At 34.4% G+C, this 72,089-nt stretch overlaps 4 protein-coding genes across 4 annotated transcripts; 1 reads left to right on the forward strand and 3 right to left on the reverse strand.

Annotated features, from left to right (window-relative positions):
* Positions 1 to 16,263: 16,263 nt before the first annotated feature.
* On the reverse strand, positions 16,264 to 17,985 carry LOC131637616 (probable sugar phosphate/phosphate translocator At1g12500). Its single transcript, XM_058908224.1, has one exon. The coding sequence runs from the start codon at positions 17,699 to 17,701 to the stop codon at positions 16,637 to 16,639; it is 1,065 nt and encodes a 354-aa protein (XP_058764207.1). The 5' UTR covers positions 17,702 to 17,985; the 3' UTR covers positions 16,264 to 16,636.
* A 6,968-nt stretch (positions 17,986 to 24,953) lies between these two features.
* On the forward strand, positions 24,954 to 30,419 carry LOC131637628 (nudix hydrolase 14, chloroplastic). The gene is made up of 7 exons (XM_058908239.1): positions 24,954 to 25,201; positions 25,297 to 25,402; positions 25,855 to 25,932; positions 26,519 to 26,611; positions 29,407 to 29,499; positions 29,669 to 29,767; positions 30,051 to 30,419. Exons 1-7 carry the CDS (start codon positions 24,990 to 24,992, stop codon positions 30,285 to 30,287), a joined length of 918 nt encoding a protein of 305 aa, XP_058764222.1. The 5' UTR covers positions 24,954 to 24,989; the 3' UTR covers positions 30,288 to 30,419.
* Positions 30,420 to 31,241: 822 nt separating this feature from the next.
* Positions 31,242 to 35,629, reverse strand: LOC131637621 (copper chaperone for superoxide dismutase, chloroplastic/cytosolic). The gene is made up of 5 exons (XM_058908230.1): positions 35,259 to 35,629; positions 35,093 to 35,165; positions 34,879 to 35,013; positions 33,024 to 33,247; positions 31,242 to 31,605 (listed from the first exon to the last, which is right to left on the reverse strand). The coding sequence occupies exons 1-5, from the start codon at positions 35,499 to 35,501 to the stop codon at positions 31,342 to 31,344; spliced, it is 939 nt and encodes a 312-aa protein (XP_058764213.1). The 5' UTR covers positions 35,502 to 35,629; the 3' UTR covers positions 31,242 to 31,341.
* A 30,676-nt stretch (positions 35,630 to 66,305) lies between these two features.
* Positions 66,306 to 68,357, reverse strand: LOC131605953 (non-specific lipid transfer protein GPI-anchored 7-like). Its single transcript, XM_058878242.1, has 3 exons — positions 67,876 to 68,357; positions 66,821 to 66,865; positions 66,306 to 66,632 (listed from the first exon to the last, which is right to left on the reverse strand). The coding sequence occupies exons 1-3, from the start codon at positions 68,195 to 68,197 to the stop codon at positions 66,532 to 66,534; spliced, it is 468 nt and encodes a 155-aa protein (XP_058734225.1). The 5' UTR covers positions 68,198 to 68,357; the 3' UTR covers positions 66,306 to 66,531.
* Between the last annotated feature and the right edge of the window lie 3,732 nt (positions 68,358 to 72,089).

Here is a 72,089-nt window from a genome sequence, read left to right on the forward strand (position 1 = left end):
AATTTTAATCATAGATCTTAAAATCAAAATGCTTACCGATTGAATAGATTTGAGGACTTTTGAATGTAGTAGAGCAAGTAGATGGAGCCTTTGATGTAGCTTGGAAGTGGTTTGGAGAAAAATCTCTTTGGGGTTGAGTTTGGAAGAAGATTAGGGTAAATGTATTGGGGGAGGGGGGCTGTTTTGCTTAATCTGCAAAACGCGCAGTATTTCGGAAATGAACTTCCGAAATGCTGTTTTCGGAAATAAACTTCCGAAATAAGACAATTTTTTCAAAAAAAAAAGGCGCTTTCGGAGATGCATCTCCGAAAACACCTTTTTCTTACATTTCGGAAATGCATTTCCGAAGTCAGGGGTAGTTTGAGTTTTTCACCAGAGATGGACTAGAAGGTTGGGAGGTAGCCAAAGAAATTTCCTAGTCATAATCATCAATCAAGGTGGTGATATAATAAAGTTTTGTATTTTTAGTTAAAGTTCTATCATGTTCGCATGTATCATAAAGTTTTAAATTTAAAGGTTCAAATTTGTATGACAACTTGTTTATGTGAGTATTTTGTTTTTTTAGCTTGACTATAAAAATAACATTTTTCTAACTCCCTATTAGTTAAATTTAAAATTAATCATGAATTGTTCAATTTTGTTATTATTCGTTTATTTACATGACATAATCTAGCATGCTAGATAGCGAAGTCACACAGCATATAAATTGAAATTTCACTTTTATTCATATCAACGTTAAGTTTAACCATGTCATCGGTGGTATACTTTTTTCCAAAAAAAAATACAATTTTTAGTAATGGTGTACAAGTTTCCCTATAACTTAAGTAAGCTCAACCTTTTTTTTTTTTATAGAAAACAATCTCATTCATTAGATGAAAAAGAGAGAGTACAAACATAAAGAAATAAAATGTGTTAGGGCATTTCCCATCAACACATTGACAACATCACTAATAATTAAGACTAACAAGCTATGGACATTACAAAGCTTTGAGAGAATAGAAACCAAAAGGAAGGTACCAAACCAAAACTTTAATCCAATCAACCAAGCAAAGTTCTTCCACAAGAGACATGTGAGTTTTGGAACTCCAATCTTTAAATCTATCCAACTACGGATCATATCTTTAGCTTTGACACTAGCTTTATCACGCTCAAATCGATTATTCGGGTTCACAATATTGATTAATCTCACCACTTGTGAATGAAACAATTGTTGACTGAAAAGAGGAGTTTGATTTACCACATCCCTAGTAAGATTCTTACTCCAAAACACATTTCCTCCATCCAAGCTTCTTTGAGGCATTTCATCAAATACCTTGAGCACAAACTTAAAACAACCTAAATCTAATAATAACACACCCAACAAAACAAACCAATCAAGAAAAAATAGAACACACAACAAAACAAGTACAATAAAATAAACTATTACATGAAAATACACACATAAAATCCGGGCTTCCTTATCTTCCGGCGGTGGCGGCTCCGGTGGGGTCGTTTTCCATGTCGATACCACTCTAGGCCATTGGTTGGTGGAGGTGATTTTAGAGTTGCAAACAGTTGATGGTTGATGGTGAAGAGGAGGAGGAGCTTGATGGAGGTTGGAGGAAGAAGCATGTATGGATCTAACATGAGTGAGGGTTTCAAAGGAATGAAAAGAGAGGAGGGAAAACTTACAATGGGAGAGAAACCTCTATTGAAGAGGAGATGACCACCATAATGGTGGTGAATAACTTCCATGAAAGAGGAGAAACCCCTACAAGAGGGGAGGTGACACCCATCAAAAGAGGGAAATATAGAAAACCCTAAGTTTAGAGAGAAGGGAGAGCTTCTCTCTCTAACTTTTTTAGTAAGCTCAACCTTATTCAAGAGAAAATTTGAAATAAGATTATTCCAAATTTTTGGATTATGCATGATATCTTTGAGTAATAAGGTCTTTGAAGAGGTGAACTTGAATTCTACGTCTCCAGTTACAACAATATTAGTGGTGTGAGCATGTTTGTCAATGATAACGACAACTTGAAAGTTTACGTAAAAATTCATACCTTCAGTGTTAATTTTATGTGTTATCTTCTAAATTTTGTGGGATGGGTCTCCACAGATTTTTTTTTTTTATAAGTTATCTAGTACTTGAGAGGTAGTGGATGACAACATGTTTTTTTGCACCAGCTTCCTTCTTGTCATATTTCTTTTAGAGCTTCCCAAATATATTTGGTTGTTTTGTAAGCACTCTAATAATCATATAAATCATTAGTTAAACCATTCATAATATATTTTTGTAGATATAATTTGTTTCACACCATAAGAATTATTTTTATCTATTTTATCATTTTCAGTTGGATCAGTTGCTTCGTCCATGAATGGTGTGTCCTTAGTCAAGACACTGCACACATTTTTCATTGTTAAGGAAATATCATATTTTATTGCAAACGCTTGAAATGACTTCCATAAAAAATTTTGTTGTTTTTGATATATATATGGCTAAATACCCTTTTTGGTCCCTTAAGTATACCTCGGGGTCCATTCTGGTCCCTTATCTTTAAAAAGTTCCAAAGTGATCTTTAATTGTTCAAAAAGGTCCACGTTAGTCCTTTCCGTCCATTTTTTCAAACGGCGTCAGTTTTTGCTTGGGTGGCATCTGACGTGGCATGTGACTTGGCACCATTTATCTTCAAGGTTATTAAAATTCTGAAAAACATTCCAAAAAATTTGTGTAAGGCCAGGATTCGAACCCCATTCATTGGATTTACAAACAATAATGACTTACCATTAAACCATTATACAATTGATGTTCATAAATTCAATTATACTAATAATATAAAATGAACTAATTAACATCATCAAGGTTTTCCCCAATTGGATTTCCAGCGCTAATTTTTATTCAGAGAAATTTCTTCATGTCTTTGAAATTTTCCCCAAGGTAGAAACCGAATACAGTGGACACCATCAAGATTTCCCCCAAAATCAAATTTGATTTCCTCTTTTTTCTTCATGTCTTTGAAATTTCTTGATACATGTGTGTTGCTATGCTTATACTGATCCTTTCCCCCATGCCAATTGACACCTATTTTGAGGATTAGGGTTCGGATTTTCGTCATGTTCATACCAATTTTTTCTTCGTTTTGAATTCTTAAATTAACTGTTTCTCGGCCATTTTCGTTTGTGTGGTGGTATTGTTTATGCTTACGAAGACAACATAGAGAGAATATTGAAACGGAAATGGATTGATAGAAGATGTTGTTGGTTACCGTCTATTGTCGAAGAAGAAGGTAAGCGAATCTGGAAAACGGTTGAGCGAAGAAGGTGAAAAGCAAATCTGGAAAATGGTGAACAAAGAAGAAGGTGAGAGTGAAAATCTGGATTATGAAAGTTATTGGTTAGATTGAATTTATGAGATATATTTTGATATTTGAATTCTAGGTTTTGTGACATATGAATGAATTCTGGGTTAGATGAATTCTGGGTTTTGTGATAGATGAATGAATTCTGGGTTTGATGAATTCTGGGTTAGAATGAATGGAATGTATTTAAAATAAGATTCGATAATATCTTATGGTCATGAATATCAAAACAAAAAAATGAAATGCATTTAATTAAATTAGAAGAGCCAATGACAATACAGTATCATTATCTCCCAATATTATTTATAGCTCATTGCAATATTATTTTTCTGGGTTTGTTTTACAAGCTTTAACAATGGAGTTTGTTTTGCTCATAGCTCATTTGATAACAATTTAACTGAATATGATTAGTACAAATGATTTGAAATAATAAACATCAACTGTGAAAAGGTTTAGTGGTAAGTTGTAATTGTTTGCAAACCTAATGACTTGGATTCGAATCCTGGCTAAAACAAAATTTTTGGAATGTTTTTTCATAATTTTAATAACCTTGAAGAATGGATGCCAAGTCACGTGCCACACGTATGACCAAGTGCCACATAAGATGCCACCCAAGCAAAAACTGACGCCGTTTGAAAAAAATAGACGGAAAGGACTAACGTGCACCTTTTTGAACAATTAAAGGACCACTTTGGAACTTTTTATAGATAAGGGACCAGAATGGACCCCGAGGTATACTTAAGGGACTAAAAAGGGTATTTAGCCTATATATATATATATATATATAAGGATAAAAATCCCCCCGAAGGACGCTCAAACTGTCTTAGGATAGGCGAGGTGACATGTCGCCCATGCAAGAAACTCCTTAGCCACCCATTTACCGGGATGGGCTCCCATTTATTGATTATGTTGTCTACTCCCTGGATGACTTGTCTGACTCGTGAGAATATGAGAAGTGATATGTCTTAGTACACAATGGCGCAAAGAGGGAGTCAAAGGGGGATTGATCTTGTTCTTTTGAATATTGAGGAATTCACTGTCCATTTACCATATTATTGAGAGTGGTTATTCTCTTTGAGCTTAAGGCCCAGGCCCAGTGATTTCTTATACCTCAATCCTGAGGTTGAAAATGGACCAATTTCAGGACAAAAAATACCACATACAGAGCTTTTCACCTCCCTGCGTGAGCTAGCTCTAACCTCATAACAACCTTCAAAACTTCTAACCCTACACAACAAGGGATTGTCTCGCATTGTACTTTTAGCAAGTACAACTTTTTAGAAGTTTTGAAAAATCTTTAAAATTGTATACCACTAATAGAAAAAAAACTTGTCAAGTCGATTAAAAACTACTCCCTTCGGCCTTATTTATAAGCAAAGATTCCTTTTTTAAGTTCATTGAATACTGAATGTATCTGGTCTGCATAGTAGACCAGATACATTCATTACTCAATGAACCTAAAAATAGAATATTTGCTTATAAATAAGGCCGGAGTAGTACTTCTTAAGATGGTCTTGAGCCTGACCTAAGAGTTTTTGACATCAAAAGTTTTGACTTCTTAAGTCGGATTTGGAAATGACTTAAGAAAAATTTATTATGTCTATTAAATAGTGTATGACTTATACAGTTTCTCATTGCACTGTATGAACCGTTCTATTATATAGATAGTATGGGATTAATACATGAAGTGATGGAGATGAATAGATCTTTGGCGATAGAGAATACTCTTCTGCCTCCCATTCCACCCTCTATACTAGATAGTTTTAGAAAGGCGTCAAAAATGGATCTGAAAAAATAATGACGTCATAAAACAAGAACAAATCAGTCGAAAAATAAATCAGACTAGAAGCATCAAACCTCGGAGGTCCACAGTAAGAAATCCCATGACTGATGGGAGGAGAAGTTTGTAGACTAATTTAAGCCTCCTGGTACTGAATCCACCAAGAGGGACAAATGTAATTATGTTTCCCATAAAGAACATCAATATAAAAAGTCTAAGCCAACATAAGGTCGTTGATAAAATGAACATTAGTGGGAATAAGAACGTGCTCCGCTCTACAACAGCTCCTTCTGCTTATTCTCTTCAACGGGCCCTCCTAAACATATGTCCTCGTATTATCAAGGTGTTAACCTGAAATTTTGGACTCATCTGGTTAGCCTAAGATTTTCGACTCAAGCATATTCGACAGGAGTAGAGATGTGAGATAAGCATACAGGTTAAGTGCAGGTAGCTAAATCATGTTTTCAACACCAAGATTGCATGGATTTGACAATAAGCAGATTAATTTTTGACATGGACAATTGGGGAACCTAAAGATTTCTTTTGAAATAAGTAATGGTTTTGCAGTATTTCAAAAACGAAAGACACATGGAAGCAAAGCAAAGGACAAAAGGCCACATAATAATGTATGTGTCGGATGCTGGAAAGTTGACTGTTGTTGACAATTATCGATGTACGTTGTATATAAGCAAAGTTTCTCTATGTGACGGGAGTTCACATTTTTCATTGTTGCTCTCTATTGAATTCAAACATTCAAGTTATAAAGACACTGAATTTGTGAGAAATATATGAGTTTGCGTCTCATTCTTATTTCAAGTTTATTTTATTCTATTGTTATATCACTTTATTTTGTTTATTCTATACTTGCACTCATCTTTCTTGAATCTTTACACTAAAAAACATTCCAACACTTTCACCCTTTTATCAAACTTTTTTCATAAATTGTCTTTAGAATTTTTTCGAGTTTAATCCCTGAAGGGAACTAAAGTTTGTGATTTAATTACTAAAAATACCAATAAACACAAGGAAGTTCAATCTTTCTTTCTTGAAGAGAACTACAACTATCTTGCAAATTTACCCTCAGGCAGGAAATGATTGCAGAAATAACATATCATGTGCATCGGGGTACCGCCTTGTTGTCCATTGGAGCCGTTGACCGAGGGGGAGGCCTTGGCTCTAAGTAATCCAATGTGGGAGAAAGAACTCCCACAAAAAAGAAGAACACATATGTTCTCATAGAGGGAAACAACCTTCTGGAGCAATTAGCCTCCTTGTAAAAGAAACTAGTTTCCTTCCAAAAGGACGTAGAGAAGCACGATGCCCCATTCGATCTTTATGCTAATGTGACTCTTCTAGAGGGGTCGTTGGAAAAAAAGGATAAAACTCTTGGGGAGGTTCAATCTTCTTTAGCTAAGGCTAAGAAAGACTTAACTGATGCTCATGGCCCTCTTGCTTCCTCAACTAAGATGATGAATACAGAAGATACCCTGAAGAAAGAGAAAGACAATTGCGCCAAATAGGCAAAAGCTTACGAGGAACATCTCACAAAGTTGTAGATGGAACTTGTAGAGTTTGTTGAACTTTGCAAAAACATCATGCATGCTTCCTTCCACATGGAGGTGTTGTATCTTGGAGCAAAGATTCCTTAGGATCAATTGGATATAGATAAAGAAATTGTGGAGGGGTAGCTGGTTACTTATGAGGATTATATACTATTGTATTTGTAATAACATAAGTTATAAGCAAAACACTAACAATGTGTGCTAAATACAAATTGTAGAATTTCTCCCCAAACATATCAATTTCATCCAAAAATCCATAATTCATAGAACATGAAAAGCATTACTCAAGACTTAGCTAAAATTAGAGCTTAATAAGGAAATTCCACCTTAGATTTTGTGTTTGATTTGAAGTCAAAATAAAATTCTCCAATGGGAAGGATGAGTTCAAAGACCTTCTTCAATTGGATGATCAAAGCTCCATTCTTCCATTTACATGCAATTGTTGCAGCTCTTCTCCCCTTTCCTTTCAATATTCCCCCTTTAATCTTGTGACAAGATGATGGTGGTTAGAAGAAAGTTCATTTGAAGTAAAGATTTTTTCAAGGGAGGGTTTTACATTGCATTTACAAAATTATTGAATTGATGAAAACTTCATTGGTTTTTCTCCTTGCCTTTCCAATAATTGTGTAGTATCGTTCCACACCTAAGAAAAATCATACTTCTATTCTTCTTTTTCAAAAAGTTTAATTGAGAAAGAGAGTAGGAATTGGATTTTTAGCCAAGGGAGTAGTACTAGCAAATAGGGAGTGGGAACCCCGTCATCGGAGAATGAGAGAAAGTGAGACTGAGAGAGAGGAAGGTGAGGTGGGGGAAGGGTGGATGGAGGTGGGGGGACGGAGATCTCGTGTTAGTGTAAGGCGGTGGGATCATGCAGGGAAACGCCATTCCGATACTTCTCGACGTTCAACATCTTTTTTTGTTACGTCGTTCCCTGATAGAGTGAAGGCAAGAGATTTGTTTGAGGTGTTTAATGGCTATGGGGATGTTGATGAGGTGATTGTACCGGGGAGAAGAGACAAGCGGGGCAATAGATTCGGGTTCGTTCGGTTTTTCGACGTCTTGGATGCTGAGTCCTTGGCCAGAAAGCTAGACAATATTTTCTTTGATTCTCTGAAGCTTTTTGTTAACCTTCCTCGGTTTGGTAGAAGCAAGAAGGAGAGGCAAGCAGGGTATGCTAATCCCATTCTGTCGGAGACAACTTTGTTGAAGAGAGGAGATGTGGGGTCTCGTGCTGGTAACTGCTATAAACCTAGAGCTTCTGGTCGGTCCTATGTGGCGGTGGTGAAAAATGCTTTTGATGCAACAAAATCCGCTATCCCTTGCTTGGACTTCTTGTTCGAAGATTCAGGGGCTCTTCAGAGATTCAACAAGGCGTTTATTGGGAAGGTTCGTGAGGTTGGAATGACTTATAATATCCAGGATTCCTTTGACATGGAAGGCTTCTTTGGGGTTAAAGTAACAGCGTTGGGAGCGAACCTTTGTCTCCTTGAAAACAGGGTGGAAGGCGCGGTGGAGAGTTTATTGGCTGATGAGAATGCTTGGGTGATGAAATGGTTTTCATAGGTGAAACGGTGGGACAAAAAGACGATTGATGGGGAGAGAGTTACCTGGGTTAGGCTCTTCGGTCTTCCTTGTTTTGCTTGGAATAACTCCTTCTATGAGTTCATCGCTAAACCGGTGGGAGCCTTCATTCGAGCTGATGAGGCTACGTCATCCCAATCTCGAATGGATGTAGCCAGATTTCTGATAAGGACCACTTGTGAGGCAGGGATTGATGAGGTGTTCTCTGTGAATATTAATGGTGTTTTGACAAGGTTGAAACTCGTAGAAGACTCCCAAGGTCCTCTGCGTATTTTACCTTCATGTAGGGAGGATGACGCTGGCTCTTCACCGGAGGTGTTCTCCGATGAGGAGGAGTCACTCGGTGAACCAGAGGTGGAAGGCGTGGATCTCAAGAAGGCAACTAGGTCAACGCGTGCAGCCCGCGTAGGCACCAATCTGACGGTTGATCATAGGTGCAAGACTCCAAATAACACCTTTTTAGAAGCTGCTTCTACTGGCGGCAAAAAAGCTCTTTCTACTTCTCCTAGTTTGGAAGTGAGTCAGGTGAAAGAGACTCCTCCTATGGCTCAGTTTTCGGTGTTGGTTAAAGCTGGTGGGGATTTGCAAAACCGTGAAGTGGGCCCTGTTGATTTAAAAACTTCCTCTTTATCCCTTCCTTTAAATCACGTGGCTCCTTCTTTAGTGGGCCCTTCCAGAATTGCAACCTCTTCCATTGTGGTCCGTTTTGACTCAGCCCTTTTGGGCCTTTCTCACCCAGATTTTCGGACTGCTTCTAGACCCGCTTTTGATTCAGACGGTGCTGAACCAATTAACCCAGCAATCACTCAGGGGCTTGAAATCTCCTCTTTTCATCAGACACCTACAGAGGCGATAGATCCCCAATCTTTTGCAAGGGAACCTCACCTTGCGATTGTGCAACCAGGCGATGATGTGAATGACGTGGAGCCGCATCTCACGAGTTTCGATTCCCTTTCAGGTAAGGGCTTCTCTCCTACTCCTATTGCTGTTCGCAACTCTTTTCTTCCTCTGAGAAAATCTGGAAAGGTTGGGAATTGTACTAAGAAGAAGGGATGTATTGTGAGGGGGTCTTTTGGGGAAACTTCTGATTCTGTTGATTCAAACTTTGGTGATATCCCGGATGTTGATGTGGCAAGGGGCAATCGTAGATACAGAGATAAGGAGAGGGAGTCGGTAGCGACAAAATTATGGGAGAAAGCTGTTGGTTTTGGGGTGCAAGGTGGTGGCTCAAACCTGGTTATGATTGAAGCTATGAGAGAATTAGAGAGTCGTGATAGAGAAACAGAAGGTCAGAAGGAGGTGATGTCAAAAGGTGTCTCATGAATATAGTTTCCTTTAATATTCGAGGGGCGGGTACTTTGCTGAAGAGGAGGTCGTTTGCTCTGTTACGTCGGAGGGAGAATTTTCAGTTTTGCCTTATTCAAGAAACTAAACTTTCTCAGGTGTCGGATTCTGTGGTTTTCGAGTTGTGGGGGGGCACGGATGTAGAATGGTCTTATAAAGGGTCTTGCGGAAGTTCAGGAGGGATTATTTTGTTATGGCAGTCCGGCCTTTTCTCTTCGTGTTTCAGCTTTGAAGGTGAAGGGTTTGTGGGTGTCAGTGGTTATTGGAAAGAGCAATTGATTTATTTTGTTAGCATTTACTCTTCTTGTTCTTTTTCTCTGAAGAGACGGTTTTGGCGAGATTTAGAGGGCTGTAAGTCGAGGTTCCCGGTGGGTGAATGGCTAGTTGGTGGTGACTTCAATGCCATTCGGGCCGTGTCCGAACGGATGAGCAGTGGAGGAGTGATTAATAATCGGGAAATGGAGGAGTTTAACAATTTTATTGGTAATTTGGATTTGATTGAACCTCCTTTTCTTGGGAAGAATTTTACTTGGTTTAGCCCGGATGGTAAGGTGTTAAGTCGTTTGGATAGATTTCTCATATCTGAGAAGTTGATGGAGGAATGGAAGGTCGGAGGTCAAGTGGTAGGTATGAGAGGTTTGTCGGATCATTGTCCTATTTGGCTCAAAGCCGATGTGTCAAATTGGGGGCCGAAACCTTTTAAGTTTTTCTCTTGTTGGACTAAACATGAAGGTTTCTTAGAGTTTGTGGAAAAAAGTTGGTTAGACTTGACGGTTCAAGGGAAGGCGATTTATTCTTTTAAAGAGAAGTTGAAATTGCTAAGAGGAGCTCTTAGAAAGTGGAATGCGGAGGTGTTTGGTTTCTTAGATCTTGAAGTGGAGGATGCCATTAAAGAGGAGGATTTTTTGGATACTTTAGCGGCGGAAGGGAGTGTGTTGGATTTGGAGGGATTAACGGCCAACCGTTCTTTGGCCAATTCAAAAGTGTGGGAATTATCGCGGATTAAGGAGGGTTTGCTAAGACAAAAAGCGAGAGCGTTGTGGCTTCAGGAGGGGGATTTCAACACAAAATTCTTTCATAGGGTGATAAAGCAAAGGGTGAGAAGAAACTCTATATTGGGCTTGAACTCTTCAAATGGGTGGATTGAGGATGTTGACTTGGTGAAGGAGGAGATAGCGGTTCATTTTAAGAGGAGATTCACAGAACCTTGTCAAGTTAGACCTAACTTGAATGGTATTTCTTTTAACTCGTTATCGATGGAGGAGGCCAATTCTTTAGAAAAGCCTTTCTCAGAGGAGGAGGTGAAGGAGGTCATTTGGAGTTGTGACGGTGACAAGAGTCCGGGTCCAGATGGTTTTACTATGGGTTTTTACAAGTCTTGTTGGCCTTTCCTTAAGAAAGAGATTTTGGACTTTGTAAATGAATTCTATACCTTTGCTAGGCTTCCTAAAGCGGTCACGGCTTCCTTCTTGGCGTTGATCCCTAAGATTGATCATCCTTTTTCATTGGATGACTTCCGTCCGATTTGTCTCGTGGGAAGTATGTATAGAATTTTGTCTAAGCTTTTGGCTTCTCGGTTGAAACTGGTTATTCATAAGCTTGTTTCATCAAATCAATCCGCTTTCGTTCCTAATAGAAACATGTTGGATGGTGTGCTCACTTTAAATGAGTTGATGGATTATTCTAAGCGCTTTAAGAAGAAGTGTATGATGGTTAAGGTGGACTTCGAAAAAGCTTACGATTGTGTTTCGTGGGACTTTCTTAGTTACTTATTGCGAAGAATGGGGTTTGGGGCTAAGTGGCAAAGTTGGATTCGTGCTCTTATTTTTGCTAACACAATGTCTATTCTTGTTAATGGTAGCCCAACTCGGGATTTTGTGGTCTCCCGAGGCCTTAGGCAAGGTTGTCCGCTTTCTCCGTTTCTCTTTCTATTGGTAGCGGAAGGTCTTACGAGAATGGTTAAGAAGGCTTCGTCGTTGGGAGAATTTAGGGGTTTCCCTTTAGATTCTCACAATTCTTTAGAAATTCTCCAGTTCGCGGATGATACTGTTTTAATTGGAGAAGATTCGTGGATAAATCTTTGGACTTTTAAGGCTATTCTTCGGGGTTTTGAGCTAGTTTCGGGATTACGTGTAAATTTGTTTAAGAGTAAGCTTTTTGGCATTAATCTCGAGCCCGACTTTCTTCAAGCAGCCTCTTCTTTCCTTAATTGTGAGCTTGGTTCCTCCTCTTTTGTGTTTCTTGGCATTCCGATTGGTGTTAATCCGAGGAGGTGTGCGGTTTGGCGTCCCATTGTTTCTAGGATGAGGAGGAGATTAGAAGGGTGGCACCATAAACATTTATCTTTTGGTGGGAGAGTTGTGCTTTTGAATTCCATTCTTTCGAGCATTCCTATTTTTTTCTTTTCCTTCTATAAGGCACCGGCGGCTATCATAAAAGAGCTTGTTTCTATCCAACGCCGTTTTCTATGGGGGGGAAGGGAAGATAAAAAGAAGATTAATTGGATTAGTTGGGAGGTGGTGTGTCGTCCGAAAAAAGAAGGCGGTTTAGGGGTGAAACATTGTGGCTTATTCAATTTGGCCCTATTGAGTAAATGGAAGTGGCGCATCTTGAATGACGAATCTTCTTTATGGACTAACTTTCTTTCTTGTAGGTACGGCGATATCAAAAGGGCAATGCTTTCTCCGCCCACTTTTTCTTCTAGAAGCAAAGTCTCTCTTTGGTGGAGGGATCTTTGCTCCATTGGTGTTGGCTCGGTTTCTCCGCCCATTTCAAGCTCTTGGTTCAAGTCCTCAATTTCTTGCAAACTTGGAACCGGTCTTTGGTTTGAATTTTGGAATGATTGTTGGGTGGGCAACACCCCTCTAAGAGAAGTGTGTCCGGTTATTTTTAGTGCTATTGAAGATACAACGACAAAAGTGGCGGATCATGGGGTTTGGCAAGATGAAACATGGAGTTGGAATTTTTCTTCGTTACATTCTTCTAACGGGGCAGCCATAGCGCAATTATCATCCTTGATAAATTTGCTTCTTCCGATTCAGCCCTCTCTTTCGGCTTTGGATGGCTATGTTTGGTGGCGCAATCCGTCGGGTTTTTCGGTAAGTAATGCATATGATACTATTCTTACGGATTTACCTTCATCTTCTTCGTTGAACAACACTAGTATGGTTGCGTTTGAGTGTCTTTGGAAAACAAAGGTTCCTAGTAGTATTCTTTTTTTTGGTTGGAGGATTATTTGGAATAGGTTGCCGACTAAGACGAATTTGTTTAAACGCGGGGTTTTACTCGATTCCAACATGTTGTTTTGTCCCTTTTGTCGGAGGGTTGATGAAGATTTAGACCACATATTTCTTTTGTGTTCTTTTTCTAGAATTTGGTGGTCGAAGTTATATCGGTGGCTTAGGATTTTGGAAGGCGATGAGAAAACATCTCTTATTGATCAATTTTGTTGGATGGATGATATTTGCAAGACATATTTCTCTCTTGACTTGGGTTGGTTCTTTTGTTTATCACTTTGTTGGATTATTTGGAAGTGTAGGAATGATGTTATTTTCAACAATTTAGATGCTTCTCATTTTGATGGGTTTAGTTTGTTCAAATCCTTAGCTTGGGATTGGTTTAAAGCCTTTCATAAAGGTACTTGTAATTTATCTAGGGATGATTGGTCTTTAGATCCAAGACCTTTTTTCACTTGAGCGTTGTTGGTCATTGTTGGTAGGTGTCGCGGTCTTTTTTGGCCGTTTTTTTTTCTTGTAATTGGGTTTAGCACCCCTAGTGCTCTTGAAATATACCTTTGGCTTATAAAAAAAAAAAAAAAAAAGGAATTGGATGCTTGATTCTTTACTTGAAAGATGGAAAGATGAATCTTCCTAGTTTGCAAGTGGAGAATGTGTTTGAGAGATTTTTCTGGCTCACATACGTCAATGGAAATCTTTGACATTGAAAAAGTCAGATTGGTACAATGAGGTTTGCAAAATCCTATTTTTGAGTAAATGACGCTTGCAATTAGTGGCTTCCATTTAGAGATTTAAGTCCAATTTCAGATACAAGAGAAAGTCCATCTATTTATTCTGAATGGATTAATGCTCGTATTTACTGTCTATTGGAATAGATTTCCAAATTTTACCTGGGCGAGTATGAAGAGTATGTTACCATTGTTCACTTGTTTTATTCAATTAGACTTTGATAAACGAATAGTTAGGTGTAAGTACGTGCCCCAAAGAATATCAAACATTAAACTGTTTCTTACGATTCACCACAGCTCAATTGATTTGTGTTATACAGAATTAGAAACTAAATCGCATCAAATCTCTCTAACAAACAGTCCGAATCTTCTCAGAAAATGAAAACTTCAAAATGACGCCTTAGTGCTAGATTTTTGGTTTTCACCCAAAGTTATACTTAGAAGAATTTAGTTATCTCAATCAAGAGATAACTAAAATCTAGTTATGAATTGTTTCTACATCACAGATCAAACTCGATTACTAGCCAGATTCATCCTTATAGATATACTAGAAACCTCTTGAGTAATGCTAGACAATGTCAGAGAAACAAACAAGTTTAATAAATGCTTATAAAAAAACAAGTTGAATAAATTGACAATGTACTCCTTTGTTTATTTATTTTTGGTAAGAAGTCACCATGGGCAGCAGTCAATCAAAACTGTAGTGATAGCACTAGACACCTAACATTGTCCAAGCACACAAGTCTAGTTCTAAAACAACTAATGACAGTTTATTAAGACGCACCAAACTTCTATAGCTTTCAAACAGCGAAGTTTTAAACAGCTATATTGATAAAGATACAATACAATCCAGCAACCCATTTGACACAGATAGCTTACTAGCATCCAGTTTTCAAGAGATTGAGCCAAAAGCATGGACAGGGATGGTGTTGAAGTATGAACTACCTTGAGGGTGAAAACTGCATAGTATATCATCAACAATACATTGCCATTGCAGTCTTTGCAGAGAAGTTACTGTTATACTAAGTTAGCAGCCACCGATTGATGTTTCACAGTAAATGTAATCGGACCAGAAATTGATTCAATTGATTAAAATCTAGCTGTCAATGCCATATTAAATTAAAAATGAATTAAACAAGCCCCAAACGGAATGAATATGAGAATCATATTGTTGTCACCTATGAAGCACGGACACTTCTAAGAGACGGCGTGTCGCGGTGTCCGACACGCGTCAGTGTCCAACACTTCTATGACACCCATACGACACGTCTCGAAAAAGTCAAACAAGTGTCGGAAGGGTCAGAGAAGTGTCTCCCAAAAAAATAGACTTTTTTATTGTTTCAACACTCTTTAAATCGGTGTCGTACACTCGTGTGACATTCAAATAACACGTGTCGAATAATTTAGACAACTTTTAAAAAAAAAAAAGTAGTTTTCATTATACCTTACACATCTTTTGGACATGTATCAAAACAATATTATCAATGAAAAATTAAAGATATTAATTTTCATTAGAATTTTTTTAACTCTTTTAATAATAGATAGATAAGTGAAAGCTTAAATATTATACTACATGTAGCGGTGTCGGTGTCGGTGTCGGTGTCCTATGTTATTGATATAATCGGTATTGGAGTGTTCATGTCGTGTCGTGGTGTCCGTGTCGGAGTCTGTGCTTCATAGATTGTCATTGCCACCATATTACAATGAGTTAAATACTAAAAGTGATATACATATATATATTCATTCATCTTAGGAACCACCAATTATACTTTCATAGGAACTAAATTGATACCAACTTAATTTATTCAGAACTGAGCAATATGCAACTTAACTGTAATAAACTTAATTTATTCAGAACTGAGCAATATGCAACTTAACTGTAATAAAAATGAATACCCTCAAGGAATGTAAATCAGTGTTATCAATGATGGATAATAAATTGTGGCGACCAGCCAAAAACTTGCTATAAAAATACAGCATTGTAGACTATGGCAGAAGCATGGTAGATATAATTTGTATTGCTGCCTATGGCTGCTGGCCCATATTACCCACCACATGGTTCTGTTATCTCAGCGTTTTAATAACAACGCTGCATTAAATTAATTTCTGTAAAATCAAATGCCTTCACAAGTATCGTTGAAATGTTACCTTCCAAAAGTTTCTTAGAATGATCATTTGTGAGTAGCAAAATATTTATTAGCAAGTGTCTGCACTAAACAAGCAATTTAGTAGCGACACATTTCGGGTACTCTGTTCCTCCTCAAAACTATCAATTTAAAAATAGTAATACTCCATATATTTTTGAAATTGAAACTGAATTCGTGAAAGAGAATCACAATTAAAAAAGAAAAAGAAAAAGTTGGAAGCTTGAATTTAGTAATCATTTCATTAATTGCAATTAAATGCAGACCAATAGTACAAAAAGAAAATACAATTCAATATAGCCAAGTAAAAGCAAACACACAAACTGCATGTTTGAATGCTAAAATGATGTCTGCCCAATTGTAACCTCAAAATCATGGTTTTTCATGTCAACGCGGCTGCAACACGACAATAATTGAGATTTGAGACTAAAACAATTATTTGTCTGCAACTTTATGCAATACCAAATATTGCAACTCGACCGCAATTGGAAAACTAATCACGAGTAAATAATTCTAAGCACCAAAATGAATCAAAATAAAAACCTTCCACGAGTGAAATAATGGACGATGTGATTAATAAAATGAAAGTGAAGGAGAATTTTCCTCCCTCACCAAATACACAAATGTAGCCTTTTCCCCCTATGAATCATTTATGTATGTTGCAAAAGAGCAACAAATGTTTTTATAAAGTTACACAGCATCAATAGCAAAACAAACATAACTAAGTAACCCTTTCCCTTTATCCACTTCTTCCTATACAGTCCAATTGCTGTGATAACTTGATCAAATCCAATTCCACAGAAATACAATTCAATCAACATTAAAATTTTGCCAACAATTAACAACAAAACAAAGCAAGTAAGAAGTACCCGTTCGCGCCTCGATGAAAATCCAAAAAATGTGAATCCATCGCCACATCACCAACATCAATGAGATGCACCTTTGGATCTCTTCTTTGCTTCACTGTAAAACACAACCCCCATAACAGTAACCCCAAACCCAGTCATCCCCATGACAGTAACAGGATTCCTGAATATCAAAACAGAAACCACAGCAGCCACCGCGGCTTTAGCATTCCCCAAAACTTGCAGCGTCAAAGCACTCGTATGTTTCGTAACAAGAAAATTAGTCAAATTAACCAAATAAGCAACAGTAGCATTCCCAGCCAACAAAAACACAATAAAAGGATCACTCCTCGCTTTCTCAAGCGTTATCACAAACACATTGCCTTCAATATATAAACTAAACGGTAACAGAATCATCGCAGCCAAAGGAGCCATATAAAGAAGCAAATTCATAGAATGAAGCTTCTCCGAATCAGAAGTCAATATAATCCCTTGAACAACACTCTTCAAAGCACGCCCAGCAGTTGAACCGACACAAACCAAAAACCCAAACAAATGAAACAACGGTTCGCTATTCGTCGAAATAACAATCCCTAACACAACCGGCAACAAAGCAAGATAAACCTCAGCGGTTTCTTTTTTACATGTAATCAAAAAAGCGAAAATCGCAGTGAAAAACGGCGTCGTTGCACCGATTGCTTGATTAAACGAAATAGGAATATATTTGAGTGAGGTATTTCCACAAACAACTGAGAAGCAGAAAATAGCGCTGAGCGCGAGGATCTTGAGGAACTGTTTCTTGGAATGGATTTGCTGAAACGGAACGATTTGGAGAAGATTAATGGCGGCGTAGGAATAAGCGGCGCAGGATAGCATGTGGAGCATTGTGAGAAAGATAGGGTAACGGTAACCGTAGAAGCTGAGGAGGTACTTGTTGAGAAGAAGAACACCGATGTTGGAGAAGTACCAAGACGCGATAATGAAACATGTTGTTAGAAAATTGTTGGATCCGATTACGTTGTTGTTGTTGTTTCTTTGATCACTTGGTGGTGTTGCTGGTATGTCTAGAAGTTGGTCGTTAGAGTCTAGTGAGAGTAATCTTGGATTGCTCATTCTTCTTGTCGTCCATGTTTGTGCCTCCACCATTGCCAATGAAGAAGTTGTTGTTGTTGTTGTTGTTGATTTTGGTGTTTTTGTTATAAGTGTGATAACAATAGCATGTGTATTGATTTGTTTTGCTTTGGTTTTGTTTTGGTTTGGTCAGATCTGAACTGAAACTGAAAAGGAGTTCAGATTGGTGAGGAAGTGAATGGGGGTGGTGATAGTGATGAGTGGATTGATGCTGATGATCGAACGGTTGGAATTGAGATTTGGGGTTAAGGGGGATTTTGAGCCGTTGGATGAGAATGGGACAATTGGGGGAATATAAAAACAATTGGTGGACCATGTTTTTGTTTTTGTTGGAGTTTCACATGGTATGGTTAGGTTAGGGTTGAGTGTCGGTGATGAGTGGGATACTACCTATTAATGCTGGGATTTGATTTTTTTTGTTTTTGTTTTTGTTTGTACTATTGATTAACTGTTTTATTTTACTCCGAATCAAATCTAATTGTTCGCTTGATTTTGTGTTTATTTCTGTATAAATTTTGATAAAATTGGAAACTTGTTACTCTATATATGGAACTACTTTTCTACTATACTCGTATACCTTAACATAACTGTCTTCAAAACTTTTATATAGAGTATTAATTACTTTTTAAATATTAGTTTTGTAGGCCAAATTACAATAAAAAACTTTTTGAAAAACTATTATTGTAATTATTTATTTTAATACTCAGTGAAATTTATATAAAATCTTATAAAGAGTAGACTTAGATCCTCTCCTTATTTTTTTTCTCTCTCCTTCCTCTCTATCTTTCTCTTAATCTCACTCTCACTCATCAATGTCATCATTAAAAAACAACATATAATTAAGAAATAGAATAAAATTAAGAGAGATAGAGAGGATTAGGGATGTTACCGGTCCGGTCCGGTCCGAATATTTGCTATCCCGAGAATCGGACCGAAATAGTAATCGGGTAAATTTGAACTGTACCGAAACAGTAATGGACCATTTTTTTGGACCGAAACTGAACTATTACTTTGGGTATCCGACAAAAGTGTCCAATAAATATTCAATATAGTATCCATTTTTGGTATCGGATAAAAAAAATATCCATTCTCGAGCCGATTAACATTTCGGCGGTTCATTGATCAGGTTTTACCGGTCCGATTCTCGGATCCAGAGGTCCCAAAACAGCCTAGAAAGAATAGAGAGAGAGAGAGAGAAAGAGAAAAAAATGAAGGAGAGAATGTATAAACTATAAAGGATGGATGAAGTAGTGCTTTTTAAAAAAGAGTTTAGACTTTTTTTGGATCAGGATCTCTACAGCTTTATCTCTACTGCTTCTGTTCAGTACTAATTGCATCCATTAGATCCTAATCTACATGTACTAATATGCTGATTCATCATTTTTTAAATGCATATCAATCATTGGATTTGGAGCAGCACTAAAAATTGAAGAGAGGCAACAGGAGAGGATCCATTCTGCTCTTTTTTGAACAAAGATAAAAAAAAGTTATAATAACCTCTAAACTTGGAAAAGATGTACCAATAATACTATTTCTTTTTCTATTTGAGTAATTTTCAGTAGCGTTAGAGGTCATTGGATAGCTTTTTATAGTATTTCATTTGTCTTTAATTTTTTTTTGAAATATTAATATTTGGTTTGTAAGCGATTAATTTAAGAAGATTAATTCCACCGTTTATTAGTAGGGGTGTTTAAAATTAAACCAACCTAATAAAAAATCGCAAACCAAACTAAATCGAAATCGCAAAAAACAGTATTTGGTTCGAATTAGTTTGGATAATTTTTTAACAAAACCGCACGGTTCGGTTCAGTTTGCGGTTCGTATTTTGTAAACCAAACCGAATCAAACTGCATTATGTTACAACCTAAATTTTACTTAACTCGCATCCAACCCAAACTTAAACCTATTATACATTAATCTTATGATTACAAACAATTTTCTCATCCTTACATATATAATTTCAGTCCCGATCTTCTCAAATCTCTAATAACGTTATCGCATCTTCTTTGCCGCATACATCTTCCATCTTCTTCTATAATCTCTACTTTCTTATATTCTTTCTTTTTCACATTCTCATTTTTATGTAAATGTTATGTATTTCAGTTTCATTTTTATCGTACATCTTCTTCTCTAATCTCTCAACACTTTTTTTTCTTCTTTTTCACCTTCACTAATTTTTCGTCTCTTCTATTTTTTGTTTCATTATAATAATTTTTATATTATTTTATGCTATTATTTTATGTTTAATATTTCACTTTTGTCTAATTTAATTTTTACATATTTCACTTTTGTCTAATTTAATTTTTACTTTTGTCTAATCCAACACAAGAATTTTTCTTCAAGTTATATGTTAAGGAAGGAATATTAAGAAATTCAAAGAATATTAAGTATAATTTGAAGAAATACTGATTTATTAATCTAAGAAATTCATAAAATATATAGCAAATAAAAAATAAAATATGTAAAATAATTTGATTAATTGATGAAATATCATAATAATTTGATTAATTGTAATATTAATCAATATAGGAAACTAATAGTGGCATCCAGAAATGCTTTCATCACTTTATGTGGATAATGTATGAGTGTAAAATCCATTTTATGGTACGAGGTGCCCCATGTTCTATTGATCTTTTTATTTACACGGCACTATTCATTGTCATCTGTCTGTCTATACTTTATTGTTAAGGTTGTGTTTTGGTATTATTTGGTAACTACAGTTAGTGGCCCATAAAATCATGAAATATAGTTTTAATTGTTTAATTATCAAATTTTTGAACTTTGACTTTTCATCACGTCTCTAACATTTGGGAATATATATATATAGAGGAGGGATCAAATTACACCCGAAGAGTTACACCACGAGTTACACCCGTTCAATAACTACATCTCGAAATAATATTTTTTAAATTCAACCGTTGGATTGAAACATAATATCATATAGATCATTCCTATAAAGTTTGAGCTTAATCTATAATGATTTACTATGTCATTGAATAACATCAAAATTAACGTTATATGAAAGCTCATTTTGACGTTAATCTTTGGATATCTTGATGATATAGTAAATCATTATAGATTAAGCTCAAACTTTATAGGAATGATCTATATGATATTATGTTTCAATCCAACGGTTGAATTTAAAAAATATTATTTCGAGATGTAGTTATTGAACGGGTGTAACTCGTGGTGTAACTCTTCGGGTGTAATTTGATCCCTCCTCATATATATATATATATATATATATATATATATATATATATATATATATATATATATATATATATATATATATATATATATATATATATATATATATATATATATATAACGTATCATATGAGAATGACATTTTTATATGAGAACGTGATAATAAATCTGAACCATAAGATTTTAAAATCAATGATGGAGATTAAGAGGGAATTTATTTTTATCTCTCCTCCATTATTAAAATAAATGATTGATGAAAGAGAAAAAAATATTGATATATAATCTTCGCCATTGATTTTAAAATCTAATGGTTCAGATTCATTCTCACGTTCTTATATATATATATATATATATATATATATATATATATATATATATATATATATATATATATATATATATATATATATATATATATATATATATATATATATATAGTGAGAATAGATAAGTTATATGAGAATGAATAAGAACATTAGATTGAAAAAGGAATGGTTGAAAATAATTGTGATCTTTAATAAATCACGTGTCATTAAGAGAGAAGAAAAATTATTAATCAAATTAAAAAAAAATATATCTTTTAATCTCAACCATTAAATATAAATCCAATGGTTGTTATTACATTCGCATATGATATGTTATATATATCTATCTATATATATATATATATATATATATATATATATATATATATATATATATATGTGTGTGTCTCCATGAGGACACCACTATTCTCGTTGTTCTAGAATCCAAATTAGATAATATGTTGCTCCACATGGAGAACGGAAAGGTGGGTAAGGTCGAGTTTCATGCACCATCGATTGATACTGTAGGAAATGTGAAATACAACAATATTAAACTGAAGACTGATGAAGATTTGAAGGTTATGTGAAGAACATATTATCATAGGCCAACTAAGGGATTAATCAAGTTTGATGAGACAATTGCTAGATTTGTCGATGATATACTCAAGATATTAAAACATCAAGAATTATCTACTAGTGTCTATGTTTTGTTATTTATTATTGTTTTATTAAGTGGTGTAATTGTCCGTGTTAAGTCATGTTAATCTCGCAATAATAAAATATTAAATGGTTATATAATAAATTGTTAAGTTAAATACAAGTAATATACGAATAATACAAAAATAGTAAAATCTACACGGTCCCCCAATGACTATGTATGTTATATGCGATAAGAAAGTATAAACCTCACCCTTTGGATTTATCAAACCCGTTAGGTCATCTGTAAGTACTACTATCATCTACAAACATTGTTAGTCAACAACACAAGATGAAGTCAATAGAGGCGGTAGAATATCATTAGACGGTCCCCCAACATAGAAAGTCTATCATAATTCGTATGCGCAATATGTGAGATAATGTGAGGGTGTTATACACTAAGGTACCATTATAAGTAAAAGTAACCATCCACATATTGCTCAGAGAACTGAACCTCCAATCACGAGCACACTTACAATGTTAGACACAAACCATCTATCAATGCCTTCAATTGGTACATATCAGGGACTGCTCGAGGGGGACTACACAAGTAAGTGTCTAGCCACCAAGGTTTCCCATCATGGATAACCAAAAAAAGAAAGTGTCATCAAACTCCCAATGCACTCTATAATCTCCATAGGATGTTCATATGACATCGCCTAAGATCAACGCATCGATCCTACGCATGTACTCCAAAGGATCATCTGGATGTGAATGTATTGCCCTCCATCTCTCGGCATGTAGGGAGCCATTAGTGGTAGGAACACTAGCACGCTTATCACAAATGAACGGAAAATACTTGTATATCCAACACTACACAAGAACATAGACAAATGAGCAAATGTCATAAATAAGAATTAAATTAATAAGCCATAGTGAATTATTTCTACTTTAAGACTCATATAATCGAGAAGCTTCCTCGTCTCAAAGACAACCACCTTTCAAAGTGCATTATATATTACAATCGATGCAACACACCCCATGCCCAGTTGACATAGTGCATCTCAATAAATAGAGAAATATACCTGACATTTATATATACATGAGACTTATACGCTAAGATAGTACATCATATAAGATTTAACATGTATACTCTATTTGATGCCTCTTACATAGACTAATCCACTAGTGACGTATACTTGTCCCAAAGCCAAGATAGGCGAAAGTGAGCACGCTTGTCAATCTTAAACTCCTTCATCACCTCCGCCTCGGTAACCCCTAAGTACTGTGTAGCAGTAATACATGCAATCTACTGGTTAGTGAAAGGAGAAATGAAGAAGTTACCTAATAGGGGGAGATGGAAATGGAAAGAGACATCATCCAAAGTAATCGTCATTTCACCAAATGGAAAATGAAAAGAGGATGTTCCCTTATGCCATTGCTCAACAAAAGAGAACAACAATGGAGCCTTTAGCATGATCAAAGAGCAGCCCACTAATGAAAAGAAGCTGTAATCATCGACAATGTCTCTGACCTCTTGAGGCATTTGGACATCTGAGAACTTCTTCAACTTCGCACTGTAGGTGGGAACCTTCCACGACATGTGGTCCTATAACAAATAAACTAAAACCATTAATTATTTTGAATGTATCAATAATAAATAAAAACAAGTTTAAAATAACACACACATACACACACAAATATATATACTTTTCCTTGCCATAATCTCAACGCCACATGATCGACATATTAAACGAGAAAGGTACAATCACAGGGCCTTCCAGGAAACCCTTCATCAGTGTGTATAGACGACTCTGTATTAGCTAGAGCAATCACATTTGTATCATCCGGAGCAGACACCTTCAACGTATCAGCCAAAGCCTTTGTCTCACTATGATCAATCACCTATGTCTCAACCACCACATGCTTGTCATCCTAACCCTCCATTTCCCGAGCTACTGGATTGTCATCGTCAACAACCACAACATCGAGCTCATCAGCAAGATCTCTACCCTATCAAACTCTTCCCGCTCTACGCTGGAGAGCACGGGGTGTGCGTGACTGCTAAATCAACCTCCTCATGTGGTAACCAGTCGGGACTACTCTACCCGTCCAGATATGTAGATCCTCGATGTCATCTGCCCTCGCACGAGAGCTCTATGCAATTGCTCTCTCACCCTAGAAGCAATTGTGTTGTCTCGTCCTTTGGTCCTCACTATAAAAAACAAAGAAATATGAATTATCATACTTTTTAAAATATCCAGAAATCAACATAAATTTCTCGATTTTTTAGAAAAATCTGGTTATGATCTCAACCTCTTCTCCTACTATTTTTTTTGAAATATTTTTGTTGAACATGTATATAATTTTATCGAAAATTTTCAAAAATTCCAATAAAAATACATCTCGAGAGTACATTTGAATTTGGAATGGCAAGATAAAGAGAATTTATCTTGTAACCCTTCATTTTATACACGCCACCCTGCCAAGTAGGACATTTTTACCAAATTATCCCTGTAAAATATCAGATTTTTTGAAATTTTCGGTACCGTACCAAAAAATTTATATAAATACCAGAGATTTTGTTGGATTTACCAATTTACCGTGTCTGATGCTACATACCAGAAATTTAAAATTTCTAGTACCAGATATTTTAAATTCCCGATATGTAGCAGCAATTAAAATGAATACTGGAAATTCGTGAAATTTACAGGAAAGGGTAATGAATTTTGTAAAATTACCGGATTTTTTAAAATCTCCGGTAAATCGCACCAGAGATTTTGAAATTTCCGGTAAATGTATACTGAAATTTTGTAAAAAACAAAGAATTTTTGGTATTGACCAAAAAAAAGTACCAGAAATTTGCTCTACGATACCGAAAATTTACTTTTTGATGATTTTGACAACAATAGTTTTTTTCAAAAAACGTAATTGTTTTGAATAAATAGTGTCAAAAATTTGAGAATAATGTAAAATAAGAGGGTCACATATATAACTTGGGGTGGCAAGATAAAATGTCTGAATTTTCAGTTTTTTTTCTCCTAAAGCCATGATTATAGCCCATTTTAGGCCCAATAGTGCCATGAACACGTGTAACGAAAAAAACGATTCTTCTTCTAGTTGCCAATGCCAACGCAGAAGCTTAAGCTTCAATGGCTGTGACTGTTCTTCGCACTATATCCACTTCATTGCAAATTCTAAATCCGCTTCGCGCTCCCAATTTGATTTCCAAGAACAAAAAGGGTTTCTTCTGCAAAATGTCAACCGAGTCACCGTCACTGACTCACTCTATCACGCTGCCGAGTAAACAGTCCCAACCCGTTCAAATTCTCGCCGCTCCCGGTGTCTCCTCTTCTGATTTCTGGTCAATAATATCACATTTCCTATTTTTCAATTCATAAATTTTAAACTAAAGTTTATTATGTTAATTGATGCATAGTTTGATGTTTGTTTTTGCAGGAGTGCTATTGATTCCTCTTTATTCAAGCAGTGGTTGCATAACTTGCAAACAGAGAATGGTATTCTAGCCAATGGTACAATGACTCTCAATCAAGTTCTAATTCAGGTAATTAGGTTATTCAGCAAGAAAATTTACTTACAAAACTGTTGCAAATTATAGAGTTAAGCTTAATGGAAGGAACACAAAAAACTAACTTATTGTTGAAAATTAGAAAACATAGTATCATACTTTAAGTCTCATGGTGTAAATGTCTTGAGTCTATCATACAAAAGGATAAGGAGGTAGAAGAGAATGTAACTCGCAAGATCGAAGTCTGGTGGATGAAATGGAGTAATGCTTCTAGTTTAATTAAAATGAAGTTAGTCAACTCAAAATATATAGTTATAAGAGATTTGTAAAGTATCAACAAGCATACTGTTATAATTTGGGCTTTGGGAACTGTTGACGTGCCAATTTAATCACAAGGATATTCAAGTTTTTCTTTTTTTTGGTTTGTTCATTCATGTTTACTAAAATAATAATAACAAGATTTGGTGGATTTGTTTTGGTATAAACAGGGAGTAGACATGTTTCGGAAGCGCATTGGATTTCTCAAGTTCAAAGCCGAGATTTTTGACAAAGAAACAGGGAATAAGGTTTCATACTATTTCCATGATATATTGTTATTTTTTAAATAAAGGTGTTGATTGGTGGTGGAATTGGTTCTTGTTCTTCACCATTGTGCAACAGTATAACCCTGCTTAGTTCTTTGACTGTTGTTGGACTACAATATCTGAAGTGTTGTTTCCTCACTTTGGAAATCAAAAGATAAGGAATTTTATATTCAAATTATCTTACACTTTAGTGCAAGTATTTAGGATTCCCGTGTTTGGTACAATCAGAAATGTCTCGCGCCTTCTTGTTGAACTTAGAAATTTTAAATGTCCAACAAAGAAGGTATAATATGCTGGGACATGTGAATTCCATATGGTTGAATTGTAAGTGCATCCCATGCCTACACACATTTCTCTGTTTAGAAGTGACGAGGGATCTGAGATTTCTATTGTACTTGTATCAAACTTGCAAAAATCTGTCCTACGATCTGAAATCCATGGAACTTGGGATGTGCTAGGCATCAGATTTGTGCTTTACCAATACTTTATTAGTTTATTTATCTATATTTGTATTTATTCCACCTAATGCTGATTTCTTTCTTTTTATATTAAAGTAAATTGTGATCAGGTTCCAGGTATTGTATTTGCAAGAGGACCAGCTGTGGCTATGCTGATACTTCTGGAATCAGAGGGCGAGACTTATGTTGTTCTTACCGAACAGGTAGATGTTGGATTCTTGCAATGTTTGTTCTATGTTTGTTGAGTAAAAAAAAATGAATAGGCGTATGTATGGCTCAATCTGTGTGTATTACACAATAGAGCTTTATTGATTGTGTGTATGTACGTTAATTTTGAGAGTTCATATCTGAACATTTTGGAATATTCTGTTTTTCATTATTCTCAGGGAAATGATTACAGTTTATATAGGGACCTAATCCCATGTATGCACAGGTTAGATAAAAAGGAATCTAGAATATCCCCTCTAGCTAACTCTAATTCCGTGCCACAGACTACAGAGCACATGTTAGGTCTAACAGACTCTAGAATAATCGTCTAACTGACTCTAATCTCCGTATGTTTGGTCCTTGCATGAAGAATGAGATTGTGAACCAAAAGTACAGCTCACTGATTATCATAGTAGATTACAGGGGAAGAGAATGGAACAGGGAGCTCTTTTAGAAAAGATTGAACCCATAGAATGTCAGCATTACCTAAGCATTGCTTAAGCAAGGCTCCTGTGTCCAGCCTCAGTGCTTGACCTCGCAACTATAGACTACATTCTTGACTACCGGGAGATTAAGTTAAGTCCGAAGAATATTGCAGCACCTGATGAGGACCTCCTATCACCAGGTTCTGCTGTTCAATCCACATTATAGAACACTTGTAGTGAGAGTGGCTTATGTGCGGGTGCAGAGTAAAATTTGAGACCAAAGTTAATAATTCCCTTCAAGTACCTTAGGGTTCTTTTGACAGCTAACCAATGAAGTTCAAGGGGATTAGACATAAATTGGCACACTTTATCAACAACATAGGATATTTCAGGACAAGTAATTTTAGCATACTGTAGAGCTTCTACCATTGATCTATAAAGAGAAGGATCCTGAAAGGTGGATAAACCGACTTTGGGGGGTTTTCAAGTAGAAACAATTGGTGGTCAACGTACTAGTTTTAGAGAGAAGATCTCGGATGTACTTTCTTTGTGAGTAAAAGAGTGTGATTAGAGAAATGCTTCCCTTCAATCCCTAGAAAATAGTCAAGTGCACAACTGTTTGAGGCTAAAAACTGGAAGAAGTTATTGAACCAGATTATGAACAAGAGTAGAAGAGCTCCATGTGATGATGATATCATCCACACATAAACAAGGAGATAAACTACTTGACTTTGCTTAGAGTAGGTGAAGAGGGAAGGGACAGACTTGCTTGAAACCCAGAATCAACAAGAGTGTGGGTCAAGCTATCAATCCATTGTCTTGGTGCCTGTTTAGGGCTTTACAGTGCCTTATGCAGCTTGCAAACAAAAATTGGATCATCCCTTTCAAAGCCTTGAGGTTGTTCCAATGGACTTCCTCCGCAAGAAGCCCCATTGAGGAAGACTTTGTTGACATCTAGTTGTCGAAGAGGACACTTATAGGAGAGAGCAAGAGTCAACATATGCCTTATAGTGATGAGACTGACGAGAGGAGAGAATGTTTCACTGAATTCAAACCCTTGGACTTGGTGAAACCCTGTGGCAACCAGGAGAGCCTTGAACTTATTGATGGTGCCATGTGACTGTGAGTTTTCTCTATTCCTATTAATCCACTTGCATCCAATAGATTTTTTATTTGGATGCAAGGGAGCAGACAACCTGATAATGTATACTATATCACAATAAATAAGATGTGGTATGTTACTCCTTCTGTCCTACAATAATCGTCACATTCGAAAATTATACATAAATTAAGAAAAGGTAAATGAAAGAAAGATAATTATATATTTACTAATTTTATGAAGCATGGACTCCGACACGGACACTGCAACACGACACGGACACTTCGACACCGATAATATAAAAAACACGGGACACCGACATCGCTACATATATGATAGTATTTAAGCTTTAATTATCTATCTATTATTAAAAGAGTTAAAAATATTCTAATGAAAATTAATGTCTTTAATTTTTCATTAATAATATTGTTTCAATCTATGAAGCACAGACTCTGACACGGACACCAGGACACGACACGATACGGACACTCCGACACCGATAATGTTGAAAACATAGGACACCGACACCGCTACATATAAGCTAATATTTGAGTTTCATTTATCCATATATTGATCAAAATTAATGTCTTTAATTCTTTATCGATAACATTGTTTCAATACATGTTTAACCCTTTTTTATGTGAGATTTGTCCAAAAAATATATAAATGTATGTTGAAGCAAAGAAAAAAAGAAATTTTTGTTTGAAACATTTGTCTGAGTTGTCGAACATATGTGGTATGAGTGTCATACGTGTGACGGACGCTGATTAAAAGAGTGTCGAAGCAAAGAAAAAAATCATTTTTTTAGGGGACATTTGTTTGACTTTTCCGACATGTGTCGTACGGGTGTCATACAAATGTCGGACACCGCGACACACCTACTCCTAGAGGTGTCCGTGCTTCATAGGTTTCAATACATGTCCAAAAGATGTGTAAGGTATGTTGAAAACTATTTTTTTTGGAAAAATTTGTCTGAATTGTTGGACACGTTGTATGATTGTCAAACGAATATTCGACACCGATTTAAAGGGTGTCGAAACAATGAAAAAAATCTATTCTTTTAGGAGACTTTTCCAACACGTGTCGTACGAGTGTCATGTCTATCACACAGCACGAAATTAAATAAATACAAAGGATTACTGTTATCCCATTCACTATATTTACACTATACTGTACAACCATAATATTTTATTTTTTTTCCACAAAGCAATTGTATCTGGAATCTCATTTCATGCCCATTCTTATGCTGAATATTCTAATTTATAAGGCAAGAGTTCCCGTTGGAAGAATTATTTTGGAATTGCCCGCTGGAATGTTGGACGATGACAAGGGTGATATTGTAGGCACAGCAGTTCGGGAGGTCCATTTCTCTTACTCTCCCTTTCTAGCTGCGTTGATAGTGCATATATTATTTGCATCACTAATGGCCTTTTTAGTTGCTTGACAAACGTATGTATTTGCCTTTCCTATTGAAATAACAACCTTTTTAGAATACTATTAATGACTTCATGAAGTTGTGACTCTGACAGGTTGAAGAAGAGACAGGCATCAATTTGAATGTAGAAGACATGGTTGACCTCACTGCTTTCCTGGACTCTTCAACTGGATGCACAGTTTTCCCATCTCCTGTACAAATTGAGCTTTACGATTGCGAACATCAATCTACTTTTTGTTTTTGCGAATTTCACGATCAGTGTTATCAAATAATTGTGTTTTTTTAACTTAAAAAAAGCTAATAATATCATGTTTTATGCATTGCAATATTTTATTGTTTTGCAATGCTTTTGCATGATAAATGAGTATAGTTTAGTATCACTATACTATCTGTTTACATTTAAACATTCTTAACATTTTTATTCATTTAAACGTTCTATATTTTGACTATTTCGCTCTCCTTTCTTTGGGTGCCAGGGAGGATGTGACGAAGAGATCAGTATCTTTCTGTGCAGAAAGCATGTTGATAAAGAGGTTATCACGCATCTACAGGGTAAAGAGACTGGACTCCGCGAACATGGGGAGCTGATTAAGGCGCGTGTGGTACCATACAAGAATCTTTGGCGCACTACAGCAGATTGCAAGGTTCTGGTGGCTGTTGCACTATTAGAAATGGCAAAGAAAGAAGGGTTATTGCCGTCTTTGGCAACCTAATTGTAATGCTACACAGAGCAAGGACTTTGTCAAAGACTAAAAACATAAGAAATTATTGGAGACTTTGCAATATGGTTAATATATTGTAATTTTAATTTTTTTAATATTATGTCTAGCTCCTTGCATACCGCATATTGGAACAATTGCAATCAAATCACCCACCATAACAGAGTCAAAAAGTATTGGGTGTGATATGATGCATTGAACACAATTCAAACTCTAAAATAGTATCAAAATAGAACACATTTTATCTTATCCATGCACCGAAAGTGCTTGGCATAAAAATATATTGATAGTCCGAATTCAAAGGCAACATAATGAATGAGATGCAACAGCACCATTTTGGGAGCTTCTTATAGGGATTGGCTTCGGTGACTTTCATGTAGCATAACTTTTAACCAGTTACCAAAGTTATATATTAGCGAAGTCACCTGAAATCTTTCCCCTAGTTATTAGTGGAAACAACATATAGTATTAGCCATTGGGTAATAATTTAAAATGCTATTTTTATTTTAATTCTTATTTTTCATAAAATAATCTCTAGAAGATTGAGTATGTCTGTCTCATGTGACCCCAAAATCCATGAAAACCTAACTAATAACTTGTTTAATAAGAAATTGCAAGCCACGGAGTGTGGCAAGACTATGCTTAAATACTTAAGAACTAAAAGTCAATTTCTCATTTACAGAAATACTAAATTGAAACTAAAGAGTTATATATCAAATAAAGATTGTAACAAACCTTTGAGGGTTATGCATCCACTTAAAGTGATCTGTGATGTGACGAGAATTGAAAAATTTGCATAAACTTGAAAGCCATGAAAGACAAGAATTGACTACCTATAGAGTTTTGAAAGACTGGTAGTAGACTGTTTTCATTTCCCTTATAATGGACAAATGAAAATTCGGAAGTTAACAGATGTTCTCAAAATTTGAAGTGCTTGACATCAAAATCTTCTCAAAATTTGAAGTGCTTGACATCAAAATTACAATGTTTTATTTTCTTTAAACTATTTTAACAGAACTTGCTAGTAACAAAATCTGTAACTACTTTATCAGAACTTGCTAGTTACAAAATCTGTGTCAGTTGCCTCCCATATGGTGGTGCCATCACAGGTACAGAGTTTTTTGTAGTTCTCACCCACTGCTGCACTTCTAGCAACCACTGCAGCTGCTATACCAGGTACTGATTTATCTTCAGTAGCATGTACCACAATAGCTCGTCCAATAAGATCAGCCACCCTCAGCTTTTCTTTGATCCCAGTGTAGAAGGCCTCACCCTTTTCATTAGCATCTAGTGTTCCCAGGTCGCCCAGTGGCTGAAGATCCAATCAAGCAACCTCCTTAGTTGCGTTTGAAATCATTAAGGATAACTTATAAACTAACTTAATTTAGAAAACTGAATTTGAATTGAATCTGTATTACTTTACCACCCATACTTAGAAAATGTTAATTAACTAATAAATGCCAAAATATCAATTACAACCATTAAAACTAAAATTAAATCCATCCGAACCAGTGTTGTCGATGGCGGTCCATGGCAGAGAGCCAAACTCCCGCCATATCAGTTGCTTTGCGGCGCCGTTATAAAGGATAACTTGTGTTCTGCAATACTGACCAATATTTACCATTGCGGCGAACCCAAAAACCGCCATGTATATCTGCTATAGCGGCCATGACGCCGCAATTTGATAACACTGATCCGAACTCAATAAAGTTCGAAGAATCTTAATATGAAATTATGAATGAAACATAAATAATAAAAATAATTAACGAATTCCTATTCCAAGCAAAGAATTTCTTTCTTAAATCCAATCAATTACTGAAATATTTGATTCAAAACATAATCAGGACTCTTGATCTATAATATTAAATATAAAATTTTTGATCTGGATGGACAGCAATCTTTATCCAACCCTTATATATGAAATATTAGTCTTAATCACCCAAATATGAAGCTTCTTCTAATCTACTCATTAACTTTTAGTGTTTAAGCTTTGCTTGATTATAAATTAAAAATTAAGCCTTTTATAGTTGATGTTCTGTAGTTTGAGGAAGAAAATCTTCATATGATACGAAGGAAATTTCAGTAATAACTATGGTTGGTCATGGTTCAGTTAACAGAAAAAACAAAACTAAACTCCGACAGCGTTGCTAATCAACTGAACCAAACTGTTTTTATTTTTTAAGAACCAAACTAAACTGATTTTAAAATTAAGTAAACTGCTAATGATATTGTGAACTGATCCGAATCATGAACTTTTAGCTGCAAGCTGTTAATATGATGATATCAATTGCCATGTGCTAGCTATGAGAACCGCCTACCAACTGCTTTAACTAAGTCATGTTTTCAGTTTATGTGTTTTATGATTGGTAAGCGGTCCTCATAGCTAGCACCTAGTAATTGAAATCATCATATTAACGGCTAGCAGCTAACAGTTCATGGTTCGGATCAGTTAAGTTTTTTCGTGAAACATTGACAGGTCTAATAATAGCATATCAAAGAACAGATTTTAGGAATTCCAATTTCCAAGTATAGTCACCTCAATACAGAAATCTTCAAAGAACTATATTAGACATCACATCAATATACTTCCTGATTCCAAAAAATAATTCTAACACCCTATCCATTTTTAGTGTTTATATGTGACATTTATACCAGTCAACAATCCTTAAAAGCAATTTTTTACCGTAAAACAGAAATAGTTTAATTCTAAAAGGTACAGGAAAAGCAAACCTCTTTAGTGTTTTCCTTGTTGGGCGGATCAAACACTTTACCAGTGCTTGCTGCACCTCTAGTTAGATCACCAAACTCATTAATAGACCAAGAATGCTTTCCTGGTGACAGCCCACTGAAGTTTGCTTCAATTCTAGCTAGTTCCATATTTACTTGAGCCAGGCGAACAACACCAAAAATATCTGGCCCTTTGAATTCGGAAACAGCAGCAGATATTAAGAAGTCTGTAAAGCCAAATAAAGATTTAATGTAATCACTATCAGAACTGATAAGAGAGCAAAACACCAAAAACCAAGAAAACTATTAATGGAGTTTGAGTTGATAATGAAATCAAGAGAAATACAATGAAATCAAGAGACGTCACAAACTAAGCAAATATTTGTTTATAAGGGAACACAAATTGATAAATCCTCTAGTATATCACCTACTGCAGTGCAGTCAAGCAAAAACAAATCCAACCCATATAGGTCAATAAAGAGAGCATTCAAACAAGTTACTATAACAACAGACGAGGGAAACATGTTGAGTGTAGAAAGGATGAATTGACAAATAATACTGAATTCATGAGTTGAATATTACATTAATTTGCAACTCAATTTTTTTGCAAACTATGCTACCAGTTGTACAAAAAACTGAATAGTTTCCTTCTCTGTAGAACAAAAACATCCAATAGCTCAGACTCACTGATGAATACCCATTAGATTCCAAGAAAATTAATATGATCATCAATGTTCAAGGGCATGGAGAAAAATAACAAACTACTTGAGATCCATGTTTCTACATTAGACTCTAAAAAGACAAGTATAAATATATTTCTGCATTAGATCTTCAAAAATGCTTCAGTAGAAGGAAACCAATGTACCACAGAATAAGTAAAATAAAATAAACAAACTAACAAAGAATAAAGATGGTGCAAGCTAGAAATGAATAACAAAAAGAGAACAGTATCCCAGAAAAGATTAGTTCCAATCACCAAACTGTCATTCATATACCAATAGAAATAAGGTCATTGAATCTCTAAATAGTTCAAGCTACAGAAAACATATAAAAAAATAAATTTTTAGAGGAAATTTTTTCAAAAACTGTTGAAAAATGTGTGTAAAAGCCTCTGATGGGTATGATTTTGTTACACAGTGGAATCAGAACCAATAAGCTAAGACAAATATAAAAGAAACCTAGATTTGATGAGAATGCAGTACCAGCAACAACACTTGAAATGTTAATAAGAGGTACAATGTGATCTATTTGATGTTCGATCATAATAGTATAAACATTCATTATACGCTGAAGAAAATTGCACGATCTTCTGAACTAAAATAAAATGTCTCTGATGATGGAATCACTAAAATAATTTCTATAACATGCATAAAAGATGCTGCGAAAATGAATATTGTGCAGCAGTGAGACTGACACCACTATAAACACACTAATGTACTCCTACTCGACAACATTATATACCAATCATTATTGAAATAAATAGAATCCAAGAACAAACCTATATAATGCAAACTCTAACCTATATAATTTGACAGATCCTACAATCTAATGTGTAAGCCAATAAAACAATAAGGGCCGTCTTAAAATTTCGGAGGTCCTATGTAGGTTTGCCACAGTTTAAATGTGACAAAATAAATAAATAAGAGCCCTATGTTGTCTGACAAATATTTTACAAGGCCCTATTTCGAAATTTGGCTAGGAAATAAGTAAAGTCTCTTATCAATGATTCTTCATATCAGAATTCGAACAAAACAATTAACATAAAAGTTCACAATAATAAAAACTTATCTATAAAAGTAAGATCCACACTATCACAAAATATGCAAAGAGAAATCATGATAAAGCAAGGTTAGTAAACCTTCCGGCACTCCTTGTCCAATTAACCGAGCTTTTCTACCAGTCTGCTCCAGAGCTTCAGTCATGACTTTTACTGGCGTTGAACCAAGAATCCTAACAACCTGATTGCTCAAATCCACCTCCACGTTCTTGATTCCTACAAAAAGTGAAAACGCAAGAATGATTCAAACCAAACTTAAACTAATAAGCACTTAAACAAAAACAAAAACACATACCATCAATTGTTTGCAGCTTATTTTTAACCGCACTAACACAACCTTCGCAACTCATATCCACCATATACTCCGTCTGAAACATCAAATTAACACCAACATCTTAATCTAGCATAACTAAGGAAGATAAAATAATCTGAAATTATGAATCGAATTAAGTAAAACTCACGAGTAACTCTGGCAAAACATGATGATCGATGTGAGAAGAGAGGTTGTGGTCCATTACGAGAGGTGAAGGGGAGGTAGCGAAGGTTTTGACGAGGCGTGAGGGTTTATTGGATTTGGGATTTGAAGATAAGGCGGTGTTTGGGGGATGGTGTGAATGAGAGAAGGAAGAAGTAGAAAAAGCTAAAGATGCAACGGCGGTTGCTGTTGTTGTTGCGACTACTACTGGCCTTAGAAATGATGCCATTTGAGTTGAATTGGTTTGTTTATACCAGAACTGAAGAAATGGGTTTGGGGTAGGTACTTTCTCTTTCCGTTGTTTTCTTTTTTTTCTCTTTCTAGCGTCACGGTTTTCTTCCGGATGGATCTACATTTTTCTTTTTCTTATTTTTTCTCTTCCACCCAATTTATAGCGAATTCTTCTTTTTTAATAACCACTTTCCAAAAAAAATAAAAAAATAATCAACTTTTCAAAATATTTACAACTTTTTTTTCTAAATATACCGTAGTCCCTATGGAGTTGACGACAACACTATCCTCTTGATGAAGCCGCCAGTGGGCCTGGCGCCAATGAGAAAAACATGGGTGTTGTCGTCACCCCCTGGCGACAACACCTCCTTTTCTTTTTTTTTCAAATTTTTTAATAAATTTTTTTTTATCTATTATTTTTTAAGAGTTAAAAGGTAGTGCACTGACAGTGTAAAAAATCTTTACACTGTCATCCAATAAAAATATTTTATTCTGCCATATCATATCAGTAACTTAAAATTTACAGTATGACTTGGCGCTTAACAAGGTCGTGATTGGTTGACAGTGTAAAACTTTTTTACACCGTCAGTGCATCACCCATTTTCTCATTTTTTAATATTTTGTGCATTATATTTATTGACTTTAATTTGTTACTTAGAAAAATAAATAAATAAAAAATAAGTAATTTATATTAAAATATTAAAAAGTATAATTACATTAATCATAAGAATAAAATTTCGAATGACCTAGCGCGGGTGACCCTGGTACGATGCGCACGCAAGAGGTTTGATAACTCGTGTAGACGGCTCACGAGTTGGTAGTGCTCCCCTCTTCATACGACGTCCCCCTCTATTTGGTTCCTCTTGTATTTGGGTCGATGGCCCTTCAATGCACTCCGGGTCTACAAAATCTCTCAGCCCACACTTGGGTGATAAGTTCGAGTTCTCAAGCCCACACTTGCGTTAACACAAATATGGCGCAAGATCATCGAAAACTAAGTCATGACATGATATGTCATACCATAATACCTCTTGTCGAAGTTGACCCATCAATGAAGGTGAAGACAATTATTTCTCATTACGTTTCTGTGTTCAAATATAGATCGTACAAAAAGGCTTGGTTAGCGAAGCAGAAGGCAATTAAAATGGTCTACGGCAACTGGGAGGATTCCTACCAACAACTTCCTCGCTACTTGGCTGCACTTCAATTATATTCACCTAGGACGGTTACTATATTGGAGACACTGCCAACACAATCCCAAGACGGAACCCCTCTCGAAGGTAATGGAATCTTCCACATACTTTTCTGGGCGTTTCGACCATGCATCATCAGATTTGGTATTTGCAAGCCGATTATTCAAATTGATGGAACCTGGTTGTATGGAAAATACAAAGAACGTTACTGATGGCGGTCGCACAAGATGGAAATATCAATATTTTTCCAATAGCCTTTGCTCTGGTAGAAGGAGAAACAACGGCTGCTTGGAGTTTCTTTCTGAAGAATCTCCGAGCTAGAGTTGCTCCACAACCTGATCTTTGTTTGATTTTGGACAGACGCACTTCTATTGATAGTGCATACAACAATCTGGCAAATGGTTGGCACGACCCCCCGTCTATGCATGTCTACTGTATTAGGCATATCGCACAAAATTTTATGCGGGAGATCAAAGATAAATTTTTGAAGAACCATTTGGTGAACGCGGGGTATGCCTTAAACCAAATTGGATTTCAATAATACCGCCGTAAAATAGCGTTGTCTAATCCAGATGCGGGGAGGTGGATTGACAACATTGACAAAGCGAGATGGACTAGGTCATACGATGATGGGGCGAGGTGGGGCCACATGACTATAAATCTTGTGGAATAAATGAACGGCGTTTTCAAGGGCATACGAAACCTACCTGTAACGACTTTGGTGAGTGCAACATATTTTTGGATGGCAATCTTGTTCGCCATAAGAGGTAAGCGGTGAAATTCAGTGTTACAAACACAACAGGTATACAACGATGTTTGCATGAAATATGTACAACAGGAATCTGCCAAGGGGAACACTCATCGAGTTATAGAGTTCGACCGTCATGTCCACACCTTTAGTGTCAAAGAAACAATTGACCAAAACCAGGGGCTGCCACGACAATAGTATAGGGTCTCAATCCCAGATCGTTGGTGCGACTGTGGCCAATTTCAAGCGTATCGCATGCCTTGCTCCCATGTCATTGCAACATGTTCACATACTCACTTTGCTGCATTATCATTGGTATCATAAATTTACAAGGTACCAACGTTGCTCAACGTATACGACAATTACTTTCCGGTGGTAGCGATGGAAGCATATTAGCCTGTGTACGAGGGGGAACAATTTGGCACAACGATTTAATGTGCTGGAATAAAAGCGGTCGACCAAATAATAAGCGTATTAGAACCAGAATGAACGCCACTGATAAAATGCAAAGGAAAAGTAATATATGTCGTGAGGTAGGACATAATAAGAACAAGTGTCCCAGTCGTGGATCTAGTTCCACAACATAGTTGCTAGGCTCAATGTTATTTGTAATTTATTTTACCAATGAAATGAAATTTTTTTCATTACTCAGATGAGTTACAACATACATGAAAAACAACATAAACAATAACTAGAAATAAAATTTCAACTAAAATCAACAATTAAAAAAACAACACAATGACTAAATCAACAACACAATAAATAATTAAAATCTAAGAAATTACAACGGTTAAAACAATGTCATCTGTTCCATCCATTATTTGTTCAATATCAAGGTCGGTTTTCACATCAACCCACCAACGTATCGTCTCTCTGGTCATAAGCGACACCCTTGTTCTAAGCCTCTGGATCCTTTTGATTTCTTCCCCGGGACTATACTCCCCTTCTAACTGTGACATCGGAGTCCGCTTCAGGTTGTTGAAGTCGCGGATGTTCCAAAACGTAGCCGACATAGGGGGTTTGACCGGAGAAAAAATAACATGCCCATAACATCTTTTGTATTCTGGTGCCAGCACGGGACGAATGGATGATGTTCGCTGCCATGACTCCGGCCTAATGCGAGACATGAACAATAATGTGCAGGGAAAATATGAATATTTGTGGAGAAAATAATGAATCTTGATGGAGGAATGGACTGCTATTTATAGGAAAAAAAGTCTCAATTTAGTGTTGTCGCCACCCAAGGCGGCGATCCGGGCCCACGCATGAAGGTAAAAAAATTTATATAAAAAAATTGAAAAAAAAAAAGAAAGGAGTTGTTGTCGCCAGGGGGTGGCGACAACACCCATGTTTTACACATTGGCGTCAGGCCCACTGGCGACTTCATCAAGAGGATAGTGTTGCCGCTACCCCCCTTGGCGACAACGTGTAAAAATAGCAAAAAGTGGACATTTGCGTAATATTTTTGAAAAGTTGGTTATTTTTGAAAAACTGATTAGTAAAAAAAAAAAATCATTTATAGTTTCTTACAAATGTGAGAAATTTTTGCTATTCATTAATTTTTATGAAAAAAAATGAAATTTCTTTTTCCACTCTTTCTGTTATCCTTTTTCACAAATCTATGGTGAAAATTTAAAAGTATTTTTAAAATTCGGAAATACATTTTTAAACACGCTCATTTTTAACTATCATTAATTTTAATTCAAAGATTTATGTCCAAAATTATATCTAATATGCTTCAGAGATGTATATTCGAAAATATGTCTGATATTTTAAAACAAAAACAAAAACAGAGACAGTATGAATATGAGCAAGCTCTACAAACCATAACAACTTGACATTAAATTAAAACATTCAACATTACATAGATAATTGTTAATAGAAATTTAACATTACATAATGTTATAAACGGGTAGTTCATGACGTTGCAACACGTTGATAATATCTTTCACGGATCTTGCAATCTTCACATGCACTTCAATTGAACCCTTTGTTGAATAATGACGTAAAGTACTCCACATAACCTCTAAATATTCATCTGTCTTCAATTCGAAGTTGATAAACTGTATCTTTTCTTTGTTGTCAAATGAGGGTGAACGATACTCGAGCTTGACAACTCTTCAATTTTCTGGATATCTTAGGAGAGTATTCAGTTTGAATATCAAGTCACCGAGAGTGATGTCCTCACAGACCCTAAATTAAAGTGGCGACTTCTCACCATTGAAATACACAAATGCAATATGGGGATATGTATTTTTTCTTATTTTGGGTGTTTTGTGGAAAATATGGGATGATAAACACCGTATTTATACAAATCTTGTATCACTTTGGACCTTAAAAACCTTATCATGTCATCAGAGCACTTTTCGGAGATGTATATCCGGATAAACCCTAGTAAATTATGGGAAAAAGGTCTATTCGAATATGCACATCCGAAAATTGCCCTATTGTGTTTTATTAAATTAGAATGGGGTTTAATATACTATTTAATGTATTCATGATTTTTTCCAACACCACACCAGGTTTGACCATTTTTCCGTCTTCACCTTGATTTGTTTGGTGCCTACCGCAAGTTTGAGCCTCAAGGTGAGAAAAACATAAGAAGGAGAGGTTGAATTGTGTTAACTTTTTCTTTCTTTTCTGAAACTCTCTTATCAGATTCTAAACCAATGGTCTAGAATCTGATTCAAGGTATGTTGTTTACAGCGGATAAAAGCAATATCATGTTTACAAAATGATATAATTAAAGTGAACAAAGACGTTTTTCCCTCAATGGTATTTTCAAAGCCATCATTGAGGAAGATAATTATTCCGACTCGGTCTTTTTCAGCAACAAAGAGTTGAAACTCTTGTCGCGTCAAGGATGTCTTTTTTGCAAGTAAAGCTAGTATGTTGGTGTTCGAACTTTGAAATGTACGATGTTTTTTGTTTTTCAAATTTACCTGTATGAGAAATTACTATTTTCTTTAATGTCAATTTAACACGTGTTTCCTCATTATATATATATATATATATATATATATATATATATATATATATATATATATATATATATATATATATATATATATATATATATATATATATATATATATATATATATATATATATGATAATTTCCTAGGTATTTCTGTGAGATTTTTTATGCAATGCACACTACAAAGTAAGCACTAGGATGTTAAATTTGTATTTCTTTTGATTGCTTTGCCTTGAATTAGATTACTTGGATTAGATTATTGTATCCTGAAGAATTTTGGATACTTGTTGCAGTAAACTTTTCTTAATTTTCGGTGTAATCAACATTCAAAAACCAACATTATGTTACAAACGAAACTTTCATAAAACCAACATTATCAACATTCTGCTTTTTCATGTATTCCGCTTTAGACTAGCAAACAGGGGTTCATTCAACCTTTTTTTTCATATGCCACACAAGAGAGTTATTTGTTGTTGTATGTAATATATAATATAACTAGGAGAATTATGGATAGCATGGACAAGCATTTGATGGAATTGAACTAATGTATGTACTATCAGTTTTTCTTATACTGGTAGTATCTTGATCCGTTTCCAAATTATAAGCTCAAGACATCTCTGATCTCTTGTACACTTATTATATTTTAGTAATAGTTTTTCTAGAGCGCAGTACCAATAATTAAAAAAAATCAAAGAAAACAGTCCTATATTGGCTGATAAGATCTTAAGAGGGAACCAATACACATGGTTTGGCTATAAAAGACTTCTTTCACTTAATAAAAACTGTTTTTGTCTTGATCTGTGACAAATCAATAAACCATCGGTTTTGTCTGGTTTTCCTGGTTTATCGACTTTTAGATTGATTTTCTCCCGTAGTGGCTTATCTGACTTTTGGACTAGCTAAACCGACTAGTCTTCTTCGTTTTGATTTTACTGTGAAAGAGTAATGGCATTCGAAGTGAAAAATGTGATTAGAGAATGATTTTTACTTTTAGAATTGTTCTGTCCCTCTAAAATCTCTATATATGGGTAAAGTCAGTGTGTGAGCGGTGTTGCGAGTTCTTGCACGTGGTAATGCTAACTATTCCCTTTTTAGTCTTTACTTTGTCTTTGAGTATTTGAACACTTCCCACTATTTTCTATCTATATTAAACTCAAATTTATATTGTTTTTATTTCTTCAGCTGGGAATTTATTCATAAAATTCTTAGTTTGCTTTGCTTGCAGGAGTGTTAAAAAACACATTATAGAGAAAAACTCATTTGATCAACATTTGTCTTGAAAAACATTAAGTTAAGTGTGTTGTTATAGTCGATAGGAGTGGAAATAGGTCACACCCATACTTTAAATCCCCATACCTGATCCACACCACAGACCTCTAACTACTGTTGGATACAATTTGATGGTCTATCACATTCCACGTTGGGAAACACTTTGTATTTTTAACCAACTCTCATATATAAGGTGCCCTTCATGAAGTTTGAGGTATGATTTTAACCATAACCCAATCTATCTCTTTTTGGACTCATTGACTAACTTAGACGTTAGAGCACTAAATTTGTAGGTCCACCCCTCGTGTAGCCATACAAGAAACCTTCTCCAATTCCCTTAAGGTCCATCTCACCCATTCACTAACATTCCTGGTTCAGTAACGAAAAAGTGTCTCCGTCTATGGTAATCGACTCTTATTCGTGTTGGATTTTTAATGCTATTGATTCTTAATGCTACCGACTTTGGTAAGTTTGAGGTTGAAATGATGTTTGATAGAATTGAACATGACAAATATTTGTGTTGGATTCTTAATGCTATTAATTCGACACCCTGGGAAGGTTACTCTCCAGCAAATTGAAGAGCGAACACGAAATTGTGAAAATGCATGAATTAGAAGTCGATTTCCATAAATGGTGCCACTCTTCCATTTTGAAACCATAAATGGAGCGAGGATCGAAAGTAATGGTGGATATAAGCTTCTGACACAGAGGATAGAGGGTTGAACTACAAGCTTAACCTCGAACACTCATGTCGGAATGTGAGGAAGAAGAGTAAACTTGAAGCTGCATTTTAAAAAACCCTGCAAACTGAATTGACGCTTTCTCTATATATATAATAGAGAATGAATAACTAACTTGCTACTTATCAATTGTGGATTGCGGAGAACTAATGGATGCATGTGAAACCCAAATCTCCTAAAACAACACATAGAATATTTTTTGTGTGCTAAAAATATTCGGATTATATCTTCTACGGAGCGGTTGGTCCAAAACATTAAGTATACTATACATATTGAAAAAATATATTTTTTTTATCAATTAGTGTACTTAATTGTTATTGTGTTTAAAAATTCTAAATGATCTCGAATGCTTTATACAAAGGAAAATTAATTTGTTAATCAATTAGCATTATTAATTGGATTTTAGATAATTTTTTTTTGTATTTCTATATATTAAAAAAAATTAATCAATTAATATACTTTATTGTTTATTGTGTTTTAAAGTAAGATTATTCTGCAAGTTTTATATATAAAAAAAATCAAAATTTTAACAAATTAGTATTGTTATTTTTTTTAGAAAAGAATAAATCTTTGAATAGGCTTTATATATATATGTTCCATTTTTTTTCAATTATTAATTAGTATTGTTATTTGTTAATTGTTTTTTAGATTAAAAAATTGATCTTTGAGTATGTTTTATGAAAAAATTTAGATACAATTCTTTAGGTATAGTTTTTAATATTTTTTAATAAAAAATATGACAAGCCTATAATTTCCTCTTAGACATATATAATTTTCTTCTATTTTTTACTCTCTAAATGGTATATTTAAGTACATTTTTCATATTTTCATTAAAAAGTAAAAATTACATCTAAGAAATTGTATCTAAGTTTTTTTTCTTATATAGAAAAATTTTAATCAATTAATATTGTCAATTATATTTAGAATTTAATTGAAATACACCAACATTATAAAAAAACTCTACACTGTCACTTAATTACAACTAATGATTTATTTAAAATATTATATTTTAAATTTAATTTTTTTTAAAGTAATACAATTGAATGATTATGATGCATTGTAAAATCCTTTTAATTGAGAAAATCCTTTACAGTGACAATGCATATCAATTAAACTCTTTTATTTATAAAAAAATCGATATTAATTGTTGATCAATTAAGTATATATTTAATCGTTAAACGTATTTTAAAAAAATTAAATTATTTTGTATGTTTTATGTTATTCTATTTCGAAACTAGAAATATAGTCGAAGAATGAAGGCCGATGAAACAGCTGACAGGAGCTTCCGCCGCAGTGACAGAGAGGTTAGTCTACCTTAAAGGCACTTTGACTCTCTAATCAGTACGAGTATAAGAAGAGCGAATTCAAATTGTGTTTAAAATTTGTTATCTGAGTTGGCGCCATTCCTTATATGGAGAGTAAAAATAACAATCTTGTTATCATTAAGGCATGGATTGCAGAGAGCCGTTGGATGTGACACCTTAGGGCCATGTGCAAAATAGCCACGTGGTAGAGAAAGATTCCTAATGTAAATTATTCGACACCTTAGTATAGACTTAGAGTCATCTCAAGTTTTTGGAGGCCCTGTGTAGATTAGCTATAATGTAACTATGACAAAACAAATAAAGGCCGTATTTAATCACGAGTTAATTTGACAAATCAGTATTTTAAAAACCAGACCGATCATCAAACCGGTGAGGGTATTGGGTCACTGGTTCATTGGTTGAACCATTGGGTCAGTGGTCGAACCACATGATTAAATCAGATTAAATTGGATAACTCGATTGAATAAATCAGTCTCTATTGCAACACAATACACTATATATTTATTAAATCGGTCGAACCGAATGTTTCATTCTCTAAAAAATATCACAATACCTACAAAATTTTAAAATGTCAAAATATCATAATTTCACATGTTTATTCTTTACATTCAAATTCTAAATATAATCATCACTCACAACAAAATAATACAAAATATAAATTTAAATAAATTTTAAATCAGGTCTAATTGCAAACAGAAGAAAAGTTGTTCTAAATAAGATTTGAATAAAGTCTAATTATATTTTAATTGTATATTTTTTAAAAAATGAAAATGACGTCGTTTTGTGCGGAAAAAAGAGCATGCATTTAAATTTTGAAATTTTAAAAAAGTAAAATCATTAATTTTGAATTTTTGAAATTTGAATTTTTATTGTTTGAGAAGTTTTGAATAAATGTTTATTAGGTTTTAATTTTAAGTAAATAAATATTTTTAATTTTTCTATAAATTGATCATGAATTATGTATTAAATAAATCAGTTTAAATGCATATTTATGAAATTAATAAATTATTATATTTATAAAATAGAAAAATAGAAAAATGGATTTTAAATTTATTCGAGATAATAGTGCTAAAAAATTAATGGAAAAAAATAACCTTTATTATAAAAGAAATATTTTATACATTAAAAAAAAAGTAATGTAAAAGAGAAATTGTTGTATAATAGTTTTTTTTTAATAATTAACAATGTATTACAGGAAAGTATGTGGGATACTTTAAACCCAAATATATAGGAAACAGAAAAAAACAGGCTAGCCAGTTACGTTACGTTTATCATGCATGAATTATGAAAATGATTTTTATTACATATTATGTTTATTATATTTATTATATACTTATTAAATAATTATAAATTATGTTTATATTTATCATGGAAATATATAATATGCAATAAATTGTATTTAAGAGATGCCATAATTATAAAATATGTTTTTAAATAAAGAGTGAAGTCTCATTTTAGTCCCTCACAAAAACGGTAGATGTCAGATTAGTCCCTGAGAAAAAAAACCCTATTAAATCCCTTACAAAATTTAACCGACTCATGTTAGTCCCTCAACTAACATTTTTTTAAAATCGGATTTTTTTCTTACTGAACTGCTAATAAAGAGTCATTTTAGTCTCTCACAAAAAAGGAAGAGTCCAAATTAGTCCCAAGAAAAAAAAGGTCTATATTTAATCCCTTACAAAATTTAATCAAGCCATGTTAATCATTCTTTTAGTATTTTTTTCAAATCGATTTTTTTTTTAAATTGTGACTAGACTTCTATTTTACGACTGTTGAATTGAAATTAATTATTTATGAAGGGATTGTAGATAAATCATCGCGATGCGACGGTGTTCATTTCTTTATTTGGTTTATTACCAGGCTTATGAATTTGTTATGTATTCTTGTGTATTAGGTGTCGTTATTGCTTTAGTTGTTAATGATCTTTCAGGAAGGTTTAGTTTTGTTACTAAGGTGATTTAGGATAATTCCTTACTTTTGTAAATAATACTTGTGGCGAAAATAATACACATGATATGTTGGAAGAAAATTGGTTTATACCATATCACTTTGGTTTTGATGATAACAAAGTATTTAATTAAAGCAAGTCTATTTTGTCAAGTCTAGTCATAGTTTAAAAATACGAAAAATATCGTTTGAAAAGAATATTAAAAGAGGACTAACATGACTCAGTTAAATTGACTTTTTTTATCTGAGGGACTAATTTGGACTCTCCCTTTTTTGTGAGGGACTAAAATTGGTCTTCACTGGTGGTCCGGTTCAAAAGTAAAAAAAAATCGATTTGAAAAAAAATATTAGTAGAGGGACTAACATGACTCAGTTAAATTTTGTAAAGGACTTAATAGAGACTTTTTTTTCTCAGGGACTAATCTGACCTCTACAGTTTTTGTGAGGAACTATAATGGGACTTCACTTTTAAATAAATTGTTTTTAAAAGACAATTATGTTATATTTTTTATTAATATAAAGAAAATAAATCAGTTTAAATGCATATTGATTAAAAGAATAAATAAATAAATATGATACTAATTAATGTATGAGTTAAAAGGTGAAAAATAGTTTTACATTGTCATCCAATATAAATATATTGTTCAACCATGTCATATCAATAATTGGTTAACAGCGTCTATTTTACACTGTCAATCAGGGGTGGCCCTGAGCATATGGGCTCGTGGGGCGGGAGCCCAAGGCCCCATAATTTTAGGGGCACCAATTTTTTTTTACCCATATATATATATATATATATATATATATATATATATATATATATATATATATATATATACATATATAGATAATTTTCTATTATAAAAAAATTTGTTAGAATTTTTTTATTAAAAATACTGGCTTACAAAATTATAGGGGCACTACAAAGTTAAAATTAATAAAAGAATGTAATTTTCCATAAATAAAATATAGAGTAGAATAAAATCAATTAATTACCCTATAATAAAATCAATTAATATATTCATAATTTAAGAAACTAAACAATTTAATTGAGGCACTAAAATTAAAATAATGATATAAAAAATATTTTATATTATTGATAATGGTATTTGATAGGTTAGAAATCTTCTTACTGTGTCAAATTTGGATTAAGCTGTTGATCTTGATGTTGAAATTTTGTTTGAAAAATTGAAAGTTAGTTGAATCAAAATCAAGCTATATGATATTGAATTCTTTAAAGTCTTTTAATTATTTTTCTAATGCATGCATAGCTTATAGAATAATATTTGACTATTCCTATCAAAGTTGAATCCGCTGAAATAAGTTTTTCTAAATTAAAATTATTAAAATCTTTTTGAGATCTATTTTGTCACAAAATAGATTAAATAGTCTTGTGTTGATTTCAATTAAAAATAATTTTTTGAAGAACCTTGATTATGACTAAATTATTAATGATCTTGTAACAAAAAAATGCTAAGAAGATAATATTTAAATAATTTTAAAAGTTTGATTAATTTTTTATATGAAAAAACATCGAATTAAGAAGAAGAAGAAGAATAACTCTCTTTATAGTAGTTTATAAACATTGCTTCAAAGATCCATATTTAATGTCAAATGAAAATGTGTTTTTTATTCAATTATTTCTTTTATCCTTATTTATTTATTGTTAAAAAAATTATAAGGGCACAACTCTTTTAATTCGCCCAAGGCACCTAAATTCAAAGGACCGGCCCTGCTGTCAATGCATCACCCATTTTCTTTGAATGTATAGTGATAAAAGAGAGAAATTAAAAAATTATTTTTATATTTCTTTGTAGTAATATTACTAAAAATTTAATTTTCCAACATTAAATTTTAAGGGTTGTTTTATGAGAGTAATTGATTGTTTTTCTTGAATAAATGAAATTTAGTAATAGATTAGACCGAAAAGAAGAATAAATAAAAAGGATGGATGTTACAGATCAGTTTGAATGGAACAACACAGCGGAGCGAGCTTTTACTGTTAAATCCTGTTATGGTTTTTTCAAATCAAAGCTCTCCGGACTTCCGCTTAACCACTACATTGTCAAAGCTCTCAACAACTTATGAAAGGTAAAAGTTTCGCCCAAAATTCTTTTTTCCGCTTGGAGGATTATACACAATTGGATATCAACCAAAGATAAATTACATAAGAGGGGTGTGTCGAACGTTAGTAGAGATCTCAAGTGTATTTTTTGTTTAACGGAAGAAGAATGTCTTCCGCATTTATTAGGAGGTTGTGTGGTCGTGACAAATGTTTGAATGAAGATTTTCGAGTGGATAGATTACGGTGAGACTCTAACCATAGAGGAGTTCAAGGAGTTCTTCTTTGCTATAGAGAAGGTGAAGACTTTATCCAAAAGATTCACAATAGCAGTTATTTGATTAGCAACTACGTGGTGCATTTGGACCAGGCGCAATGCGATTATTTTTAGGAATGCTTCGTATAGTGTCACCGAATGTATTTCGGAAATTATATATGCTTACTTCTTGGAATTAGATATGTTCTTATTACAATCTAAAAGACTCTTGTAATTTTCACGTTAAGAATATTCTACCCCTCTCTTGTTTCAAGAAGTAGAAGTTTTCCGTGTTGTTTTTTCGGTTAGTGTATCCCTTATACTCCTTATCAATTTCATTGCTTATTAAAAAAAAAGATTATAAGACTAAAAAAATGATATAGCATTTTAAAAGATTTTTATTTGATATGGCTAAAATCAGATTATGTTGTCAACAAAATGTGTGCAATTTAATACATGTAATAGATAAATGATCATATTTTAAATAGTAACTAAGCTATATTTGTGAAGATAATTAAAAAAGGGTTAAATACGTTTTTAGTCTCTATAAATATGCGACCCTGCATTTTTAGTCCTTATAAAATTTTTCTTCAATAAATGGTCCTTCTAAAATTTTTATGCATGTAATTCCAGTCTCTGCTGTCAAACCAATGTGTATTTTACAATGATTATTTTGTAAACATGTTCATAATATTTTAAAAAGTTCCTGACAATAAAAAAATACTTAAAATTTAATTTCTAAGTTGAGATTTTTATTACTTTTATCATTATTTTTTGAAATTTGAAAAATTCATTTTTAATTCTTCTCGTTTTAAAAAATTCTAAAACTTGGTAAATAAATATTTTACAGTATTCTAGACCTATATAAAAAAAATTAAACAAAAATTTTAAAATTAAAGGGTGATTAATCAGTTTTTAAAATTTTAGAAAATAAATGAAACTGAAATTGCATGCATAAAAATTTTAGAAGGATCATTCATTGAAGAAAAATTTTATAGGGATTAAAAATGCTGGGTCGCATATTTATACGGACTAAAAATGTTAGATATAGGTATGATAATCCTGGATATCTTCAAGAATCGTGTTCGTTTTCGACCCTATTCTTGTCTGGGTTCACGAAATCTTTGCGGGGATAATTCTCGAAGAACAATCTATTTCTGACAATGGAGAACAGATCAGAATGTAGAGGAAGTATATTTTTCGTGTTCGAAACCGAGGCCAAATGACTCCTTATATAGGAGATCAACAATAGAAACCGAAATGACACACCTGTTCGGTAAAAACAGTTATGTTGGTTGGGAAACGACGCACCTGTTCGGTAAAACGGTTATGTCGGTTGGGAAAGGGTGCAACTATTCAAGCGGGACCCCAGCCAGGGGCGCTTCCCCTTAGACCCCCGCAGGGCGCTGCCCCGCACTCCACCAGGGGCTCCGCTCCTTGGACCCCGACGGGGCGCTGCCCCGCACCCCGCCAGGGGCTCCGCCCTTTGGAACCCCATTTCTATTATTCGTATTCAATTGCACGTTTGGCTCTACGAGCGTGCACTCCGCACTACCCTAACTCGTTTCAAGCTTAACGCATAATTGCATCGGCCTACAGTAAATCACATTATTACCAAAATACATTGATGATACTAAAATCACCAACAAAAAACGTATTTAACCCTTTAAAAAATAGATCAGTTTAAATGCATATTAATGAAATAAATAATTAATTATAATTATAAAATAGAAAAATGTAAAATTGGTTTTTAAATTTAGGGTTAATAGTAGTTTACCCTCTGTAATATGAGCGTGTTTCGGTTTACCCCCTGGCCCCTACCGTTGTCAAAGGCAGGTTTTGGCAACGATTTTTTTGAAAAAACTGTTGCCAAAAGATTGGAAGGGGAAAGCAAAATACGCTAACATTACAGGGGTGAATTACTATTAACTCTTAAATTTATTAAGGATAATATTGTTAAACAAAACGTTAGATATTAATTAAATAATTAAAGTTTAGTTAAAATAAATATTTTATACATTAGAAGAAAAAAAGTAAATATTTTAGTTGTTGAAAAGAGATAGAGTCGGAACAATTATCTTCCTCAAGGATGTTCTTGAAAATACCATTGAGGGGAAAACATATCTGTGCACTTTAACACAACCTCTCAAATTGATCTCTCTCAATTACGAGCAGTTTTCTAGCATATGTTTCACCTCCTTATCTGTAACATCATTACAATGTTCCACCAACAGTTGCAAAAACCTACGACAATTCTTTGAAATCACATTTAGTGTATTGTCATCAACACGACTTTGTGACACGTTTAACAACTCTAATTCGAGAGTTGCAAAGTTCATTTCAAGTAGCTTAACTCTTAAGCAGCCGGATAAATTTAAATGTTTAATGTTACAACATCTCCTTAAAACATGGCAAATACCTTCTTCGGATATGTTAGTACAATAACTCAAATTAAATAATTGCAAATTAGGGAAAACGGAAGAAAATGTTTTGATGCCTTCATCTCTCAACCGCCTTCATCTCTCAGCCGTGAATTGTGAGCCCGAAGAGACTTGAATTGAGGGCTTACAACAAAGTCCATACAAGAATGAGAATTTTGTACAATAATGTTAAGGTTGTATTCTATTCTAATTTCAGTAAGTGAAAGATTGTTCCTAAGGAGTGCAAACAAAGTTGAACAATCTTGTGGTTCAAAATAAATGGTAAAGGACAAAGACCTCAATGTTGGTCTCTCAGCTAGAACAGAAAAATTATCAGAGCTAGTTAATTTATGACAGTAAAAAAGGATGGCCTCTTCAAGAAACTTCCAATTCTTGAACAAGAGGAAGAGCGATTCCTCGTGGATATAGCTATGACCAGTGAGATTCACCTTTCAGAGTTTGGAAAGTGCCAACAAAAGTGGTTCTAGTCCATCGAGGATGTTGTAGCCCCATTTTTTGGGGAAAGTGAGGTCGAGTTCTTGAAGCATAGGAAAACATTATGCAATGAGAAACAAGTCAGAACTTTGGAGAAACTGAATGCGGTAACAGATGAGTGAAGTTAATATTGTAATTTTTTGGGAAAAATCTGTCAAGCCAATTGATGTAAATTTAGATTGACGAGAAACTTGAGACAAATATGAGAAATGATGATGTTGCATCCCATTTATAGAAAATAGCACTTTTGTATGTTGTACAGGCGAAGCAAAGCATAAAGTGGTTCGTGATATGAATGGAAAAATTATGGAAGCTAATGCTAAAATCAACATGGTGTGATGTCTTTGTTTGAAATTGGTCCATGGTCAAGTTAGCTTTTCAATTGTTTAATTTGAAGAGACAAATAATTTTGTTGATCTAGTTACACATGAAATATTTAAGATAGTTTTTTAAAACTTCAACGCCAATAAATAAAATTTAAAGTTCTGAATTGGTTATATATAACAATATTTTAAAAATCATGCTGGATTGATCTGTTTAATTGATTGACTGAAAATTAAAGTTGAATCTGATCCGATCTTCCTTGCAAAATTGGAAAAATCGGATGGAACTGTCGGATATCTATGACTGTGAGGACTATTGATACTACAAAGTAGAGCACTCTAAATGTTTCTCAAGCTATAACACATCTTCAACCAAAAATCTTACCAGCATCAAACAAGCATCCCATGGATGATGTGAATGACGTATATACTTTGCATAATCGGTTTATGAGAGAACCCATAGACTTGTTTTTAGAACATTGATGAAATTGGAAGCACTGACACAAATTTTTAATCCATTCTCTTGGAAGCACTGACTCTTCCACGTGTCTTTCGATGTAGTTTGAATCCCTGCACTCATGTCAAAGGAGACATAAACTTCAATTCACTTCACAAAACAAAACCCTGGAAAAATATTCACTGTATGCAATTTGAAATCACATGCATGTCCACACTTATAACACTGAATTGCTTACATTATATAAAAATGGAAATTTCTCAAACAAATTAATTAATCACAAAAACGGCTTACATTCATAACAACTAGCAAACAAGGCATCCTTGACGCTTGAAAAGTTTCTTCTCCGTGTTGCTCAAAATACAACCAGGCGGTACTGTTATTTTTTGCAACGACGGCCTTAAGAATACCATCGAGGCAACTGCGCTAGGATGTACATTACGACACAATGCTATATTGATCTCTCTTAATTGTATGCAGTTTTGTAACACATGCTTCACTCCCTTCTCTGTAAACTGGAGTGCAGTGTTACTCAGGTCAAGTATTTGTAGTAAAGGGAAATAATTTGCAATGAGGAACAAATCGTGGTAATAGTCCAAACCAAAGTTGGAGCAAGTGAGAGAGGTCAGAGTTTTAATATTTTGGGAGAAAGCTCTCAAGCCATATGCGGGGAAGTTGGGTCGGTTGGAGAAACTTATCCATGTTTCGTTGGAGATATTGAGCGATGCGATTTTCAATGGATAACAAGAGATTTGGGGGAGAAGTTTGTTGAGGTCGCAATAGGCGGACGAGAAGTCAAGGGAAGTGAGGTTTGTAAATCTTTGAAAGAGGGTAGGGAGGTATTAGAGTTTGACCTAACTCATCCTTACAAAACCGGTTAGTAAGGTGAGGAGTGTCCCTCTATATATATTCTTTGAAAGCTCTATCTCTAGCCAATGTGGGACTTTAGGATCTTCCTAATACACCCCCTCACGCCCAGCACTCTTTTTGGGCTTGGTGCGTGGATATTAATGGTGGGCGGCCCATAGTCCGATCGATAGGCTCTGATACCATATTAGAGTTTGACCTAACTCATCCTTACAAAACCGGTTAGTAAGGTGAGGAGTGTCCCTCTATATATATTCTTTGAAAGCTCTATCTCTAGCCAATGTGGGACTTTAGGATCTTCCTAATAGGAGGAAATGGAGGGTTGGTTGATGGACATTGAGAGAGATGTGAAAAGGGTTTGTTATGGAGAGGAAGTGTTTGGATACGAGTGAGAGTGACTTCAAACAGCGACGTTTTTCGTCACTGTTGAAAAATCTGAAGATAAGTTCCCAACAATCATCGGGTAAGTCGAAAACAGGTGGAAGCAATTGTCCTGAAACTTTGACACAATTTTTCTTCCTGTTCATATTGAAGATTTCTGTTTCCAATTCAGAGTTCAATTTAGGGTAAAACCTTTTATATATTAGGTTTTTTTTTTGTTTCAAATAGCCTCACCCACAATTTTTTTCTCTTTTTTGGTGCGATCCTAGCCCACAATTTACTTAAATTAATTTTTCTATTCAATACAACAGTAATTTATATGTTTAGAGTTTTTTTTAATTGTTTTCTAATTAAAAAATTTATTTTTTGAAATGACTAAAATATGAAATATATGTTTAAATTATTACTCTTTTTAATTTAAATTCGGAAAATAACTTAATAATTTAATCAACTTTTGATATAATCTGCTCCACAACTTTGATAAGAGTCCAATTCCAAACAGGTGGAATCAAAATCATTATAGTTTGTTACACATTATCCTTCCATTGTTAGGTTGTTCTCCTCGTATCAAATTAAAGAACTTCCTAAATGTTCTGTTACGTTTTGTGACGGTTGATGACTAAGATGTTGTTGAGGATGGCAATCATGAGATGAGAGCATCAATATGACAATATTATACTCCACTTGATCATGGTTGGAGGCGGAGCCACATATTAATGTATGCATCTATGACAATTTCAAAACTTTCGTTGTTTGAATCTTACCTCGCATCTCACAACCAAGAGATAGCAATATCAAGTTCTGTACAATTTAGTAAGAAAAAACCTCCTATAAATTTGCAGTTATCGGCTCTGGGGTGAACTCAAGGAGAGAGGAGTGATATCTATGACTGTGAGGACTATCGATACTACAAAGTAGAGCACTCTAAATGTTTCTCAAGCTATAACACATCTTCAACCAAAAATCTTACCAACATCAAACAAGCATGCCATGGATGATGTGAATGACATATATTTTGCATAATCGGCTTATGAGAGAACCCATAGACTTGTTTTTAGAACAGTGATGAAATTAGAAGCACCGAGACAATCCATTCTCTTGAAAGATATAGATTTGACAGCTCTATATGATCTCAAAGGCTTGCCCTCGACTTTTGCAACTCTCACTCAACTTTTGTCACGAGGTTACACATCAGGGAGTAAACCATGTGTTAGAAAGCTGCAAACAATTAATAGCGTAAGTTATAAGTGTGGACATGCATGTGAGTTGCAATCACATACATTATAATTGCGTAAGTTATTTTCTTTTATATAATGTCATCTTCCATGTTATAACTTATATGTGATTGTGAACTATCAAATGCATATTATTCTACTTATTGTCTGCTCCTTCTAAATTTCGTTCTTAACTAATTTCAGACTTTGTTTATCCTCTTAAATTTGCAAGTTTTCTATCTTGGTTCAGGTTGAATTAAATCTTTTAAGCATAGATGATAAAGTAATATAAAAAATTCAATTACTCTTGGGAATTAATTATGCACTCAGTGAAGTCGAACCTTTGCTCATGCCGCACGATCTTAGCTCATATTGAAGTCGAACCTTTGCTCATGCCGCACGATCTTAGCTCATATTGAAGTTGGTAACACCATATGCTGCAAGCTTAAACTTGTTGGCTTTTCTTCTGCATGTTATATGTATATATTTATAGGGGAGGTTTGGGGTATGCAATAGCTTCGTCAAACTCAGTTTGCTATGTCTTATAGGTTTATATTCGATAATTGATTGCATAAATTTGGCTTGTTTTTCATGAGCTTGATATGCAATTATGATTTGACTGGAAATTCAAGATATTATTGTGCTTTTCACAATACAATTGTTGGTCAAGAACTTGGAATTGAATATTTTAGTTATCTCACATTGTAGAAGAAAAATATGATAACACTTACCTACTGTTAAATACAACTTGGAAATAAAAGGCCTTAAGACATACAAAGTCTGTTCATAAGAAAGCATCTGTAACGTCCCAGACTGCTTTCGGGATGATCGATTGACCCTACAAACCAACACGGGTTTTTTCAGCATGCTTTGACCTCACTCGCACGCTTTTCAGGAAACTTCCCAGAAGGTCACCCATCCCAATACTACTCCAAGTCAAGCACGCTTAACTATGAAGTTCTTATTGAACGGGCTCCCGAAAAGAAGATGCATCTTGTTGGTATAGGTAGTACCCATCAATCCTTATAAGCTTTCCTTTAACCATGCAGTCTCATACCTGCACGGCCTCCGGATTCCTCTCATTCCGATGTGGCGACCACCCTAGCCCTCATCGGCCTCAGGTGTTACATGCGGTGCAACCACCCCTCGCCTTCTTCGGCCTCGGGTGTTACAGCATCAACTAAAGAACTTGTCCGAGCAATAACGCCTAATGGCATACATATCACTCCCCTAAATATTCAGGAAAAGTAATTCCAGCTATGAAGCTTACATTGGTTGGATTCAATCATGATATATTGTCTTGACTTGAGTATTCAGGAATCAATTTATTTAAAGATGTAAGCTTGAAAAGATTAAAAACAAAACTAAACATTCATAAAAGGAGAAAAACAAACATTCTCTTCAACAAGTACTCTCCTTGGTATTCTGTCCACAAGAAAAAGAAACTAAAAGTTGTTCCTTCTTCCTTTCAGATTTTCAATTTCAACCAATCTAGAAATTGATGTTTGCTTCTCCTGCAGCACAATATTGTATTAGTTAGTGTCATTACTTTTAAGAATGCTAGCAAACACGACATCCATAATGCGAAAGGAGTTTCACAGTTCTTCTAGTGAGACGAAAATGAAGTGGAGCAATTATCTTTCTTAAAGACTGGCTTGACGATAACATTGCGCAAATATTACCATGCACATTATAACAATTCTGCAAATTGATCTCTCTTAGTTGTGTGCAGTTTTCAAGCACATACTTCACTCCTTTCTGTGTGACATAACCACAATTTTCAAGGTCAAATTGCAAAAGCCCACGACAACGCTTTGAGATTGCATAAAGTGTTTCATCGTGAACTGTTGTATATGACTGTTAGTGGTTGATTAGTTGATAGTTGATAAAATATAGTTTTAGCTAGAGAGTTGTTTAGAAAGAAGGCTATTTCATTGATTTCTTGGATGATACATTACAAGATACCATTTGCCTATTTATAGGCTCAAGTCACCAACCTCTCAATGGTGGTGAATATTTCTACATCTCTTTAGTTCTTTCTAGAATTCTCATGATAGATTAGTATCATGATGGTTCTAGGTTATTCTATTTTTTATACACTTATAATTCTAGATTGATCTACCATATTCATACACACTATAGTTCTAGATTATTCTACCATATTCATATATATTATAGTTCTAGGATATTCTACCATTTTCATACATATTATTTTTAGAATATTCTAGAAATCTGTAGCAATTTCAACACTCCTCCTTGATGCAAATTTCTATGACTCCAAGCATAGCTCGTAGCTCTTCAAATCTTGGTCTCGGCAACGCTTTTGTGAATATGTCTGCAATTTGATCTTCTGTCCTGCAGTAGTTGAGTTTGATCTCTTTAGTTGCTTTAGCTTCTCTGATAAAGTGATACTTGATTGCTATGTGTTTTGTTCTGCTGTGATGCACTGGATTTTTCGCCATTGCAATTGCTGATTTGTTGTCACAATTGATCTTAGTAGGCTCATCTTGTTTTTCTCCCATGTCTTCGACTATCCTGCGAAGCCATATAGCTTGACTCGTTGCTTCAGCAGCTACCACGTACTCTGCTTCTGCTGTTGATTGTGCAACTGTAGCTTGCTTCTTTGACGCCCAAGAAAAAAATTCCTGATCCTAGAGAGAAAGCATAGCCAGAGGTGCTCTTCATATCATCTAGCGAACCTGCCCAATCATTATCGGTGTAGCCAAGTAATCCTGAGTTGGTTTCGGTAGTGTACCATATACCGAACTCTTTTGTTCCTTGAAGATACCTCAAAATTCTTTTTCCTGCTCCAAAGTGTATTTGACTTGGGCTTTGCATGAATCTTGATAGAAGACTTGTAGCATACATTATATCTGGTTGTGTAGCTGTTAAATATAGAAGACTTCCAATTAGACTTCTGTATTTGGATGCATCAGCTTCTGGTGCTCCATCATTCTTCTGTAGTATCTTATTTGTTATGAGTGGAGTAGCGACAGGTTTGTAACCGTACATCTTGAATTTCTTAAGTAAGCCTTATGTGTATTTCTTTTGCGAGATGAATATCCCTTCATTTCTTTGACTTACTTCTATACCGAGGAAGTAACTCATCAAACCAAGGTCGGTCATCTCAAAGGTATTCATCATGTCTTCTTTGAACTCCATCATCATCTTAGTATTGTTTCCCGTGTAGATAAGGTCATCTACATATAGAGAGAGTAAGAGAGTGTACTGACCTTGGGACTTGATGTAAAGTGTAGGCTTACTCTTGCTCCTCCTGAATCCTAGATCCATGAAATACTGATCAATTCTGCTATACCATGCTCGAGGTGCTTGCTTTAAACCGTAGAGTGCTTTTCTTAGTCTTAACACTTTGCTTTCTTCACTTTCAGATATGAATCCTTATGGCTGCTCCACATAGATCTCTTCTTCAAGTACGCCATTAAGGAAGGCAGATTTGACATCTAGTTGATGGATACTCCATCCTTTTTGTGCTGCAAGATCTATTAGAGCTCTTATGGTATCAAGACGAGCTATTGGTGCAAATGTCTCATTGTAGTCAATCTCGGGTTGTTGTGAGTAACCCTTAGCTACTAGCCTCGCCTTGTATTTCTGTATGGTGCCATCAGGGTTGAGCTTTGTCTTATAGACCCACTTAACCCCAATGATATCTTTTCTATGGGGACGATTTACTAACTCCCATGTGTTGTTTTTCTCGATCATCTTTATCTCTTCTTCCATTGCCTTGACCCATACTTCCTTCTTTGATGCTTCTTCAAAGCTTCCAGGTTCAAGTATGGCCATGTTGCAGATTTCATATATGTCCACCAAAGATCTTACTCGTCTTGGAGTAGACTCTGGTGATGATAATTCTTGTTCTTGTTGTTGTAGTGGAGGCGAAAGAGGTTCACCTGATTCTTCTTCCTTAGGTTCTTCATCCTCAGGTTCTTCTTGAGGTAGTTGAGCTGGTATAAGGATGTTCTTCTCCACTTTTTCTTCATCCTAATTCCAAGAAGCACTCTCATCAACTTCAACATCTCGATTGATGATGAGTTTTTTAGTTTGCAAGTTGTAGACACGGTAGCCCTTAGAGATTGTGCTATACCCCATGAAGATACCTCGTATAGTCTTGTCTTCAAGCTTATGCCTCTTCACGTCTGGAATATGAATGTAGCATATAGATCCAAAGACCCTTAGGTGCTTTACTGATGGCTTCTTCCCGCTCCAGGCTTCAATTGGAGTTTTATCTTGCACTGCCTTAGTTGGACATCTATTGAGTATGTAAACAGCAGTGTAGACTGCTTCAGCCCAGAATGTGTTAGGCAGTCCCTTCTCCTTAAGCATCGATCTAGCCATCTCCATAACTGTGCGAGTCTTTCTCTCGGACACACCATTTTTTTGAGGTGAATATGCGACTGTAATTTGTCGCTCTATGCCTTCACCCTCGCAAAATCTGTCAAACTCGCGAGAGGTGTACTCTTTGCTGCGATCACTTCTTAGTACTTTTATCCGTTTTCCACTTTGATTTTCCGCAAGGGCCTTGAACTTTTTGAATACTCCAAAGAATTCTGATTTTTCTTTTAGGAAATAGACCCATGTCATTCTAGAGAAGTCGTCAATGAAGAGTATAAAGTACCTGTTGTTCTCGTGTGATGGCGTCCTCATCGGTCCACAAACGTCAGTATGTATCAACTCCAACAGATCTTTCGCTCTCCATGCTCCGCTAGCTGAGAATGGAGATCGGTGTTGCTTACCGAGGAGACACCCTTCACACACTTCATTGTTGTCCTTTATGCTTGGAAGATCTCTCATCATGTTCTTCTCATGTAACAGCTTCAAGGCATGTGTGTTGAAGTGGCCAAATCTTAGATGCCAGAGCCATGAATCATCAACTTGTACTTTCATGGCAATGTTAGTTACATATTTTAAATTTAGCGGGAAGCTTCTATTGCTCTTATTCATCTTCACTTGGGCAATCTGGGCCCTTTTATTTTTGTTGTCTAATATTTTGCATACACCTCCTTCAAAGTGAAGCGTATAGCCTCTCTCCATCATTTGACCAATGCTTAGAAGATTTTCTTTTAGGATGGGAACTAGTAAGACATCATGGATGAGTCGCGTACCTTTATCTGTCTCCACCATGACAGTGCCTTTTCCTTTTGATTCAACCACACTACCATTTCCCAGTCAGACTTTCACTTTGACAGACTCGTCAATGCTTTTAAAATAGTCTCATCCTTAGCCATGTGATTGCTACATCCACTATCCAAGTACCAACTTCCTCCATTTTCTTTCATTGAGTCTTGAGTGGCATAGAACATACATTGTTCTTGATCATGCTCCTCTACAATATTAGCTTGATGCCTATCCTTGTTGCGACAATTTTTCTCTATGTGTCCGAACTTCTTGCAATGGTTGCATTGTGGCATATTATGGTACCAACAATTTTTCTCTGCGTGGCTTGGTCTTTTGCATATATTGCATGGAGGATTTTTATCTAGCTTGTTCTTAAAGAAATTTCTAGAAGCTTCTCTTCTTCTAGAAGTTTCTCCATAACTCTTCTTTCCTTCATCTTCTTTACTTTGGGGCCGAAATTTGAGCTTTGATTGGAACGCATTTCAAACATATCTTCTTTATGCCTATTCAGTCTTTGCTCATATGCTTCAAGAGAGCCCACCAGTTATGTCACTAATAGAGTGGACAAATCTTTGGTTTCCTCAATCGTTGTCACGATTGGGTCAAACTTTGGGGGCATAGTAATTAGAATTTTCTCAACAATTTTCTTGTCAAGAATATCATCCCCAAAAGCTCTCATTTGATTAACTATTTCTTTGACTTTAGAATAGTAATCTTTAATTGTCTCAAAATCCTTCATCTTCAATAGTTCAAAATCTCTTCTTAGAGATTGAAGTTTAACAGCACGTACCTTATCACTTCCTTGAAACTCCTCCTTCAATGTGTTCCACGCATCTTTGGCAGTCTTAGCTCCCATAATTCTTGGAAAAATTGCATCAGTCACGACTTGTTGCAAGGTGAATAACACCTGAATTTTTCTGTTTATTTTTCTTCAACTCCTTTTCTTGAGTTGCATTAAGAGTTGAAGTATCCGCGGGAACAATGAAGCCTTCTTCTACTATGTCCCATAAATCTTGAGATGAAAAATATGTTTCCATTTTAACACGCCAGAAATCATAATTTTCACCATTGAAAATAGGGACAGAAATAGATGATGATTGAGTGGTGTTATCCATAGCTTAGAAATTGTTTTTGAAGTGGGTTAATATTTCAAAGGAAATTTTTGAAGTAGTTGGGAGGATTTTGGAATGTTAGGTAGGTAATATAACTACGCCCAATGTATGACCGAACGTAGCTCTGATGCCACAGTTAGTGGTTGATTAGTTGATAGTTGATAAAAGATAGTTTTAGCTAGAGAGTTGTTTAGAAAGAAGACTATTTCATTGATTTCTTGGATGATACATTACAAGATACCATTTGCCTATTTATAGGCTCAAGTCATCAACCTCTCAATGGTGGTGAATATTTCTACATCTCTTTAGTTCTTTCTAGAATTCTCATGATAGATTAGTATCATGATGGTTCTAGGTTATTCTATTTTTTATACACTTATAATTCTAGATTGATCTACCATATCCATACACACTATAGTTCTAGATTATTCTACCATATATATATATATATATATATATATATATATATATATATATATATATATATATATATATATATATATATATATATATATATATATATATATATATATATATATATATATATATATATATATATATATATATATATATATATATAGTTCTAGGATATTCTACCATTTTCATACATATTATTTTTAGAATATTCTAGAAATTTGTAGCAATTTCAACAATGACAAATTCAACACCTCCAAGTTAGGAAGTTTAAAGATCATTCCAACAAGTAGCTCCCCTCTTGAAAAATTGGCTAACTTCAAATGTCTAATGTTATAAACTCTCCTTAAAACTTGACCAATACCTTCATTAGATATAAGTGGGCAAGAACTTAAATCAAACAGCTGCAAATTGGAGAAAATGGAAGAAAACCTTATGATGGTTTCATCTCATAACCCCTCACAATAAGCCAAATAGAGAGACTTTACTTGAGAGTTTACAATACGATCCATCAATGAATTAGAATTCCTTATAATCTCTTTTCCAATAGATGTCCATTCCATTTTGATCTCAGTAAGTGAAGGACAGTTACTAACGAGTTTAAACAAGGATGATTCTGTGAGTCTTTTACAATAACTAAGGTTTATACACATCAATGTGGGCCTCTCGCGGAGAGCAGCTGCAATGCCAGACAGTGTTATGACCCAACATTTAACGATATTAACCTCTTCGAGAAGCTTACAATTCTTGAGTGGAAAAGTAATTCATTTGACATATATGCATTATTATTTTTTATACTATTAAAACAGCCACTAAAGACTAATTAATAAAATAATTTTACTTTTCTAATCAAGTTTAAAAGTCAAATCAATAATGAATTAGCAAGATTGTGGTATGAAGAAGCTTCTTACCCGGTGGGGACCCGCCGGAAGTCGGAGCTGGAGCTGACCCAGAAGCTGAAACAAAATAATGAAAGGTTGATCATTGCTACACGATGTATAAAAATTAATACATACACATGTATTATAATTAATTCAGAATCACTGAACCACCTTTTCTTTGACTGCATTTTTGCATAAAATATCTAGAATTGGTTGGCCAACCTCATTAACCTCCACCATGTGATTAGTTCTTTGGAAGACTATTGGATTTTGTTGGAAAATATAGCCTCCAAGCAGTCTAGGAGCATTATGTTGTCATCCATTTCTAATACCACCAATGAGTTTTGAGAAGCAAGATTTAATGGCTAGAATCCAAATTGGAAGTCAACCTCTCTATTTGTCGTTTTCTCTCAAGTTTCTTTATCTTGCAGTCCAATCAATGTCTTAACAATTGTGTTTATCATTGACTTTTTTAATCTTAAAGCCTTTAAGTTGGAAATTAGACATGCAGATTCCTCTTATTGTTTACAAGATTATAGGAAACACTGATGGTGCCTCAGTGGGAATCTCTAACATTGCAGCTCGCGGAGGCCTGTTTAGAGATCACAGTGCTAATCTCATGAAAAGTTTTGCTTGCTTCCTTGGAAATGGTAATTCCCTCTATGCTGAGCTCATGGGAGCCATTATGGCCATGGAGCATGCAATATCCTCTAATTGGCCCCATTTCCAGTTGGAACTGATTCAATGCTAGTGGTTAGCGCAATCTCAAAGCCAACTTTGACTCCTTAAAAGATATGAAACATGTGAGATGGTTGGGTTTTTTGTCTCAAATCAAAGAGTTTTCTGATAACTCATATTTTAGAAAAGGTAACAGATGTGTAAACATTCTAGCCATCTAAAAAATAAATTTGATGGAAAGGTATACACACTAATATACAATAGTTATTAATATTAATAGACATTTGCTTGGCTTTTCTAGCTTTAAGGTTGTTAACTCTGAGAGGTTTTGATTTTGTAACCTAATTTTGTAATTTTATATTTATACCAAGGGCTTCTTGCCCACATTTGACTAAAAAAACAAATAACCATCCCGTTCTATTACTTACTTTCCCCTTACTTTCTTTCTTGTTACACTCTTTCCTTTCACTTCATGTTGATCCAAAAATCATAAATGAATTGGTTTATCATGGAATTAGGTTGATTAGAATTTGACATAAACCATCAACTCAAGTCGGGTGTGTACATCCTTAAAATATTTAGGGAATTTCTTTGTACACCCTTTAACCTTCTCGTGGGCCTCTGGAGAAATTCATGTTTTAACCTCCTAAATTCGGAGATGCATCTCCGAACGCAACACATTTCATTTTGTTAGGGGTTTATTCAGATATGCATCTCCGAAACACCTTTTTTCAAAATCAAGGGTGTTTTGGAGTTGCATCTTCGAATAAACCTTTTTTTTTAAGTTTTAAGGTTTTTCAAAGATTTATCTTTGAATTAGGGTATATACATTAAACCCACGACAGAAACACCTCCTTTTGTTTTTCAAACTTATACACTCAAACACCCCCAAAACCCCAAAATCTCTACTTTCAAAACTCATTTCAACTAATTTCTACTCATATCCACTCATTGCAACTCATTTCAACTCCTTATTTCAACACAATTCAACAACTCTGAAAGCTCCAAATTTGAGTAAGTTTCTCTTAATCTCTTGTTCTACTTTGCATGTGTATAATAAGTTATTTAGAATCATTTAAATCAAATATGTTGGAGTATAAATTGTAAAATGTGATTGTTTGGTGTAAAATTTGGATTTTTTGATGATTTAAGATGAAGCTTCAAAAATGACAGCCGCAGGTGTTTTCGGAAGTGCATTATCGAAAACACATCTGAAGAGTTTCGAAGACGCACTACCGAAATTATGCCTGAGTTGTTTTTTTTCTTTTCAAACCTGATCTTGCTCCTTCCCTGTGAGTACTGATTATTTATTTCCCGGAAAAATGGCTGAGAGCCCGAACAGAATTAGACTCGACAGGCCAAGCCAAACTGTTTCAGCTCGACGTGAAAGAGCTGAGCCGGCTATGAGAGGTCAAGAACTCGATCGGGTACCGTGGGAGGAAGTGGAGGGAACATTTACTTCTTCTCCCAAGACTTGTCTATCACATGCATCCTCATCGGGGGATAATGAGGAGACACCCGAGGAAGTTCATGTTCCGACACCCGATGAGGTTTATGTTCCGACACCCGTGCAGGTTAACCCGGAGTTTCCAAGAGGGCTCTCTGACACCTCCCTCTTGACCTATTACTCTGATCATGTCGCTCGACATGTTTCCACTAGACATGCATATTTTTTATTACACTTTTTCATTTAAATTATTTACGCACAAATATGTTTAAATTGATATTAATATTTATCTTTACAGGAACAACTGCCACTAAAGTCCGTGAACCACGCTCAAAAAATATTTAGTCTACATCATCCTAATGCGAATTGTTCAAGAAAGCCATTTTTTTCTCCGGAATTTCCAGACTTTGTTGTTCCGGTTACAACACTATTAGCCACGGAATGTAGGGGGCATTCGTCGAGATATGGCACAAGAAGACGTCATTTTTCTACTTTTCAGTTGGAGAGATGACGATTACTATAGATGACGTTGCCTTCCTGCTACACCTTCCTATTTGAGGGAGGCTCCTTAACCACTCCCGCATCACTCGCGATGTTGCCACTAAATGGATGGTTGACTATTTGAGTGCTCAACCATAAAAGGCAATTGAGCAGTGTTCCTCGACTAATGGACTCACGCCAAGTTCTTATTCGTGAAGGACCTTTATCACGACCATCACATTGCGGCAACTGATTTCGAGAATGAGGGTGATGCCTTCTTTGTTCAGTATCACCGGGAGTGTGCTTTGAGGTGTTACTTCATGTTCTTGGTTGGAACATACCTTTTTGTGGTTAAAAATGTAAACTATGTGGATGTAACATACCTTCGGCACTTCATGGATTTGGATACAATGAAGGAATGAAATTGGGGGACCGGTTGTTTGGTATACCTATACCAAAATTTGAATGATGCCTCTAACTGGATGACGAGGCAGCTTCAGACTCTGCCACACTACTGATGGTACCTTTCATTCCAATATTAAATTTGATTTACTACTAATAATTTGTTCTTACATGACTCTTATTCGTTTTTCAGGGATGGATCATTTCTCACTTCCACCGCATTCATGGTTTTGATCTTGATCTTGACTATAGAGAGGAGATGTCGAGGGCTGTCATGTATCTCCCCCGCAGAGGGAATCAGGTTGTGCTGCCGTTTTGGGTGTATATATCTTGATCGGACTGTTCATTATGACATCCTAAAGACGTTGTTTGAGGATCACAGAGAGATTATCTCATTCGACTCCATCTCATTGTATTCCGGGTATTAGCATGGGGGACCAGCACTATGGTTAGGTATATGCCAGAGCGATGCATGCGGCAGCTTGGCTATGTTCAGACCATACCTAGATCTCCATTTCAGGCTGCTCCCGACACCATTGTCCACCGCGATCTTGATGACATCTTTGAGGATTGGGAGCATATGGTGCACAGGAGTATCGGTTAATGCATGTATTTAGCAGTTCTACACAGTGTCACACCCTATCATGACACTGAATGCTCCTGGATGTCCACCCTAGGTCAGCTCATGAGGAGATCTTAGAGAACCAGCAAGCCGAGGATGACCATGCCACTGATCTCTTGTTGGTCTGTCAACGATTACAATTGATTGGGCATGAGACATTGGAGTAGTGTACCATTGATAGGGGCGGTCCTGAGGCGGTGGCCATCGTAGAGAGGATGGTTAGGGAGGCAGCGGATGCGGTGGGATATAGGAGGCAGAGGAGGGGCCAAGGGTGATGATTAGGCATATGCAGTAGGCTATACTTTTTTTTTTATTCCAGAACAATTTATGAACAAATTATGTATTATTTTTTATTATTCCAGAACAATATATTGTGTTTATTATTGTTTTTTATTTCTTATCATTTTCCGCGTTTTAATCAAACTATGTATCAAAATTTTGATGATTTAAAAAAAAATCAGAATTTCAGAGATGTATTTCCAAAACATCTTTCTCACGTATTAAAGGTGTTTTCGAAGATACATCTCCAAAACAATCTTTTTTACATTACGTTCAACATGCATCTTTAAAGGATATTTTAAAGTTTTCAGATATTTTTCCACCCCTTCAAAATGTATTATGAAATTCCCAAATATTTAATAGAATGACCCTTTTGAATTGGCTGTATAGACAGCTCAAAACACAACAGCAAGACAAACTAACAAAACATATAGACAAAAAAGTAGGGTCCAAATCGTCACGAGAAGCTGCGTCTATGAATTTGATAACCACCCATTCACACCTAATATCCCATTTTGCTTTCTTCAAGTACCCCATTATTTTGACATTTCAACTTTGTATGTTCTATTAATTCATTTTGAAATTTTTTCAACAAATGCACATTGTTTCAATAGTCTACTAGTCGTGAAAGAATATTCAAGAGTATGTGACAATTAATTAATTAATAATAACACCAATTAGAACAAGAAACCACATCATCACATATATAAATGGTGCAACCAAAAGCACCAGAATAGGTCTCCAAATTGAATTTGACAAGAATAACGTGCTTTCATTCACTAAATAAGTTTTTTTTTTTTGCCTAAAAATAATGGAAAAAAAAAGTACACGCAATGAAATACTAGCTCAGTCGCCAATAAATGTATAGAATTACATAGACAAATTAAATACAGTAGAAGTTTCCTAATTGAACATCATGGATGCTAATAAGAGTACAAAAGAAAACCCAGTGAATGAGACTCTGCCTGCACCTCCTTTATCACCAGATTCACCACCACTTTTAGCTGCAAGATTATGAGGGGACAAATTGCAATAAAATATTTATTAGTTTCTACATTATCATTATCTTTTGTAGTACTATTTAAAATAGCCACCAAAGACTAATTAATAAAATAATTTTACTTTTCTAATCAAGTTTAAAAGTCAAAGCAATATTGAATTAGCAAGATGATGGTGTGAAGAAGCTTCTTACCCGGTGGGGACCCGCCGGAAGTCGGAGCTGGAGCTGACCCAGAAGCTGAAACAAAATAATGAAAGGTTGATCATTGCTACATGATGTATAAAAATTAATGCATATAATTATTATTAATTGCTATAATTAATTATTAGTAGAGCATATCTAATGACAATCTATAAAAGTTTTTTAAAAAGATGAAATGCCTTTTTAACATTTTATTGGAAGAATTATGATTGGACACAATAAATAATTAAGGTTGAAGTATTAAGTATATGTATGAATTGTTTAAAAGTAATGTATTTGATTACTACATCATTTAAGTATAATATAAATGAATTCCATAAACATGACATGAGGAGGAGACTACTTATTAATGTTATATAAAATTTAATATAGATTTCATACAAAATCACCCTTAAGTTAAGATGCTCTTAAATCATAAAAAATACTCTTCTTTTTTTTTTTTTTTAAATATTTTTTTAGACCGATCACAACATGTGAAAGAGTTGTACAAAACCATCCAACCTATAAAATTAGTATTATTGAATTATTTATTTATTTTTTATGTAAAAAAGTTTTAAACAAAAATGAAAATTAATCCAAAATCAAACAAAATTTATGTTTGATTTTAAGAAATGCAAAATCGATTTTAAAATATTTAGTTCATAGAATTAATTATAATTTCTTAGAAATAATTATAATTTTTAAAATTAAAATATAATTTTTATATTTAAATTATTTTTACATAAATAAATCTAATATTAACCCAATTAACTTTAACTGAGTATAATCAATTTTAGCTAATTATTTCAAAATCAATGTTCATCCCAAAAACCAAGGACATTCAAAACCAACAACCTAATTAATAAACCAATTTGGTTTAATTCTCAAATCACATGTCTAAATTTCTCAATTTTCTCTTTCCTCTATTTGCCTTAGATCTACAAAAACTGATTCAATTTGTTTTTACAAAAACAACCATTAACAAAATCTGATACTAACAAGTAAAATCTTCATCACAAATTACCAATTTAGACAGAAAACAAAAACCATTAAGAGAATTGACGTACCTTGTTTGCAGCTGGAGAGACCGCCGGAAATACCGCACTTACCGGCGAGTTCAAGAGCCTGAGTTTTATTGACGTTAAGGGTTTGAAGCAAACCAGGAGAATAGAAGAGATTACAGAGACAAGTGAGTTGAGTTTCAACGGTTTTCTTGAGTGGATCACAGCAAGAGCTCGGTGGTTTGGTAGAATTCAAGTAATCAGCGCACGGAACTAAATTACTAGCGCAAGAAGTGTTGTCTTGCGCCTCTGTAGTGTTGATCATCATTATCAACACCATGGCTACCATCAATGATGCCGAACATGCGATGCTTCTTTGATCACTCATTTTGTTGTTAATGATTGTTTGTGTGGTTTTTGAGGTTGTGGATCTGGGTTATTTGGTTTTGTTTGGTGAGGTTGGAGAGATGTGTGATTTATAGTAATGTAGTTGTGATTGCCTTGGCGTTAAGTCAAGCCGGTAACCGCGTTTGTATGTTTGACTATTCGACTGAGCCTGCCCACGTTAGGCGTGTTCTCACTTCTCACTTAATTCTTTTGCATTTTTTTAAAAATTTATTATCATTCATAGGTAAGGTACATCATATTTTTTTGTTTTGTTATACTAGGGTATTTCTACAAGTAAAAACAAAAATTGATTACTCGAGTGGGAAAGGACTATTAGAACTAACCAGAGTTTTAAAAATTTTAATACTCCTGTATTTTTTATGTCTAGATTTAAAATTTATAAACTGTCAGTGAGTCAAAATAATTTGTTAATTTGTGAATAAAAACAGTATTTCATGAGTCTGAATCTCAATAAATTTGTATTTATTTCATACTATAGTGGTACCTTTTTATTATTTTATTTTTAAATAAAAAATACTCCCTTCGTTTTTTATTATAAGTCGTTTTGAAAAAAAATTGTATTTAAATATAAGTCGTTTTACAATTCTAATGAATAATTAATGCTACTTTTCCTATTATATCCTTAAATATATATATATTTTTGGTTTATAACCACCGGTTTAGTCCGGTTTGGAGAAACAGCTCTTCTCTCTCCTTTCAATTATATAAATTTATCTTCCATATGTCATTAATGAAGAATAATTTTGTAAAAACTTTTATAATTTTTCATTTTCTTACAACAATTATTATTTTTCTTAAACGGTGTGAAAAGTCTAAAACGACATATAATAAAAAACGGAGAGAGTAAGTATATTTTTGGAGTCTGTCTAACGAGTGCCCTTAAGGCACTCTTTAAGCCTACTAAATAAAGAAAATATTCTTTACAAAAGTTAAGATTTCAATTTCCAATACATTGATTGAATACACGCATTTTTAAAAATGCTTACTATTTTAATCACTTAAAAAGTGCTCAAAGGACACTGGTTAGCATTTCTCATATTTTATTATGGTTGGTTGGACCACTCGCGGTAAAATGCTGTCTCTTAATTTTTTAGGAATTAGATTGATAAAAAATCGATGATTTGATCAAATAAAAATATAAATGTTTTATCTACGGCTAGGATTTTCAATCAAAGTGAAATGGTTTACTCTTAAAAGTTTATATCCTCACGTCTCTTTAGTTTTCTCTTGCCTTATGAAAACCACATTGAGCCCTAACGAAATGTATCATCTCTATTAAGAGCGAGAGCCCTAAAAATATGACTTCACTAACTCGTTAACCATCTTATAATCTCCATTACTTCACCATCATATCTTCTCTAACGTTTAGTTCTTCAACAAACGAGGTTGAACTCCATCCATATCAATAAGCAAAGAAATACGAAGAAAGAACTCAAAGGAGAAACTCAAATGATACTTGCAAGAAGGAAAAAACAACCTCATTTCTTTGACTGCTTCACATATCTGGTACGTGAAACGTTTCCACTATTATTATTGTTTTTGTTGAGGATCTAAATCCTAGATGTTTAATGTTGTTGTTGTTTAGAATGAAATTGAATGTTATATGTTGTTGTTTTTGTTGCGATAAGTACATAACATATATATTATTGATGTTGTTGTTGTTTTTGTTTTTGTTTTGTTTTGTTGAGATTAAGATTGTTGTTTTTGTTTTAGTTGTTGTGAATTAGCAAATTTTTTAAATATTGTATGTTGCTATGATTGAGAGTGAGATTGTTTTTTGTGTTTTTGTGTTTTTGTGTTGTTGAACATGTTATATGTTGTTGTTATTGTTCTGACTTAGTAATGTTTTGTTTTTATAATGTGACTTAGCACATTTTTGAATGATATATCTTATTGTGGTTGAGAGTGAGATTGACATTTTGATTGTTTTTGTGTTTTTGAGCATGTTATCGTTGTTGTATTGTTACTGTGACTTATCAATGTTTTATTTTTATAATATGCCTCAGCAAAGTTTTGAGTGTTGTATGTTGTTGTGATTGAGAGTGAGGTTACTATTGAGATTGTTTATGTGTTTTTTTTACCATGTCATATGTTGTTGTTGTTTCGTAATAATGCCTTAGCAATGTTTTGTTTTAATATGACTTAGAAAAGTTTTGTATGCTATATGTTATTGTTGTTGAGAATTTTATATATGTTGTTGTTTTATTGTTGTTCTCTAAATGATGCAAAATAAATTTTCCTGAATGATTACTTGTGCAACTTTCATTTCGTTCAGCCTAACATGTCTATAGTGATAGAAGATACAATTGAGTTTATTATATCATATGTGGATTGTGTGTTTCACCAACCCCTCGCTGAAGATATAACCTTTCAAATTTGATTTAGTAAATAATAATCTAAAAATTTAAGTTATATTGAAGAACAACTTATGGAACCTTATTTTCCAGGCAATATAACTTTAACCAAGACACCATTTTTTTTATGATGACAACTATAAAGACAACTGTAAAGGCATCTATAAGATCAATCCTAAGGTCTACCTATGGTTTGATGAACTTGATTATTCAAGGCAAATAAAGTGCATTATCTAAAATCTCAAAGAGATCTCAAGTAGTGTAAACACGGAATATAATATCTGGCAAATGGCTTGTAGTAGGATTTAATCTCCTAGGTTAGTAAGTGGGCGATCTTATATAAAAGCAAATGTGATTTTTCGAAAAAATAAATAGCTATAAGCGCGCACACACACGCACACGTACTAAAACTGTTTTAAATATATTTTGTCAAGATAAAACTTTTGAAATATGTCTTAGAGCTGTGCCAAATGACTTAGGAGTTGTGGAAATGGCTATAAAAAATTATTTGAGTAATTTAGTCGATTGGGACTTTGGTCTAATTAATTAGATCTGAAGCCCCAAGTCATTAAGACACCGCCTTAATGATGTGCAACGGTAATATATTCTTTGTTAGTGAGGTTATTTTGTGTAATTATGGAAGGGTAAAATTGTAAAATTCAACAAGGAAATATTTTATATCTTTGGTTGAATAATGTCCAACTGTCCAATTAGGGATTATTTGTGGTTAAAAACTAAACGCGATAAAAACTTTGGTTAAAAACTATATGATCAATTCCTATTTAGCTTGAAGATTAGCCGATTTTTAAAATCTTTCTCTGGTTCTTTGTTAGCCTCTTTAAATTAAAATTGGTTGAAGATTAGCCGTTATAAAAATCTTTCTTTAATTCTTGGTTAGCCTGTTAAAACCAAAATTGATTGAAAATTAGTGTTATAAAAATCTTTCCTTGATTTTTGATTAGCTTGTAAAACCAAAATTGATTGAAGATTATCCATTACATTTAAAAAGACAAATGTGGTTCAAATCTTAGATTTTACATTTCGTAAAAAGAAAAATGTTTCAAATCTTAACTTTTACATTTTAAAATATTTACTTAAATGAAAAAGAAAATTAAGAGTCAAAATTCAAAGTATGATTTGTTACTGGGTTGAGATATAGTTTGTTAAAATGAAATTGAATTAGCTACAATCACAAGAATTACACATTCACACCTATGAAATATTAGTATCCTTAAAATCTAAACTTAATAGTTTAACGAATTTTTTATATACAAAATAGAAACAAATGAACACAAAACTGTTTGACTACTCTTTTCTTCTATGGTAAACTCAATTATGTTAAAATCTACTAGTAAAGGACCCGTGCGTCCGCACGGGTCACGTAAAGTCGGTATAAATATTAAATAAATATAATATGGTTATGGTTAAAAAATGTATTTTAATTTATACGAATTAACAGAAAAAAATCAATATTAATTGTCATATAAATATTAATTTAATTTATTAAGTTGTAGTAGT

Source organism: Vicia villosa, linkage group LG1 (genome assembly GCF_029867415.1).
Source record: "Vicia villosa cultivar HV-30 ecotype Madison, WI linkage group LG1, Vvil1.0, whole genome shotgun sequence".
Classification (NCBI taxonomy): Eukaryota; Viridiplantae; Streptophyta; class Magnoliopsida; order Fabales; family Fabaceae; genus Vicia; species Vicia villosa.

Excerpts from the sequence above, each read along its gene's own strand:
- LOC131637621 (XM_058908230.1), bottom strand. The coding sequence starts at position 35,501 with ATGGCATCATTTCTAAGGCCAGTAGTAGTCGCAACAACAACAGCAACC. Across the intron at positions 35,014-35,092 it reads TAAGCTGCAAACAATTGATG|GAATCAAGAACGTGGAGGTG; the intron begins GTATGTGTTTTT and ends CACTTTTTGTAG. Across the intron at positions 31,606-33,023 it reads ACAAGGAAAACACTAAAGAG|CCACTGGGCGACCTGGGAAC; the intron begins GTTTGCTTTTCC and ends TTGGATCTTCAG.
- LOC131605953 (XM_058878242.1), bottom strand. The coding sequence starts at position 68,197 with ATGAGTGATCAAAGAAGCATCGCATGTTCGGCATCATTGATGGTAGCC. Across the intron at positions 66,866-67,875 it reads TCTCTCCAGCTGCAAACAAG|CTTCTGGGTCAGCTCCAGCT; the intron begins GTACGTCAATTC and ends ATTTTGTTTCAG. Across the intron at positions 66,633-66,820 it reads TTCCGGCGGGTCCCCACCGG|CTAAAAGTGGTGGTGAATCT; the intron begins GTAAGAAGCTTC and ends ATAATCTTGCAG.
- LOC131637616 (XM_058908224.1), bottom strand. The coding sequence starts at position 17,701 with ATGGTGGAGGCACAAACATGGACGACAAGAAGAATGAGCAATCCAAGA.
- LOC131637628 (XM_058908239.1), top strand. The coding sequence starts at position 24,990 with ATGGCTGTGACTGTTCTTCGCACTATATCCACTTCATTGCAAATTCTA. Across the intron at positions 25,933-26,518 it reads ACAAAGAAACAGGGAATAAG|GTTCCAGGTATTGTATTTGC; the intron begins GTTTCATACTAT and ends AATTGTGATCAG. Across the intron at positions 26,612-29,406 it reads ATGTTGTTCTTACCGAACAG|GCAAGAGTTCCCGTTGGAAG; the intron begins GTAGATGTTGGA and ends CTAATTTATAAG.